The sequence below is a fragment of the Silurus meridionalis genome, chromosome 20 (genome assembly GCF_014805685.1).
Source record: "Silurus meridionalis isolate SWU-2019-XX chromosome 20, ASM1480568v1, whole genome shotgun sequence".
NCBI lineage: Eukaryota > Metazoa > Chordata > Actinopteri > Siluriformes > Siluridae > Silurus > Silurus meridionalis.
In genome coordinates, this window is record NC_060903.1 from 9,977,838 (window position 1) to 10,040,001 (window position 62,164).

The 62,164-nt window shown below is 37.9% G+C and overlaps 3 protein-coding genes across 9 annotated transcripts; 1 reads left to right on the plus strand and 2 right to left on the minus strand.

Moving 5' to 3' along the window:
* Positions 1-5,237: 5,237 nt before the first annotated feature.
* On the minus strand, positions 5,238-12,951 carry mul1a (mitochondrial E3 ubiquitin protein ligase 1a). Of its 4 annotated transcripts, none has more exons than XM_046876177.1 (6): positions 12,832-12,914; positions 12,262-12,494; positions 11,182-11,335; positions 10,951-11,038; positions 10,699-10,819; positions 5,238-6,653 (listed from the first exon to the last, which is right to left on the minus strand). In XM_046876177.1, the coding sequence occupies exons 3-6, from the start codon at positions 11,296-11,298 to the stop codon at positions 5,960-5,962; spliced, it is 1,020 nt and encodes a 339-aa protein (XP_046732133.1). In that variant the 5' UTR covers positions 11,299-11,335; positions 12,262-12,494; positions 12,832-12,914; the 3' UTR covers positions 5,238-5,959. The 4 variants fall into 4 exon arrangements, with proteins under 4 accessions (XP_046732133.1, XP_046732134.1, XP_046732132.1 ...); XM_046876178.1 differs by lacking the exon at positions 12,832-12,914 and adding an exon at positions 12,679-12,806; XM_046876176.1 differs by lacking the exon at positions 12,262-12,494 and having other exon boundaries at positions 12,832-12,951.
* A 2,307-nt stretch (positions 12,952-15,258) lies between these two features.
* alg3 (ALG3 alpha-1,3- mannosyltransferase) lies at positions 15,259-25,670 on the plus strand. 2 transcript variants are annotated; one of them, XM_046876172.1, is made up of 10 exons: positions 15,259-15,558; positions 17,226-17,325; positions 17,542-17,689; positions 21,404-21,564; positions 22,686-22,806; positions 23,275-23,408; positions 23,611-23,682; positions 24,165-24,241; positions 24,609-24,753; positions 25,022-25,670. In XM_046876172.1, exons 1-10 carry the CDS (start codon positions 15,384-15,386, stop codon positions 25,191-25,193), a joined length of 1,305 nt encoding a protein of 434 aa, XP_046732128.1. In that variant the 5' UTR covers positions 15,259-15,383; the 3' UTR covers positions 25,194-25,670. The 2 variants fall into 2 exon arrangements, with proteins under 2 accessions (XP_046732128.1, XP_046732129.1); XM_046876173.1 differs by lacking the exon at positions 15,259-15,558 and adding an exon at positions 16,855-17,015.
* A 1,085-nt stretch (positions 25,671-26,755) lies between these two features.
* On the minus strand, positions 26,756-53,792 carry vwa5b2 (von Willebrand factor A domain containing 5B2). 3 transcript variants are annotated; one of them, XM_046876170.1, is made up of 22 exons: positions 53,689-53,792; positions 50,808-50,950; positions 49,582-49,782; positions 48,655-48,880; positions 48,256-48,413; positions 45,635-45,766; positions 44,890-45,014; positions 44,521-44,697; positions 44,286-44,396; positions 41,606-41,808; positions 40,062-40,176; positions 39,656-39,841; positions 34,213-34,441; positions 33,154-33,431; positions 32,532-32,760; positions 32,251-32,327; positions 31,521-31,719; positions 30,393-30,530; positions 29,730-29,846; positions 29,223-29,310; positions 28,246-28,369; positions 26,756-28,146 (listed from the first exon to the last, which is right to left on the minus strand). In XM_046876170.1, exons 2-22 carry the CDS (start codon positions 50,944-50,946, stop codon positions 27,511-27,513), a joined length of 3,888 nt encoding a protein of 1,295 aa, XP_046732126.1. In that variant the 5' UTR covers positions 50,947-50,950; positions 53,689-53,792; the 3' UTR covers positions 26,756-27,510. The 3 variants fall into 3 exon arrangements, with proteins under 3 accessions (XP_046732126.1, XP_046732127.1, XP_046732125.1); XM_046876171.1 differs by having other exon boundaries at positions 30,432-30,530; positions 31,521-31,728; XM_046876169.1 differs by having other exon boundaries at positions 31,521-31,728.
* Positions 53,793-62,164: the final 8,372 nt, after the last annotated feature.

Genomic DNA, 62,164 nt, shown 5'->3' on the forward strand with positions numbered 1-62,164 from the left:
TGATGACAGATATGTAAAATTGGCCAAAGCATGTCACATTCCCTAACAAAAGCTTTCTTTGTGGTCAGGTCAGCTTCCTGTTTGATGATTACTACACCTTCTGATATAAAATGACATCAATCAAATCATTTAACAATGCAAGAGCTTAATAAAATACGTTTTAACTGTCACTTTTAAGGCCTGAAATTAGAGGCTACTAAGTTAGCTTTTCTCAGGTCAGTTTTCTCCAGTAATACCCCCATTACCAACCCCATACAAACCTGACAGTTTTCTTGGTGGAATTCTGAAGCACTTGGTTTTCTTTCTCAAGCAGGTGGCAAAAGCAAGGGCAAACAGATCCAATATGGATTCAGTGTCACAGCCTGTCACAAGGACAAAGGCACGGTACACACAAACGTCAATGTAAAATCCCCTGAGAAAACCCACTGATGGGTTTTTTAAATCAATATGGATGTATTGCGTAGGTGGTGGAATAAAATATTCTATGTATAAGAAATGTAAACTTACAATACGTTTACATTTGAGAGTTAGTACAGTACATTTCAATATCCTGTGCCACCTAGTGGCTCATCTTGGTTAACAGTTTAGTGTTTCATTTACAGAAGGGATTAAATAACACAAGAAAAATACTACTGTACTGTTTATCTAACCCAGACTTCTAAACTAAAATCATAATCTTCTCTGCAATTTTTTGTATTTCAAAAAATCTAATTAAAATTTAAGTAAGCATGTGTGCTACTGGAAACCAGACTGGAGGTAAGCAGAGGAGCATGCAGCTGTTGCAGTGGAAAACTTTACAGCTTTAAACCTCCTGTTGACAGTCACCACTCCTCAAGCAGTGGCTAAATAAAACCTATACATGCACAGATTTGAAGATTTATGACCTTTTATAACTCTCATCTTCAAAGGATGACATTCTATATTTTTTCATTTCATCAGTCTATAAATCATTCAGCCCTCCTGAATCCTGACCAAGATTCCATCATGTATATTCTCTCAGTTTCTTATATTTGTGTTATCTTCCAAGTCAAGTCAAGAAGCTTTTATTATCATAAACCATTACAAATTACATTGTATCCCACAAGAGTGAATGCACCCCTCACATTTCAGCAACCATTTTAGTTTATCTTCTAAAGGGACATTTAGGCAGTGCTAGATAACAATGGTGCTCACAGCAAAATATTAATTCTTTTGACCTAGTTTTGGCATGTTCACTTAGGGTGTACTTACTTTTTGTATCTTTTTTGGGGATTCTAACAAGTTTTTACCATTGCATCATTGAGCGCATCCTGACCAGCTCCATGCAGGTAGTAGCGTGCCAGTGATGAGTTGGGCGGTTTTGAACACCCTTTGCATGGCTTTATGTTCACACACAATGTAGCCTCCATACCATACAGATATGGTATGGAGGCTACATTGTGTGTGAACATAAAGCCATGCAAAGGGTGTTCAAAACCGCCCAACTCATCACTGGCACGCTACTACCTGCATTTGAGCACCTTCACCACAGCAAATGTCTGCGCAGAGCTCACAACATCATCAAGTACTCCTCACATCCCAGTCACAAACTGTTTAACCTCCTTCCACAAGAAGAAGATACAGGAACATATGCACAAGAACCAGTAGGTTCAGGGACAGCTTTTTTCCATCCAGCATCACACTACTGAACTGTACACTACACCGTTAGATCACTGTATATACACTGTATATAACTTCTGTACAATTATACATACAATATGCATATTGTAATTTTAATACCCCTCATTTTCTACAAATATTGTGCCTTGCATCTGCACTACTATTTTGTTTGTGTATCTATATATACACCTTACTGTACACAACAGTGTCTGCACATTTTTCACTACTATAGCTTTATACCTATTTTCTGTGTACTTTTCAACATTGTCTACACATCTCTTCACTGCTTCACTGCTATAGACTTTATATCTATTTACTGTACATATTTATATATATATATATATATATATATATATATATATATATATATATATATATATATATATATATATACACATACATACACATGTACATATACCATATCATTGCCAGCTATTTTGACAATAATGGCTGTTATTTTCATAGGACAGTAAATCTGTATGTACAAGCTGCACACTGACTACTTTAAAATATATTCGTATATACAGGTGCATCTCAATAAATTACAATATCATTACAAAGGTTTTTTTTTTTTCTTCCCCTAGAGATATCTTACTTGGGCAAAGGACAAAAAGGACTGGACTGTTGCTCAGTGGGTCGTTTTCTTTAGATGAAAGGGAAGAAAATTTAGCATTTCACTTGAAAATCAAGGTCCCAGAGTCTGGAGGAAGAGAGGAGAGGCACAGAATCCAAGTTGCTTGAGGTCCAGTGTAAAGTTTGCACAGTCAGTGGTGGTTTGGGGAGAAATGTTATCAGTGTTTATGCTCCACTAGTGTGTTGTGAGATGAAAAAAAGAAAAAATTCTGGAGTAAGTTAGATGGAGTGGTAGAAGATGTACCTAGGAAAGAACGATTGGTGATTGGGGAAGACTTCAGTGGCCATGTAGGTGAAGGGAACAGAGGTGATGGGTAGGTATGGCCTTAAAGAGATTAATGTGGAAAGGTAGATGGTGGTAGATTTTGCTAAAAGGATGGAAATGGCAGTGGTGAACACTTATTTTAAGACGAAGGATGATCATAGGGTGATGTATAAGAGTGGAGGAAGGTGCACAAAGGTGAACTATATTTTATGCAGGAGATGCAACCTGAAAGAGATTGGAGACTGAAAAGTGTTGTCAGGGGACAATGTAGCTAGACAGATGGTGGTCTGTTGGATGGCTTGGTAGGTGAAGAAGACGAGGAGAGTGAGGACTAAAACAGAATAAGATGGTGGAAACTGAAGGAGGAAGACAGTAGTGTGAGGTTCAGGGAAGAGGTCAGACAGGGGCTCGGTGGTGGTGAAGAGGGGCTGGATGATTTAGCAACTATTGCAGAATTGGTAAGGGAGACAGCTAGAAAGGTACGGGTTACATCTGGAAATAGAAAGGAAGACAAAGAGACATGGCGGTGGAATGAGGAAGTGCAGCAGAGCAAAAGACAGGAGTCTCCGTGGACTATGATGTTTGGGGATGATATTGTTATTTGTGGTGAGAGTAGGGAGCAGGTTGAGAAGAGCCTGGAGAGACAAAGTGGTAAAAGACAGGGGGTGGAGCTGAAGATGAGGTTTTCGTTGGGAGTGATGAGGATGGACAGGATTAGAAATGAGTTTATTAGAGGGACTGCGCATGTAGGACAATTTGGAGACAAGGTGATGGGGGCCAGATTGAGAGGGTTTGGACATGTGCAGAGGAGGGACGTGGGGTATATCCGCAGGAGAATGCTGAGGATGGAACCACCAGGAAGGAGGAAAGAGGAAGTCCAGGGAGGAGGTTTAGAAATGTGGTGAAGGAAAACATGCAAGTAAGTTGGTTTGAAAGAGGCAGATTAAAGTAGAGATGAATGATCCGCTTTCGTGACCCCTAATGGGAGCAGCCAAAAGAAGAACAATAAGCATAACAATTATTGTGTATTCAGGAAGAGACAAATAAATACATTTGACAAGTTTATTAAATTAATTCAAACTATGCATACTATATATAGTAAAGCAGTTGACACCATTGTATGGTCTCTCACACACAAACAACTCAAACACTGCCTGAATTATTATAATCAGAGTAACAATAAGATAAGAGTGAAGAATAAGTTGCACTCCAGAGCAGCTCCAGAAAGAAATGCCGACATTAGCTTAAACAGCGACGGGATTATTGAATCAGTGATTGAATTTGAGAACACGCTATTATTACAACTATCTAATTATTATTACCACAACATTCATTTCATACACTATCAGGGTAATTTTTTATTAAGTCAATAGAGAAAGCTGTTTCAAGGCTTTCCAAACCTTTATACATCACTTGTTTTATTGCCACTTGGTGATTTTCCGTCTATTCGGAAGCTCAATGCTGTTCCATTATTATTGCTCGATTGTGTGGAAAATGATTTTGTTTTAACTTCCAGTGGATAAACATCAGAGTGAGTAACATAGAATTTATATTTTATGCTCATTAAAACAGCTTCACACAGCTTTAACTTCCCCATCTTACTCTCTCCTCTTTTTATCTTTGCTGACTTGCATTATTTTTCTTAACCCATTAATGGATATGATTTCAATTAAAGCAAAATACAATACTTAAAAAAAAAAAAAAAAAACGACATTTTTACACCACTTTAAACAGTTTAAACGCCAACTGAGGAGGCTCACATAATCGAGAACAAATTTCAAATTTAGGCCCTAAAATAAATGTTCCCATGCTTTCAGGAGGTACAGTCCAAGTTTGGTTGCACAGGATTCAGTATACATAAATGATTTTTATATTATTGCCTGTAGTTGTATTTGTTAGGCATGGTTAAACCTATGTTAGAGTGCATCAGTTCAGACTAAGAAAGGTGGATGACCCACAAACAAAACTAGAGGAGACTGAAAGTACATGATGATCTCTTCATGCCTGCAAAGAATACAGAACTCAGCACTTGGAAGAGAAATGTCTTCAAAGAAGTGAAAGATGAAGATCAGAAGTGCATCTCCATGAGGTGTGTGCACACTTAAAGAAACAACTGCTGGAGTTGTAGAGTAGTTTTGAGAGGCTTTGAAGAAATAAAAACTTAAGACCTTGCTAAAGACATGTGCCTTAGAGTTTCTAAAATGTGTTTATGGCCTAACAGATGCTTCTTTGTTCTAGTATAACAGGGTGAAATACACCATGCAACAACTGTGAGCTACAGTGTCAAAGGAAGATCCAGCAGGATTTTACTAGCTGGATGATTCCTGCAAGGTGATGGGGATTTCGGGTGGTACAGTTGCATTCTCCATCATTTTCATTCTTTAATTAAAAGCTGCCTTTCAAGTTAGAAGGGAAAAACAACAGTTTCAGAAGTATATTTAAAGGAGGATGAAAAACAAGTACAACAAAGAACGTACATAAAATATCTGCAACCTATCCCAGTGGACTCCACCAGAGAAATAGAGCATTAAGTGTGAAGATTCACTGACAGATGTTGAGATACTAAAATCAAAGATTAGACAAATATTATGTTATTGTTACTGGATATGCTAGTTTGTGGTCTACAACGATTCCTCAATGGGAAATCCTCTGGACAGTGGCACATAGGGTGGACATTTCATCATACTTATGGGAGAAAATGGAAATTTTTTTCCTTTATCTTGCCAGTCAAAACGGATCAGGAAAGTTGTACAGAATACCTTAGCAGGAGTGACTTCGGCATAGCAGATGAAGTTGACAGTGCAGAAGTCCTGAAGGAGCATGAGCTGGTGTGTTGAACATGATAGATCAATAGATGTTTTATTGCTGAAACTGCTGAAGTTATTGAGTCAACAAATCCCACTTCACATTAACGATAAACATGTTCTTTTCCTGTTCCTTTCCGATATTTTTATTAGCTTACAAATTTTTTGTACATGCTTAAAGTATGTCACATTGTATGAAAAGTATGCTGTCACATATTCTAAAGGTCTTAAATTTTGAGAGGATTTGTTGTAACTCTATGACAAGCATACACATTTTAACCCTTCACATTTCTTTAATTTTTTATATAGGCAACTATCGAACAAACAAATTCTATTTTAAAGTAGGTGCACAAGAAAAACCCACAAACTTTTTAATGATGGAGAACTAGACAGAGAAAGATTAACAAATACAGTAATAAGGGTAAGATACCCAGTTGTCTATCCTTTCTATCTGTGTTCCTTTGTGGGGTTTTGTTTTTTTTACTCCACCTTCCATTCATTTCTTCAGCTTTTTCTGAAGCCTGGTAGAGGATAACGTACTGGACATCTTAACCCTCTGGACTCACAGCATCACAGACTTCTGTAGTGTCCTAATCCACTATCTCTTGCACTTTCGTGTTCAGGACTGATAGAGGGGCACAACTCTAATGATCCCCTGCCGGCACACTGGACATGTTGGCTGAGGGAGTGCTTCATAGCAGCTGTAGCAACAACACACATGTCCGCAATCCAGAAACACACACCCTCTTGGGTTACTCAAACAGATTACACACGTATTCTCGCGGTCCTCCACACCCTCCTCAGGTCGATCAAACTCCCTCTTTATCCTCTCTCTCTCCCATTTCATCTGGATCCGCCTATAACACCGAAATCCTGCCCACAGAACTACAGCAACACCCGCTAGAGCAAACACACCCGCCAGGGCCCACCAGCACGATGCCTGGCCCTCTTGGTCAAGCTTAAGTGACTCAAAGTCAGCCCTGGTCAGGAAGTAGTTCGAACCGTCAGTCGGGGGGCGGAGTTTTAGCAGGCGGTCTGAATCGAGGATGAGCTCCCCAGCAGCAGTGATGGACACACCCACTCTCAGCATTTCCTCCGTCTCCAGCTGGCCCTTTCTTTTCTCGCCACTCAAGTACTGGCTAAGCAGGTCACTAAAGCCATAGTTTGCCTGGTGGAACTTCTCATGTACCGTTTCCATCTCAGGGCCAGACGCCTCGAATGGACGAAGTACCTGCACCCATGCTCCATCATTTCCCACCAGAGAAAAGGGCACGCTGCTCACACGCTCATGCAGTACACGCTCACGGTCCACCCTGCAGGAGAGAGAAGCACTGTAAGTGTCTATACAATGAATGGAAATGTGTGGTGTGTGTGTGTTCAAGGTTTTATTTGTCAATGCCACCATATATGCAGACATACAGTGGAATTTATATACCGTTTCTCTTCTCTCTCATCAAGTGTTTATATTGTCAATGCAATGTAAAGATTTTGTATAAAAATATCCACAGTCAGTGCAATATAGAAACAGATTACGTATGAAGGTAACAGCAGTATACTTGTCATATATGGATATATATATAAACCGAGTGAATATATCTTGTAAACATCTTAATGAATATATGTCTGAGTAAATGTAAACACCTAATTTTGTTAATATGCAATAGGCTGAAGTTGAGGTTTAATGGGTGTGAGATATCAGCAGCGATGCTGATGGCTCTGCTAGTGAGGTGGGTAGGAAGATGTCCATTAGGGAGGGCAGAGAGACAAAGATGATCTTGCTGGCTGCACTCACTATGCGTTGTCGAGTCTTTCGACAGGATGCAGTGCAATCTCTGTACCAAACAGTGATGCAGCTCGAGAGGATGATCTCAGTGGTGCCCCAGTAGAAGGAGCACATGATGGGAGGTGGGACTCATGCTTTCCTCAAAAGGATTGCGACTGTATCTTACGTGGGACAAAAATGATGGCAAACTATGTGAACATGAATGTGAACAGAAAGACATGTGTCTGAGAGAAAGGGGCTGCTACATCCATTCGTGCAGCCATCTTGTTTCAAATTATGGAAAGTTTTTTGCTGTGTGTGTCTATGTCTGTAAGTTAGCAAGACAAGGAGGATTTACAGAGGTTTCCATCAACCTGATTTTATACAGTGATTAAAAACAGTACATCAAAAAGGTTTCGTGCTCCTGACTGTGTCAGCAAACTGATGAGTGTCTATGGTTTAGGGCAGGGGTCTTCAAAGTTTTTTAGGTCAAGGACCCCTGAGGCGATAGAGACATGGGGCAAGATACAAAATGTGTCAAACACAGCCACTGACATTAATAGAAACCAATCATATTATGCTAGGGTTAGTGTTATATTATGTCAAGACATTTAGAACTAGGGCTGGAACAACTAATTAATAAAATCGATAATAATCAATAATGAAATTCTTTGTCAACGAATGCCGTTATCGAAATGGCCGTAAAGTGGAATGGCGGAGAGTACAGGGTCAACCGGCAGCAGTAAAAAGTGTGCGTGCCAAGTCATCCAAGGCATGGGAGCATTTTATATTAAACGCAACAAAGAACACTGTAACCTACAAGTTATGCAAAGCGGAGCTTGTGTGGTATGGAAGTAGCACAGTGATGCACGAGCAAGTGAAAAGAAAACACGGATGGCGAAACATCAGCACAGTAAGTAACAACTGTTTAATCCTAATCATGCAAAAATGGTGTAGTTTAATGAAGTGCTGTTGCATAAACTGATTGTAACTTCGGGACAATTGCACTGGATCTGTTCTGTTGTGACTCAGGAGCATCAGGTTGTGCAATCACCTCGCTCGGGATATACTGATGATTCAGTTATAACACAGCGAACAAACACTAAATTTAAAAAGCAGCAAAAAACAGCAGCAGTAAATGATTACATTTTTAGTCACTGTTGTGGTTTTCAGCAAATTATTATGCACTTGCACACCAATGCATATTTTTTCTCTCTCTCTTTTTTTTTTTTTTTTTTTTAAATCAGACCTGTTGCTGTGTTTCTTCGTTCCATTCTCTTTTATAGAATTTGTCTACTACAACAGTAACTTGTTTTCAAACATGATTTACTGCGGCTTTACTGGACGTTTAAATGGTTGTTTTCAATATTTGTATATTTAATTTATACATATAGAATTTATTTATTAAACAAAATGTAATTAATTATATATTCTAAATGCTTATGTCTTCATAACAAAACAAAATGTCTATTTTCTTTTTAAAAAATTGTCAAAATAATGTATTATATTTTATATAGATATTTTTAAGCATGGTTGTCAACGTGCCATCTGCAATTATCATTAAATACAAAACAAATGTTGATTTACACACATTGCTTCACCTTGCATACTCAAATGCTGTTGTTTTTTTGTTTTTTTTTTACATAAAGAAATAACCCAGCGAGTGAATTTGTTGAAAGGAGAAATCCCCCATGCACTCCTCAACAAGCAGCCTCTGTAAGCTTTAAAATGCCTAAATTAAAGATAGTGAACTCAATCTGTGGTTTTTGCATTTTTTAAGTACACTTTTATACAGATATATCATGAATAAGGGTTTTATAATTATAATAAGCAAAGCATCTAATTATAATTTTTTTCTTTTTTATTAATATAAATGGCAACAATCTGATTAATTTGTTAGTTGCAGCCCTTTTAAAAAGGTTTATGCATTATATACATAGTTTGCAATTAAAATCACAATTTATTAAGTTATTCATAGTTGTCTCTCTTTTCATACATTTTCTTTCAGGTGAACTATTATACATTTACATAACATTTAATTTTACATGTAGAATTAATTAAATAAATAAATAAATAAATAAATATATATATATATATATCTTTACAACATCACAAACTCATTCAAGTCCGCCAAGAAGGCTGGTCGTCTATGGAAGACAAATACAAGAGAGGACAGGATACTGCAGAGGATCTCGATGGGCAATCGTTTCCACACTGCAGCTGGAATTGCTCACCAGTTCAGCGCTGAACAGGGTAAGGATCTGTCTCATCATACAGTGTCTCGACGTTTAAGAGCATTTGGACTGAAAGCCCACTCTGCAGTGACCAAACCTCTCATTAGCAGAAAGAATCAAAAGGCTAGACTAAGCTTTGCTGAGGAGCATGTTGTGTGGACAGAGGAGAAATGGTCCAAAGTTCACTTCAGTAATGAAAGCAAGTTTAATTTATTTGTGTCCGATGGGAAACATTATGTTCGGCGACAAACTGGAGAAAGACTGAACCCAAAGTGTGTAAAGAAGTCAGTGAAAAGTGGAGGAGGAAGTGTCATGGTTTGGGGCATGTTTTCTGCAGCAGGAGTTGGGCCTCTTATACAGCTACATGGCAGAGTGAATGCAAATGTTTATCAGAACCTTCTTTAACAACATATGGTTCCTTCCCTGCGTTCATCACCCGAACAGCCCGCAGTGTTCATGCAGGACAACGCTCCATGTCACACAGCAAAACGGGTAAAGCAGTTCCTTGAAACTGAAAACATTGAAATAATGACATGGTCTGCCCAGAGTCCTGATCTCAACCCAATAGAGAACCTCTGGAAAATCCTTGGTGACAAAGTTATGGCCAAGAAACCCACTACAGTCACTGAACTGTGGAGGAGACTGGAAGAAGAGTGGACCAAAATCACACCAGAGCAGTGTGAGAGACTAGTGCTGTCCTGTGGCTACAGATGTGCTGAAGTCATTCAGAGCAGAGGCCTGTACATTTCCTACTAATTGCTGACTGTTGTAACCTTCAGAAAATTTTGTTGTAATGTTTTTCCATGCTACAGTCATTGCTGTTCTCTAATTTTGATCAGTGTGTTTTCTGCAAAATAATGTTGTTGTTTTTTTAAAATGGCTTAGTTATTTTGTGGAAAAGGTGTTCTGGTAGCATGGTATAGACAGGACAAAAACTCCTTCAACTGTTGAGCAGTGAAGATGACATTATTTCAGAATTGTTCAATTGTTTATAAATTGTTCTCTAATTTTGATCGCCAGTGTGTGTGTGTGTAATATTATATTATATATATAAAATAACGTTTTAAATACAGATTTTTACGTTTAGTATAAGCTGCTGCATTGATCATGTTGCTATAAATGTAGATTAATATCCATGACTGTGTCTGAATATAATATGAAACAGTCTGAAAAGCCCTAGTCTGCCACATAGTGGCATAGATTTAGTGTTTGTAAACGGTTTTACCCTTCAGGATTAAACTAAATTTTACAAAATTTCCAATATACTACAGAAACCTCAGGTAGGCAGGGAATATGAATATATTTTGTAACTTAACCAACATAAGGAAAGAATTACTAAATGCAAAATCAGCAATATCTCACCAGGTACGTGCCAAACCGTTCCACACAAGTTTATGTTCTCGGAGGAGCAGTTTCTGAATAACACCAAAGGTTCCTTCCTTAAACTGACTGCACAGGGGCTCCTCTAAGGGTTGGACTGTGCCTGCAGAGAAAGAGGGACAGAGACAATGGTGTAGGATGTGTTTGTAAATAGCCCATTGAATTAGTACTACACTTACGAAAAGCTCAGTCACTCAACATCATTCTCAGTATAATTCCAGTTTTCCAGCTTACCTTTAATAACCACATACTGCAGACACTTCCCAGGTGTGGCATTCAGAAGATCCACTAGTTTTTCATTTATAGCAATGTGAGGAGCATTCTGGAACCACAAATTCACATATTTCAAAACACTCTAGAACCTGATTCCTACAATGCTATAATAAATATATGATAATAAATATACTGCTACAATAAAAGATGCTAAATGTGCTTTTTAAGATCAGTTCTGTAGATGGTTCTCACATTGAGTTTGTCCACAGCTTTGAGTTTCTTTCTGTACAGATAATAGAAGAGGCCTGAGAAAGCAATGCTGGAACCTAAAATCACTGTCTCCACTGTCCCAATAGAGAATTCCTCCATGTTCTTTTTTCTCTTGTTTATCCTTACAGGGGGTGAGCTACAAACAAAAGAGAAACAAACAATTGATTAATGCAAAATATTATTTTTATGCTATAAATTCATTTAATTATAATATAAATTTTATAAAAAGGTATGAACTTTAATAACATTTTTATTTTAAATGTATGCATAAAATGCCATAAAACTAAATTTGCCTTCCTTCCAGGTCATGTGGTCTGTCTAACTCTCAGTGTCAATTAGACCATTAAACAGTACTTAGTTAAATAAAAATGTAAATAAAATAGCTTTGAGAATGAATGTTACATTTAAAATGTTACAAAATAGGGTAGCACATTGCAGATCAACTTTTGGCCATGAAATCGTCCTGTGACAGAACTTGATGGCTGGCAAAAGACTTTAACTTTGTAATCATTTTTGAGAACGAGAGATGAAGAATTTCATTTACAATGATTGTGTCAGCAGCTCTTTCATACTGAACAAATTAGAGGCCAATCAATCCATTGATAATCAACACGATAGTTGATAGAACTATCAGCAAAATTCATACAAATAGTGTTTCCGGGTCTTTTTTATTAATTTTGAATGCAACTGTTTTTATTTATTTGGATTCAGTTTGAATGCATATGTCTTATTTTCATCAATATTTAGGAATATATTCATATTTATTTTGCACATTTTTTATAATTCAGCACTGTTAGGAAGGTTTACTATCTAGTTTAAAGGACCAATAGTAAGAGTTTCACTATCTGGTGTGATCAGGAGATTGTACTTGCCCCAGCGTGTCAGTCATAACACTTTACATGATTCAGAACACTTAAACTTTACTGGGTTTAGGATTGATCGTGTGTGATGTGATTCTTGCTGTCATCTACTAGCTCGAGGGTCACCAACATGGTGCCCGCAAGGACCACATGAGTCGCCCGTGGGCCTTTTCTAAAAATAGCTTACCATAGCGCCACCTACCAGTGAGTCAAGAAGTAGCTCTGTTTCAAGGTTGGTGACCCCTGTACTTAATGGAGAATCTTTAGGCAGATGATGGTATAATAAATAGTGCTCTATTTGGAATACCGTTTTCCCAAACATTTAGTGCACAGAACCTCAATGTTGTTAAACTGCGATTCTTATATTTGAGCTTCGAGTATTTTTTTATGACCATGACGTCAGGAAAAGTGAAGTTTCTCTTTCACTGCAAAACGCTATTAAGAGAGAGGACAGATCTGGTCAAATTGTTATCGCTGGTTTGGTTTGTGTACAGTCAATATTAATGAAAGAAAAAAAAAACAACACACAAAAAAATCATTACTTTCTTATCCCTATGTACTACATGCCCCTATTGTGTTTCCCTACAGGAATCTATTTAAACTCAGGGTTAGCATTCACCTAGCTGACTGGAGTGACGTGGATTTCCACCACATGGCAATTTGAGAGTTAAACATACTGACACGTGTGATTAAAACAAATACAGCGGTTATTCCAGCTAAAGCAACATATAACACCGACATTAACGTAACTTCAATAATGAATCGAATTTACCCTCAAGCCAGGCTAAAGTAGTGTCATTCCCGGAAGTTAAGTGTTTAGTTTTGATCACGTGATCAAAAGCATTTTCCCCACCATTAAACAGACAACTCTCGCGAGATGTCGTTAAAAAAAAAAAAAAAAAAAAAAAAAAAACTGTGCCCGCGTCCACCATATTGGAGAGGCTCCGATTTTCCTAAAAGTCGGCTGTAATTCACTTCTGTTCGATCAATTTCCACAACATATATATATTACATATGACTATATAGAATATATTTATAAAGTTTTTTTGGTTATTAGAATAGACTGAAAAAATTTAGATGTACAAACAGATGGTGCTTTCGCAAATAGTGCTAACAACAGTTATTTAAAATAAAGGACATTTAAAGAAACTGTTAAAGACAAATGGAGGACTGAGTCTATTGTGATATGAAATGTCAGCACAGCTTAGACTTCCTGCCCTGATTACAGTGATGCCAAATCAACGTCTGTGTACAGAATCAGATATAAAAAGAGATAAAACTTTTAACGTTAAATTGTACATCGTCATATTAACTTTAATCAACATAGACACAGTAAACGCTGATGACTGGTTACTGTTTACTGATCAGTGGTAAAGATTACTGTTTGAGGTAAAAAATATATCACCTATAATAGTTATCTACCTAGTTGTTACTAAGAAACATGGCCACTGGGACGGTCATGACCCAACTTAGCCTGATGCATGTGCAGAGATTTTGAGATGTTTAGAGATGAGTTTGACTGGAGAGTAAAGAAAAGGCAGCCAACAAGCACTCAATGTCTCTGGGAACTCCTAAAGATAGTTAGACATCCATTCCAGGTGATTACCCCACAAGGACATATTGACATAAACCTTTTGAAACATTTTGAAAATCATTCAAGTTAATCGTAAAACAATCTCACAGCATTAGTTCATTAAATTGACTGGACAAGTGTTGTAAGAATGCTGATATTTAGTAGAGCACTGGGTAATTTGCTTTGTGTATTACTCTGCATTGTTAGTTCACTACATTACATTTTATTTCTACCAAAGGTTCGCTGAAGTTTCCAGAAGAAGTAGATAACAATGAAATGGATACTACACTTCTATAAGCATACAGGCAGTTCAGTGGGCATACAGGTAGTTCAGTGGGCATACAGGCAGTTCAGTGGGCATACAGGCAGTTCAGTGGGCATACAGGCAGTTCAGTGGGCATACAGGCAGTTCAGTGGGCATACAGGTAGTTCAGTGGGCATACAGGCAGTTCAGTGGGCATACAGGCAGTCCAGTGGGCATACAGGCAGTTCAGTGGGCATACAGGCAGTTTAGTGGGCATACAGGTAGTTCAGTGGGCATACAGGCAGTCCAGCGGGCATACAGGCAGTCCAGCGGGCATACAGGCAGTTCAGCGGGCATACAGGCAGTTCAGCGGGCATACAGGTAGTTCAGTGGGCATACAGGCAGTTCAGTGGGCATACAGGCAGTTCAGTGGGCATACAGGTAGTTCAGCGGGCATACAGGCAGTCCAGCGGGCATACAGGCAGTCCAGCGGGCATACAGGTAGTTCAGTGGGCATACAGGCAGTTCAGTGGGCATACAGGTAGTTCAGTGGGCATACAGGCAGTTCAGTGGGCATACAGGTAGTTCAGCGGGCATACAGGCAGTCCAGCGGGCATACAGGCAGTCCAGCGGGCATACAGGTAGTTCAGTGGGCATACAGGCAGTTCAGTGGGCATACAGGTAGTTCAGTGGGCATACAGGCAGTTCAGTGGGCATACAGGCAGTTCAGCGGGCATACAGGCAGTCCAGCGGGCATACAGGTAGTTCAGTGGGCATACAGGCAGTTCAGTGGGCATACAGGCAGTTCAGTGGGCATACAGGCAGTTCAGTGGGCATACAGGTAGTTCAGCAGGCATACAGGCAGTCCAGCGGGCATACAAGCAGTTCAGTGGGCATACAGGCAGTTCAGTGGGCATACAGGTAGTTCAGTGGGCATACAGGCAGTCCAGTGGGCATACAGGCAGTACAGTGGGCATACAGGCAGTTCAGTGGGCATACAGGCACCCTGCATCAGGCTGGGACTTTTTGAGAAATATTTTTTTGATTGAGCAAAAATAAACAAAATTATTTTTCAATAATCAAACAAATAGTTTTTATAGATAGAAAGATGGACAGATACAATACTTTATTGAACCCTTAAAGATTACAAATACACTTACACTAGCAGACAGTAAGCAATGTAAATAAAATAGAATAATGATGTAATTCAGCATGAATGTAGCAATAATAAGTAATTATTAAGGAAAGTATGAAGAAAGTGTCACTCATGAATTTATACTCTATTCAGTGATCATACCAAAGGGGGAATATGAGCCCTTCTAAGATGGCGGCTTCGTAGACGTGCCTTCGGCATACACGTTTCTTTTCCCCATCCGCATTTAGACAAATCTCGCCCCCTCCAATACACGGGAGACGCCGTTGAAAAACGGGTGGGAAAAAACAGGCAGCGGGGACGTGTATTTCCTGCAGTTGCCGTCGCCTTGTCGCTGCTGTCATACCGCCAAACATGGCAGGAGGCAAGAAGAGAGGTTCTCGTACGTCCACGTTTAACACCACAATTAACTCCATATGGCAGGACAAGCACCTGGTTTTGTTCAAACCGGAGTACACAGCGCTGGTGGCGGCGGTGCTCTGGTGCGTGGAAATCGGAATCAACGTGTGGGTCATTCAGAAAGTAGCGTGTAAGTCCCGGACTAGCTAACCGGCTAACAGCCAGTGCATGCAGTCTGAAGAATAAAGATTTAATGCACTGTTAAGAGCAAAGGGGAAAAGTAACCGATTCAAACATAAACCTGTGTTAACTATCAGGTCAGAAGCGCCCAGTTCACCTAATGATGTACCTGAAACATGGACAATCTGAAATCAGAGTCCACGATTGTGGTGCTACACGACACCTGAACCTTCCTCATTTCCCCAAAACTAAGAAAACAGTCATTTAATCGTTTAAACATGTCTCAAAACGGGGTTTCTTTGCTGATCATTTCAGGCATCTTTCTTACAAAAAAATAAACAAATTATCAAGTGCAGGAAATAAAGGAACAGCTAACTATCTAAACTGCTTTTTTCATTTCATGACCTATAATAGATGACTTGTGTATAATTCAGAAATAAGATATTTTAATACTTATATTCCAGAGTATAGTGTAATTATATATGTTTACATTTTCACATTATGTATTAAGTGCTTTAAGTTAAGATTATGTTAATACTAATGTTTGTTTTGACTGTAATACGAATGTAAAATGATTTATCTGAGACATGCAGACAAGCTGTTATGACGGTGGATTAGATGTATATTATTTATTTTTAAGTCTGGTTTCTTGTCTAAGGAAGTTTTTGCTTCCCTTATCGCCTCTGCTTTGGTGATTAGGGAGAAATTTCTACATTTGAAATTTGGGATTTGTTTTTGTAATGTTGACCCTAAAAGAGGTTTTAAATTAAACTTTTCTTGGAAATACTTGAAACATATTTTACCATTTATTTGTAAATGTTTTTATTTACATTTGTACCTTGCCTTGGTATCCAGATAAATTACATTAGACAATTTTAACGATGATCAGTCCTAAAGACCTCTAAAACTAAAGCTAAATGAGCTTTTGGTGGTCATTTGTACAGGGTTGTGTATTGTTTTGCTGTAGTCTAAAGGAATCAATGCAGTTTGTAATCAGCAAGTGGCTGACAGCATTTTTGGCACGCACCTGTGCCGTCATATCACCAAAACATAGAAGAGCTCTTACACATTCTGTATAGATGACAGCTGACTGAGTTTTAACACGACAAAAATCATAACATTGTTTTAATTACAAGACTTGCTAACAGAACTGAATTAATTAATGAGAGATTCATTCTTAATGAGCGATGAATTTTTCCACTGATAACTCAGGCAGTGTAAAAATCAAATGACGAGGCTCAGCTGTGTCAAATGCTGCAAATAACTTTCACCTCAGTTGGCATGACGGATGTGAATACTAATCAAAGTGTCACAAACAACATTTTTTCAAATCTAGCGCTGAGGTTTTTCCAAGTTTGGCATCTTCTCACTTGGCTCACTTTTTAGAGGAACCTGAATTCTAAAACCATATGTTTCCTCCTGGTTTGGAGACAGGCAAAATGGAAACTGGAGATCTGGAGACTTATTGTATGTAAATGTACAAAATATTTGACCATATAGACTACTTAAGTAAATATACTGCGGTTTTGAAGTATACAACCCATTTATGTGAAATTATTTTTAAAATGCTCATTAAATATTAGTAAAATGTACTCACCATGTTATATTATTCTTGTCTGAATATTAAAGTCTGTCTTTTCACTGTTGTATCTTTTAAACACAATGTTCCCTCCACAGATACAGAGATTGACTGGAAAGCCTACATGGATGAAGTTGAGGGCGTTATTAACGGTACCTATGACTATACCCAGTTAAAGGGAGACACCGGGCCTTTAGTGTGAGTTTCATTCAAATGTGCAGACCAGTGCTCAATATAAAGCTGGACTCTGCTCTGTCTTATTATTTCATTGTATCATTTTATTTTAACATTTATGTAAAGCTTACAAGTCCACAATATTAATTTATATGAAAGCATGAATGATTATCTGTATCACTGAATGTTTACATAGTTAAGAACATTCAAACTGTGTGCTGGTGTGTTTTGTTTTTTTAGGTACCCAGCAGGATTTGTCTACATTTTCACTGCTCTTTACTATGTTACGGACCGGGGGCTGAATGTTAGACTGGCGCAGTATTTGTTTGCTAGCTTCTATCTTATAACTCTTTTGTTGGTCTTCCGCATTTATCACCGTACAAACAAGGTGAGACCCACTAAAGCATGCACAGAAATTAATTAAACACTACCTGGAATACACAGCCCCTAATTCTCCCAAATAGAAGGTACAACCAGTAGAGGATAAAATTGTGTAATATTTAAATTAGAACTGTTGCTATCGATTATTGTAGTAATCGAGTATTCTACTGATTATTCCAACAATTAATCAAGTAATCGGATAAGAAGTACTCTTTCTTTATTAAAGAGCAATACTAAATAAACAAAAGAAAAAAAGGACTCAAAGTGAACAGGTAACTTGTTCCTTTTAAAAAAACATTTTTTACATTTTTATTTCTGAAAATGCATAAAGAAATATTTGTGAAAACTAAACCCATTTAGTGCATTTAATTGCCATATTACATCAAAATGTAAATACAAATACATACATGAAAAAAAATCATAAATAAAAATAAATTTCAGATTACTCCAAGGGAAAAAAAAAAGTAAAGTTAAGTTTGAAATGATCGGAAACGAAAGGAAACTTTGTCTCTTTCTTTGGCCTGAATCATATGGAAGCCCATTTTCACGACATAAAAATGTTTGCCTATTCCAATTTTTTTTTTCTATCAATTCTGAATTCATTCCTTGTAATTCTGACTTTTTTAAACATCCGAAATTTCTAGTGCCTCCACTGTTAACCAAAGCTGAAGTTGCTGTTGTATGGGTGTATAAACGAGGCCTCCTCTGCTCCATCTGTCTTGTTCCGTCTCTCCGCCAGAGCTGATTGTTAGACAGAGTTTTCTTCAAGGATCGAAGGCACAGTTTAATACCATGCGATTCTATTGATTGTAGCCTATTTGATTTTCAATGTGTAAAACTTTCTGGCACTACAGAGCAGGTGAAGCCGCCCGATTTCCTAAAAGAAACTCGGAATTGCAAGAAAAAACAACTTTGAATTAGGCAAACATTTTATTTTATTTAATGTGGCGGAAACGGGCTTTCATATAAATCTTCTCCTTGCCCTCATTGTTTCTTTCCTGTTCCTCCATTTTTCATTCTGCAGCGTCTTCTGTGTTCCTGGTCCAGAACGTTTCAGAGTTAAATGAGTGGTGCATCATACAAATGGTCAATGGGAAATGCAGTGCACCGTTTATAGTTAAATGGACTAAACAAAGCTTCTTCTTCTTCTTCTTTCGACTGTTCTTGTTAGGGGTCACACAGTGGATCATCCGTCTCCACAATACTCTGTCCTCTACATCTGACTCTTTCATACCAACTACCTGCATGTCTTCCCTCACCACATCCATAAACCTCCTTCTTGGTCTTCCCCCTTCTCCTCCTTCCTGGAAGCTCCATTCTCAGCATTCTGCATTATGTCCCTCCTCTGCACATGTCCAAACCATCTCAATCGGGTCTCTCTCACCTTGTGTCTAAAACGACCTACATGTGCTGTCCCTCTAATAAACTCATTTGTAATACCGTACATCCTCGTCACTCCCAGTGAAAATCTCAGCATCTTCAGCTCTGCTACCTCCAGCTCCACCTCCTGTCTTTTACTCAATGCCACTGTCTCTAAATTATACATCGCAGGTCTCACCACAGTCCTTTAAAATTTCCCTTTCACTCTTGCAGGCACTCCTCTATCACAAATCACTCCTGCCCTCTTCACCCACTCCACCCTGCCTGCACTCTTTTCTTTACTTTTCTAACACACTCATTATTACTTTGCACTGTTGACCCCAGGTACCTAAACTCCTTCACCTTCACCACCTTTTCTCCCTGCAACCGCACCACTCCACTGCCCTCACTCTCATTCACACACATGTACTCTGTCTTACTCCTACTGACTTTCATTCCCCTTCTCTCCAGCGTGTACCTCCACCTCTCCAGGCTCTTTTCAACCTGCTCCCTACTCTCACCACAAATCATAATATCATCTGCAATCATAATAGTCGAGGGAGACTCTTGTCTGACCTCGTCCGTCAACCTGTCCATCACCACTGCAAACAAGAAAGGACTCAAAGCCGATCCTTGATGCAGTCCAACCTTTACCTTGAATGCCTTGTCATGCCTACTGCACACTTCACTGCTGTTACACTGTCCTTATGCATGTCCTGCACCACTCTCACATACTTCTCTGACACATCTGAATTCCGCATACAGTAGCACAAATTTCTCTAAATCCACAAACTCACAATGCAACTCCTTCGGACCTTCTCTATACTTTCCATCAACATTTTTAAAGCAAATATTGCGTCTGTGGTGCTCTTCCTTGGCATGAAACCATACTGCTGTTCACAGATGGTCACCTCTTTCTCAACCTGGCTTCCACTGCTCTTTCCCATAATTTCATAATGTGACTGATAAACTAGTTACTGCAGGTCTGCACATCTCCCTTATTCTTAAAAACTGGTACCAGCACACTCCTTCTCCACACCTCAGGCATCCTCTCACCTTCCAAAATATTGTTGAACAATCTGGTTAAAAACTCCACTGCCATCTTTTAAACATCTCCATGCTTCTATTGGTATGTCATCTGGTCCTACCGACTTTCTACTCTTCATCCTCTTAATCGCTGCTCTCACTTTTTCCTTACTAACTGTATTCACTTCCTGCTTCACCATCTCCACATCATTCATCCTTCTTTCTTTCTTTCTCTCTTTCTCTCTCTCTCTCTCTCTCTCTCTCTCTCTCTCTCTCTCTCTCTCTCTCTCATTTTCCTCATTCATCAGCTGCTCAAAATACTCCTCCATTTTTCAACACACTCTCCTCACTAGTCAACACATCTCTATCTCTATCCTTAATTGCTCTAACTTCCCTTAACCAGCATAGCCATTGAAGTCTGAAATGACCATTGAAATAACCAATCTTTTATTCATAGGTTTACTTTCCATCACTTAATCTAACTCCCTCATTTTTTTTCTCTTTCATCTTACAACCCACTTGTGGCGGATAGGCACTGATGACATTTAACATTCACCCTTTCAAACTTCTCACCCTATCAGAAACTCTCTTCACCTCCAATACACTCTTACTGTACTCTTCCTTTAGTATCATCCCTACACCATTTCTCTTTTCAGCCATACCATGATAGAACAGTTTAAATCCACCTCCATTGTTTCTGGTCTTACTCCCTTTCCATTTGGTCTCCTGAACACACAACATATCTACCTTTCTCCTTTCCATCATATCAGCTACCGCTCTCCCTTTACCAGTCATGGTACCAACATTTACCAACCCGAACCTCCTCTCTCCTACACTGCTCCTTTTCCTGCCGTCTCTGTAGACGTCTTCCTCCTCTCCTTCTTCTCCTTTAGCCAACAGTAGCAACATTTCCACCAGTACCCTGTTGGCTAACAATAACTGTGGCGGTTGTTGGTAACCCGGGCCTCAACCGATCCGGTATGAAATTCTGGTTCGTGATCCGCATGTTAGATTTGGCACGTTTTACGCTGGATGCCCTTCCTATTGCAACCCTCCCCATTTATCCGGCCTTAAGGCCGGCACTAAGAGTGCACTGGCTTGTGCCTCCCTAATGGCTTTACAACTAAACGAAGCATTGAGGCAAAATAATTTACCTTGATCAATTTTTGTAATCGAATTGCTCGAGTTACTCGAGGATTTGTTACAGTCCTAATTTAAATGACACATGAACTTTTTATAAGATGCCAGTTAATAAGATTTGCACGTGTTTCCTCATTTATTAAATAGCCACAGTAAACCATATAAAAAGTAATGTACATACATCTTGTCTCTTCAGGTCCCACCATATGTTTTCTTCTTTGTCTGCTGTGCGTCATATCGGATCCACTCCATTTTCGTGTTGCGACTCTTTAACGACCCTGTGGCCATGATGCTGCTTTTTGGAGCAGTCAACCTCATGCTGGATGCACACTGGACCCTGGGCTGTGCCCTCTATAGGTAATAGGACACTGACAAGGACAGGGTTGGATATATTATTATTCACAGGTTTTAGAACACTCTAATTTCTCAAAGTTTTTTAATTTAAGCATTAAGTCTATTGAATAAACTGAAATAGCAACCTTAAACTTTTTAGATTTTATTTTAGGTTACCAAAAACTGAAAAATAATGTACAGCGCATCCGGAAAATATTCACAGCGCTTAATTTTTTCCACATTTTGTTATTCCACAGCCTTATTCCAAAATTGATTAAATGTATTATTTTTCTAAAAAATTTACAAGCATACTCCATAATGACAATGTCAAAGAAGTTTGTTCAAAATCTTTGCAAATTTATTAAAAATAAAAAAATGTAACAAAATCACAAGTATTCACATCCTTTGCCATTACACTAAAAATTTAACACAATTGGACAGCTCTGGAGATGAAAATGGCTTTGCACTGATGGAGCTTGAGAGGTTCTGCAAAGACGAATGGGAGAAACTGCCCAAAAATAGGTGTATAATCATACTCAAAAATACTTGAGGCTGTAATTGGTGCCATAGATGCTTTTAAAAATTATTGAGCCAAGGCTGTGAATACTTATGTACATGTGATTTATTTTTTTATTATTATTATTATTATTATTATTATTATTATTAATATTATTCGTTTTTTTTATGAGCTATTGTTTGTAAAATGTTTAGGAAAATATTAAATTTAATCCATTTTGGAATAAGGCTGTACCATAACAAATGTGGAAAAAATGAAGCTCTGTGAATATTTTCCAGATGCATTGTACATTTCAGAGTTATACAAAAAGTCCTTTTTTTGGAAAGAAGTAATAGGTTTAAAACGTAAAGCTGCTTAAAGCTGAAAATATTTTATTTGAATTTGTTAAACTAAATTATTTCTTACATTTAAATCATTAATCTGTGCAAGTTTCAATAAAAACTGGGAAATGTGTGTTCTAAAACTTTGACTGGTAGCAAAGAGGAAATTCAGAAAAAAAACAACAACAACTAAACAAACAGAAAAAAGCATATATGTCATTTTAACTTATTTAATCATCTCTTGTAGTGATTGTGTCTGATTAAAATTGAGTTATTTTTGTCAATTGTACATTCTGTAATGTGAACAGTCTGGCCGTGTCAGTGAAGATGAACGTGATGCTTTTCGCTCCAGGACTCTTCTTCATCCTTCTCTCTGAGTTTGGACTGATGAAGACCCTTCCCAAGCTCACACTCTGTGCAATTATCCAGGTCTCACATTTTAACAGGACACACATAAGCATGTTCAGACATTTATACCACGTTTACAGTCCACGTTACTCACTATCGTTCATTGTTCACCCAATAAGATATGTAGCGAGCAAGTTTGGATGCACCCCACTGTGTGATTTACATGCATTGGTTAATCATTTGAATTTATTGTTTTATCACATGAAACCTAATATGCATAGAGCATAATATTGTGTCTATTTGCTGGCCTCTTGTTGCTGGAATCACATCTGTGTCACAAAGCCTCTTGCTGGCTACTAAGTTTGCAGGGTTAACTTACAGGGTTAATATACTCAAAACTGAATCACTTTCTTTATAAAAGCAATTTGTTTGATAGTATATAAGCCACAAATAAAAATATCATCCCTTCAGCTTAGCCTTTTGTGTTTCCATAGCTCTTTTTCCCTTTTTCTTCTATCATTGAACTTACTTTCACTTATCTCTCTTCAGCTTGTATTAGGTTTGCCCTTCCTCTGCGAGAATCCTGCAGGGTACATAAGCCGGGCGTTTGATCTGGGCCGTCAGTTTCTGTTTAAGTGGACAGTGAACTGGCGCTTCTTGCCAGAGGACATTTTTCTCAGCAGGTATTCTCTTTACCCCACAGCACTGAGTTTGGATGTGTGAATTTATTTTCCAGATTGTGTGTATACAGATGGTACATTCAGTTCTTTGTGAAAAGCAAGAATATACCTAATAACCAAACATTATTGAGAGCAAATTTAAAAGAAAAGAGGATGTTTATTCATATAACAATCATAAGGTTTTATGTACAATTTTCATTTTTAGGTACTTCCATCTGGTCCTGTTATTCGCTCACCTGACTACGCTTGTCTGTTTTGCTTTAAAGAGATGGAAGAGGTAGGGGACGTTTTGATCCACAATAACATAAGCTTCCTGTGGCTGGGTTGCACAGATAGTAATGTTTACTGGTTGGCTTCATTGTGTAGCTTCATTGGCTACATTAACTTAAAAAAGTAGTAGACTAATAATCTTTTTGTTTTTAGGCAGTTTTAACTTTTAATACCATAAATCAAATCACATTTTCAGCTACAGCGCTTTTGAGTGCAAAAAGAAACTCATTATAAAATGGTAGGTCTTGCTTAGTAATGTTTAGTCTTAGAGCCTGGATTGACCACTTTAAAGCAGCATGCACAACTGATGCGATTTAGCTAGACACACCTCTATGCAATATCAAAGTATTAATGGAGCATTAAAGAACATTTTTAAAAACTATTCTATGCAGCTTCTAACCTGTTGCTTAAGTTAATTCATTAAGAGTATTGCAGAAATGTTTAAATTGTTTCTCTGTGGGTGTTGTGTTGTGTTGTGTGTTTTTTTAGGCCAGGCAGCAGTATTTGGTCTCTTTTAAAAGATCCATCAGAGAGGAAGCCAGTGACACAAAATCTTCGTGCTGATCATATCTTTTTATTTATCTTCTTCTAAAAGCTGATTTATACAGTTTAATGGACTGTTATGAGATTCTTTTTGTTCTATATGCCATCACATAGAGAGATACAAGTCCATGTTTGGTAAAGCATGTAGGAAATACGGTTTGGGTTGATAAGTAATCAGGCAACTGTAGGCCAGTTGTTAAGCCAGCTCATGGTGAAGAAACGTAACAAAAGCATTTATATCTGGAGAGCACTGCTTCTGTTTTTTAATATGAAAGAAGTCTTTTGTCTTTCTGCCCTCTTTTGTTTATTTACATATTTTTTGTAGATGTGTCTTTGGTTAATTATTTGTTTATCTGATCAATAGTTCAGTGTTCCCTAACTGAATCTCACAGATTGTTCTCATCTTATTCTCATCCAACTTTATTGGCATGTGCTTTTGCCGCTCGCTCCACTACCAGTTTTATGTTTGGTACTTCCACACACTGCCCTACCTGCTATGGAGCTGTGGAGTCAAAAAACTGGCTGACCTGCTGAGGTAAGAATACATGCACACACACACATGCCTGAGGTGACTGTGTGTGCTGCATTTGCTTTTTTACAAAGTTTCTGTTATTTTTAATTGTTATAGTTACTACCTCTGGTGGTGTTTTCTGTGCTTGCTCTCTTCTTGTCCCCTATTTTTCTTCTTTGGCTTTTTCGCTTTGACTTGCCATCTTACATTTCTATCTCATTTATTATGTTTCTCAATATGAAATTTGTTGACAATCTACTTTATATCTCTTCATTGTCTCTTTTTCTCTCAGGGTGTTGATACTGGGTCTGATAGAGCTGTCATGGAACACGTATCCCTCAACCATCTACAGCTCCTTGTCCTTGCATGTTTGCCATCTCATCATTTTGCTGTGTCTTTGGTTCAATCCGGCCTCTTCTCCATCGGACATGGGCTCAGAGTCCCATAAGGCCAAACGCCAATAAGTGCTGCATTACCAGCAATTGTGTCTATGTTCTTGCTCCATAAATACCTCTTGTGTGGGTGAAGGAAAGAGAATGTTAACACTGCTGTGACCTCTGGGTTCAGATGTTAGCGTGCAGGAAAAAGCGGGAGGAAAACATTTTGATTTTGAAGATTCTTAAAGAACTACTTTTCTACATGTAGCATTTTACATAAGGCTTAAAAAAACTGTGTTGCTCTGGTATTTTGGGACATTAACACATTGGAACAAAGGTCTCACCTATAGCAGCAGGTTTAGCATTTATTTCTTGAGGTCCTGGAAAGTTTGTTTTTCAGCCACATTGCACCTGATTCAGCTAATTAGTAGTTGGAATATCAACTGGCTATTGTCTGGCTTGTCATTGTGACATATTGTATAATTTAATGTGTTTTCAGACACTAACCTTTTGTTGTTTCATCTTCAAATATAATTTTACATTAAATGAGATATTTCCATTGTGGTAATGTGGCAATGATAATTTAAATAAAAATACAATTTTACCTACTTTAAAAATTCAATCATTAAGCGAAAAAAAAAAAAATTTGTATGAAACAACATACATTCTGTCTTCAGAAGACATTAATTAGCTGGATCAGATTTGATTAATTTGCATCAAAACTGTTGAACTGGGCAGGGCAAAAAGTTGATCTCAGGGAGTTTGGTGTGTTTGAAGCACAGCTCGCTTAACTATATCAATTACGTTTCTTACTGATTAGGTGTACTTTAAAAAACTTAATGGAATGTGTAATGAATTAGTGTAAAGGGAAGAAGACCAAAGCAGCAAGCCTGGTATTAACTTCATTCTTAAGAGAGAATTAGAGGGCTGTGAAGAAAGGAGCTGACTTTGCAACAGGAAATTTAATTCAAAGTTCTGTTTACAAATTTGCAATAATGATTGATTATGACAGTCACCTCATAATCTTTAAATTTCTTATTTTCAATATTAAGCAGATACTCTTCAATTACAATCTACAATTAAGGTCTACAATTAAGGACAATGAACATGATTAGCACTAAAGTGTCTAGTCGCTAGAGATTTTATATTTTTTCATTCAATGGCAGTAGAATGGCACTTGTAAATGACTGTAGACTGTAGATTCATAGGCAAGTTTCAAGGCTTTAAACTATGATTGTAGACCAGTTTGAAGTAATTTGTTGCTTTGCGTCTCATCTCAGCATCATAACATTTGTTACAAATATATCAGTAAGCATTGGGCAAATAACTAATTCAGGAATACAGTACAGGGCACAAAACAGCATAAAACTTCCAGTGGCTTTTTTTGTTTAATTCTTTGCAATTGTTTCTGTTCTTGGAATTTTTTATTTTTGTCTCTTTATTTCATTTCTCGTACGAGGAAAGGGTGTGATTTAATGTTTATTTTTGCATGACTAGAAACTAGATTTTATCGTGCTTAGTTACAGTGTTTGTGTGATCTCTTAAAGACAAAGCAGCTGCACACAATTAATGTGACTCATCTGCTAAATGTGTCAGGCTATGAACAGTCAGGTATAGCATTGTAAACTGGAAGTACACAATAGCAAAACTATTTTTAAAAATAAAGTTTATTGCAAGATATTCTGATTGATTTACTGATTCTGTTGGATATCTTAGTGCAGCTTCTTATCTAAATCTTAATGCATTTCAATCAACCAACTATTAATAAGGCTCTTTACATAGTAAACAAAACAAGATTCAGCCACAAAAACACATACAACTAAGTTTCCAGCAGTAAGAACATGTAAAAGAAAACTAAAGTTAAATCCCAGCAATAATTTTAGGCAATTTCCGAAGGCACGTATTAAGTAAATAAAACTATGTTATTACAGTCATTTAATTAATCACTTATCACATTCATCGTCATGTATATTATGAATATTTAAAACTTTGCAAAGCAAGGGTAGAGAGAACATGTGAACATTAAACATTCTAGGACAGTGGCCACATGGTGTAGGATGTCAATGTTTTAAGTTATTTAAGGTAGGCGGTTCTTTCAATTTCACTTGCCAATTTGCACAATTGCCACTATTTGTACTACTGGTAGACGCTAAACTGCATTTACTTGCATTTACCTTTACTATGCAATGCAAAGATCGATCGGTATGTCTGTATCATAAGGAATTATGAAACCATTTGTGACTTTATTACAAAAACAAATTCCTTATAGGAACTTTGTTTTAGAGACTTTGTGTTAATTTGTAGGCAAACATGTCAACATTCTACCATATACTTGCTTCTGGCAGTGCATGCTGAGCTGGAATTCCTTGTTTCAGAGCATGCTGAATTGTACTGAATTGTTCCGTCACATATAATTTGGATTGTAGCAGAGCATGTTAAGCTGAAGATTTTCATCCCAGTGGCGCAGCAGCAGGAACAGTTGTCTCGCAGCTGCCTTCAGTCCAGTCAGGTCTACACCCTCTGGAAGTGATTGACATTTGAGCCAGAAGTCTGCCTTGGCTGCCACAAGTTCCCACTCCACGAAAAAGCCTGCGCAGTGGTGCTCAAGCCATGCTAAAGCCACGGACGTTGCCCAGCTAGAACTCTCCACATCCAGCTGTGCCAGCTCTTCCCCCTGTCTCTCTGCCTCTTCATACATGTCTGTTTCAGAGCCACGACCACTATCAGCCTGTAGAACTCCCCCTGAAAGTTCAACAGAGCCCTCCTCTTTGATGAAGGGCTCTCCAAGCACAGTAAGAGGATCACTGGAATATGGTCGGCCTGAGATAGCATTAAGCGGCCGAGTGGTGCTCTGGTCATCCAGCCTGAAAGAGGCAATTGGATGAGTGGAGGAAGAAGAGATACAGTGGTAAGGGGGGCTTAAGCTGCTGCGGTGGATCAGGTAGGGAGAAGCTCGCTTCAGCCGATCCAGTGGGATGCGAATGCATTCAGAGAACGACTCGGACAGCAGGAAGGCACCCGAAGCATGCTGCAAGCGCAACTAAGGAGTCACAAAGACAGCAAGTTGTCCTTTGGTTATAGCAATTAGCATAAATTTCTCTAAATTGGATTTCTTAGTATGAATGCTGTAGATTCTCACCAGGGGCAGGTAGTCAGGAGATTTGGAGTTTGTCTGTGTTTCAAGTTCAGCAGACAGGCACTGTGGTTTAAGAGTGGTTTGCCTTCCTGAGCTGTGAGTAGGTCTCAATTTGCCAAAATTAAATCTGCCAACACACACATGTTGGGTCAGAGAGGGTTTCAGTATTCCCACAACCCACTTTTAAATACATTTTGTACAGAATTAAGAATAAGAATTAAATAATTTTCAATTACTATGGATAAAGTATAGAAAGTGGTTAAATTTACTAATATTCATAAGCATGTTTTTATTCTAGATTACAAAAGAGATACACAAAGATTTTTTTCTGATTTTTGTGGTCATAAATGGACTCAATACACAATATGTATGTGGCATTCTTATTGTTGTGCTTGTATTGATCTTTTTTTAAACAAAACTCGCAATGGTGGTATTTTATAGTTGGGGTCTTCAAAGTGCTCCTGAAATTGTTAGTTGATGACATTTATCAGATATGTAAGAACACTTGCATTTTAGCCCATTTTAGCGAATATTAGTAAGGTTTTAAACATTACGCTTTGTATAACCTGCACAACTTTGAAAGTTAGAAAATACATATGTTATACACAAATCATATACAGTACAGTGGAGGCTGGGGCATAGAGAAACGCTGGTATGCCACGAGCATTCTGTTTCATTGTTAAAACCGTAAATGTAAAATTTGCTATTTGTAATTGTATTCTATAGTAGAGTTTTGGGAATCATTTACCACAGCTGAGGTTTAAAAGTAGGTCCAACTCAATTAAACAAAGGGTACAAGATTGATTGAAATGGCTTCAGGCGATCAGGTAGGAACAAAGTCATTCAGAGTTCTTAACATCTTAAGTAGTCAATAAGAAATATAATATTATATATAATATAATATAATCTTTAATAATAATATTTTTCTTAGCAATCTTTATGGTTAGCATAATTCAGCATAAGTCTATAAATATTTCCACCTGGAGTTGAAGAAACTCTCCATAGACTTGCTTTCAATGGAACGTTGAGAGTGGGCTGAAGCAGCAGATGGACTGCTAGGACCCACACCTGACAAAAACAGATTCACTCCATATTTTAATGTATATTGTAATGAAAGTGTATATTTTTACACAAAACTAAATGGCAAAAATACAAATTAAATATTTTAGCTATTTCAAAGCTGTTTTCACTGGACTTAACCCAAATCAGTTTCAGTAATTCTTTACAAATTCCTTCCTGGCTGTGTCTCTCTAGTATCCCTAGATCTCTTACTCTTGATCTTTCTTCACTCATTTTTGTCTCACGTTCATTCACAATTTTTTTATTCACTGCTGCCCAAACTGTTCGGGAAATTGGGAGCATTTAAGAACATTTAATCAATTAAAGTGGTGAACTGCATCAGAAATCCAACAATATAGGTGTGCAAGCACACAACAATAAAAACAAAAACTGTTTTAAATGTAATGTATGCAGTTTTGCATGATTACCTGCAGAGCTGTGTGTGTCATGTGTCTCATCACTGTCTCTGTGGGATGGTCTGTGTCTAATTGAGTATTCCCTCTGTCTCCTGGAAACAGTTGTGTGTCTACTTCCAAAACGCACACCTTATATAACATAAACCAGGGTTACACATACCAATTACATAACACAAATATATTATAGGCACAGTGTTATGATCTTCAAAAATACAAAGACAGCATTTATAACAAGATCACAGACTGCAAAGAAACTCAGTCAATAAACATTGTCGATAAAAACTGTGTGCAAGGCTGTCACCCTAACCCTAACCCAAGAATTGTCACCAGAAAACACTGTATATACAGTAACCCTAGATCAGGATCAAACCAGGAAGTGTACACCAAGAAACAATCGGCTAATGTTTTATGGATGAACTAGACATTTAACATACAGTTTTTAAGCAAAAAGTGTTTTAATGTACAAAACCACAATATTCATTTAAAAAAGATTCCATGACAAGTAGGCACTAAGAATCAATCTGGTAGATACTTCCACTGTGCGACAAAGCAAGCAGTCTGAGTGCTAATTGTTGTGAGTATGGCCACATGGCTGATGTTAATTTAAGTTGCTAAGTATTAGTTGCAATATTGCTGTATCTGCAATATTAGCTTGTGCTGTGCAAGTGTGTATACCCATGCGTCGTATGTCTGTGGAGTCTGAAAACAATTTACGGGAGCTGGCATCAGTAGTACTGAAGGTCGTGTACATGGAGATGATTCCACAGCTCTTGCTGGTCTGAATGGCTTTCATTCGATATCGTTTGGAGGAACCTGCATTACAGAGATACATTCTAATTCTTAAAAAAAATAATAAAATAAAATACATTTACATTTCTTTTCTAGTAGTAGAGGTCCAGGTACTAGATTATTATAATAATTTCATAAAAGACATTTAATGACATTTCATCAGAAATAGTCTTAACTGACTTTACAAGTCTATATGACTGAAAAAAGTCAATAAATGTATTGTCTTTAAATGATTGTCCATATTTGATATCGTTTTCCTGCAGCTTCACTGCAAGCCTTGAACTTTCCATAGTGACAACAGAAACTCTGGAAAGTTTTTCCCTCTTTCTTTTGATTGTGCATGGTTAAGAGAGGAAATGTACATAAAATATTAAGTTAAATAAACAGAGCAAGGCTGATGTTGCACTGGACTGACAAATGTATAACAATATATAAACTAATAAATTAGTTGTTTATAGGACACAATACAGCAATATTGTTTTTTAGAGATTGGTCTATTGTCAGGCATTGTATACTGGCTACACTGGATGTACATAACCTCAGGTAACCACATTCACAAATCAGAATTAGATATATGCCTTTTGTGTCAGAGTGACTGCATCAAACCATTCACACTACATTATTTGGAATACTTTTACTGAAAATTTGTAAACTACAAATAGTTTTTTCTAGCATTTGCATTTAACTAATGAGTAGTTTAGGACCTCTTCCCCTTTTTCTTTGATTTCATTATATGACAGATCTTACATTTAACAAAACATTTTTGTAATACCTGGATACATGTTTACATACATTCTTCAATTCATTGGTCATTATTTATTTATTTATTTTGATTAAAGTCAAATCTTTAAACAGAACAAATTTATGAGAAGTCAAAATCCTTATGCAAGTCTGACTATCATCATATAATTGTGGTATTAACAAATAAAATATTTATTACACTATTTTTCAGATCACTCACATCTAAAAATACTCCCTCATTTCCTTTTCCAGTTATCTTTGCGTTTCTCTCACCATGCTCTATGTTTATCTCCTTTTCTGCCATGTTCTCGAAGTCTCGAATGACAGCGCGAGCAGCAAGATGGTGCACAATCTCATCGCAGATGTCTCGTGGAGCATCTTCAGAACTCCAGAGGGCACACAGGTCCATGTTGACTTCCCATGACATCGGCTTTGATCCCAGCAGGCCATGTATCACTGACCGACATGGCACCTGCACAACCTGATATTGAGTTTATTACAGTGGCTGTTTTTGTTGTGTGTTATTGCTTTAAAATTCCACTGTCCACTGTTAAAATATTTATGGACCATTTCAACGATGTAAACAATAACAAATGTGCGGTGATGAAACTGCATATGTCTGGTCCTAAAATATTTCCGGTAGCACGGAACTGTGTGTTGTATGTGTTGTTTGTTGTTGATTTTAAATAACAGTTGATATTCAGTTAGCCAGTATCCAGCCTTCAATTCTAAAACACTTTTAATTCTGACAGCAAGTTAGTTTCTGGTCTGAGAGAGCATGAACAGCATGGTACTAGTTTTAATTTTGATATTTTGAATTGCAAGAATAAAGAAACTGTTGCAATATCACTGTGTATCACTCCCGCCAATGTGGTTTCAATGAGCGTTAGCTAACCAGAAACGCCTAAGGACCAAAGAAGTCACTTCCTCACATGAATGAATGGCAGTTGAAATGGTGCATACAAATAACATTGAATTCAATTAGATTTTGATAAAAGCCTACAGGAGCAGCTGCAAATAGGGAATCAGGATCAGTGAAACCATCCCAATCCAATGGTGAAGCTGGGAAGAGAAGACCATCTGGTGAAGGAAACAGTGTTTTATGTTTATTCTGTGAATTAATTAAAAGATACCAGCAACCAAAAGATAATAGTTTAGTAAAAACATTTACATTCATGTTCATTTTGTGTGTCCAAACAAAGAAACCAACAAATATAATGATTCAATTGGTTTTGTCCTCTGTGTGTTATGTTTTGTAGTGTGTGTGCATGTGTGCTGGCTTACTTGAGTCTGTAAGAGACAGAGCTCCTTGTGGAATGCTGTGTGTCTCTGTATCACTCTCCTCCAGTCTGCCCCCCAATGCCTGCTCGAATGAGACTCTCTCCAGTGCCCTTCGTAGTCGGTGCATGTCGAGGTCACCCTGTGGTGAAGAAAAACTGCGGCCAGCCATAGCAGCACGAGCTAAGGCTTTCTGTCTGAGCACACACCCCTCACCATCAAATAGCCGGCCACCCTGAACATACACATGAACAATCACATTATGTTAACTTTAAATACTACTTTAAATACTGAAATCAGTGCTTTTTATGTTATGGCTAATCAGTGTATACACCAGATATAAACACACCACACAACTACACTTATATGGTTTTTGATATGTTTCTTTGTTTCACATTGGTTTGTAAAGCTAAACTGATAAAATAATAATCATTAAAAAATAATGAATCATTGTGCAGCAAGATTTAATAGTGAGTAGCATTGCTGTCTCAGTGCTAGGAGAACAGGCTCTTAACTACCGTTGGTTGTTAATGAGTGTATTAATGATGATTGTGTGTAGTAAGCATTTCGACAGATTCATCGCTGCCTCATGAGCTGTGTTCCCAGGACAGAATATTTATTTTCTCACCTTCCCAGACTCTGCCTCCACTGATGAGGTGATGTTTTGTTTCCATGATGTGTCCCAGCGTGTGAGATTATGAGTGTGTTGAGGCTGCACTCTCTCCAGGCCATGAGGAAGTGATGCAGCATCCATGCCAAGAGACAGGCACTCAGTTGGAGGAGAGAAGGAGGGAAACACACCCCTCTCACTGCCCAGAGAGCACCTTGTTAGGGTGTACTGTTCCTGAAAGTATGATGCCTGCTCCATCCGCCATCGCACATCGCTTGCAGTGTAGTCACCAGTGGCTTGTAATCAAACAAAATAAACTATTAGGTTAAGTGGGAATTAACAAAGAAATAATCAAGTACATATGTCATGACATCCTTTCAAATCTTTTTATGTGCCTGTATTACCAGAGATGGAAATGTGTTTTTGGGTTACCAGATTTGTGGTTTGAATGAATTTGGTTGAAAGGACATTTTAAAGTGTGTATTATTAGACATTACATTTCACAAGTAGAGATATTATTTTAGCAGTTTCCTTGTTGCTGATCATGATTGATGGTGATAAATGTATGTGCATAATCTGGTTTCTGTACATGTTGGCATCATGCATTTTCATATGGTTTATTAAAAAATGTTTTTGCGACTCTATGTGTCATCTTTTTATGATAGCTTTTGAATTACTGCACATTTGTGTTTTTAATATAATAAATGATAGAAACAAAACTTTTCTTGTTGCAAAAATAAGTTGTGCTGAATTGAGTGGTCTTTTTAGATTTGAGTAGCTCTATCCAGGGATTACTAGTGAATAAAATCCACCTCTCATCATAAACATGCAAATCTTACTATGGTCTAATATTATATATTATATAATATAATAAAATACACCAAATATTTTACATATATCAACTGAATCGTCCTGTTATATATATATGGAGTTTTACTCTAAAATAATGAATGAAAACGATCTCTTCTTCATCAATTTCTTTCACACAATTCACTATAAGTATTAAAATTAACATACTGTAGGTTAGTAATATAAACACACACTGCATAAGCTCTGTATAATAGGTATATTTTTCACCTAAATTGTCTGCGTGTTCTGTGATTGGAGCACAGGAAAACTCAGATGAGATTTCTTGTGAGTTTTCTCTCAGCATATCCTCAGTGTCTTCTTCATGCCCCAATTCTTTTCTTCCCTCTCTCTCAGGCATGAACACCAGTGGCTGCAGCAGTTCAGATGATCCAGGAGAAAGCTCAAACACTGACCCAAATGAACCATATGGCAAGGGCCTGTTGGCCTGATTCTTCACCTGCATACACACATACATACTTTTTTCAGTATGACTGTAATATCATATTTTACAATTTCAGTATAAACATAAAAATACTAAAATAAGATACTTGCCCCAATTTTTAAACAAGCATGGAAAAAAGTAATGCTCAGTTGTGTGATGGTCAATGTGTACTTCTGTTGACTCAAAAGTAAAACATTTTCTATTTGATGAATTGCTTTAGTTTCTTCATTTCAATTTACTGTGGCAATTCACAGGACATATACTACTGGTCGAAAGTTTTGACACTATCTCAGTCAGTAAACAAAAACATAAACAACCCAGCAATATTTTTATATTTTGGCACACTCATGGATATAAGGTAGTCACCTGGAATGATTTTCAGTTCACGTGTGTCTTTCAAGAGTTCATTTGTGACAATGTGCTTTAAACCAGCGGTCCCCAACCTTTTTCACGGACCGGTTTAATGTCAGACAATATTTTCACGGTGTGGCGTTTAAAGGCATTTAAAGGTGTGGCGGATAAATACAACAAAATAAAATAATACGGCCGGCAGAAAAACTGGTATTTTTTAAATATAATCATAAACATGAATCCACTGTGTTGTTTTTTGTTCATTTTGCTAGCTTAGGGGTTTCAATTTAGCGGTAATGTATTATTTTAAGAAGGTAGCAGATGTAGGTAAGACATGTGACCACCTGTGAAGAAAGCATGTGAAGAAAGCATCTTGACATGCATCAAGAGTGAGTCATAGACAAATGTGACAAGAACAAGACAATGACCCAAAACACACCTCTAGGTTATGTAAGACCTGTGTGTTCAAAAATGAGAGTGATGGAGTGCGGTGTCAGATGACCTGGCCTCCACAACCACCCAATGTAAAACCAGTTGAGATGGTCTGGGATGAGTTAGACTGGAGGCAAAAAGAAATAAAGAAAAAACCAATCCAGGTGACTAAATCATGGCTTAAACATATTCTAGGTCATTTAACATGTTTTTGTTTACTACATAAATCCATACATGTTCTTTTATAGTTTGGATATCTAGTATTAATGTACAATGGTGAAAGAAATGAAGAAAAACACGGAAGGAAAATATGCATCGAAACTGACAGGTAGCATTTATAATTACAATAAAGGGTGTTAGTTCATTTAGGGGGAAGAAAATGCTTTGGGAAAGCCTTGCGTTGTTGACGCTCTGAATCACGTGTGAAATCCGGCCAATAGGCAAGTCATAACGTCATCGGCGGGCAAAGTCGCGTAAACCAGGAAGCTAAAAAATGGTGATGATAGCGACATTAGCTTCTGTGTGTGAATCTGTGCAAGCAATGGCAAAGAAGCAAACAAACTTTCGCATGTGTGTCCCTCCTTGCCTCCGTTTCATTACAGGACACACACACATGAGCTTTGTGTTGTTTGCTTGGGAGTAGAGCATGCTCAATCGGCTCTCGAGAGAGACTATTGTCCCTGCTGTAGCCGCGTGGCTATGCACACTCTCCGCTCCTGGAGATCACTCTTCGAGAAGTGATCTCCCTCGCGGCTCAGGTCCCGCTCTCGCAGAGGTAAAGCGGCGCCGAAGGTCGTGGGTCTTGCAGGCCGACCTAGCAGAAGGCATGGACGCAGACGAGTCCTCTTCAGCCTCTTCTTCTAGGCCAAGCTCCTGTTTCCCAGGAAAAGCACTTGCGTGTTTTCTTCTCCCAGCGCATGCAACGCAGAGCTCCGGATCTCTTCCTCCGAGGAGGAAAACATTTTGGAAGCTGGGAAGCTCACAGACTCCTCACAGCCTGTGCTGTTCGAGGAGCTCCTGCAGGTAATGACGTGATCCGTGTCCAAGCTAGAGTTCGCTTGGCTGGGCAAGAAGCGGAAGCAACGCATTTCGAGTAAACTGGATGAGCGTTTCCTGCATCCCGCATCACAGCCTCCGCGTTGGGGCCTACCGTTTTTCCCAACAACGAGGTGTCCAGGTCCTGGAAGACCCCATATGTGGCCCGTGTTTTTTCCCGCAAACCTCGCTGTACGTGGACATAGTTGGGTTTAAGAAGTGCAGCTATGGGAAGATGCCCAGGGTCGAAGAGCTGGCTATCTCTCCCCAGATGTTGCATCGCTGAAGTCTCCGGTATTGCCTACTAGGCCGTTGAAAGGCACTTCGGCCTTAGTAGGCAAGGCTTACGCGGCAGTAGGTCAGGTCGCGGGTTGCCTCCACACGATGAGTGTAAGTCGGTCAATTTCAGCTTTAGTAACTAGAGAGAGGCATCTGTGGCTCACCCTGTCTGAGACAGGGACAGGACTTTTCTGCTGAAGGGCGGCGGTGCCCTTACCTCCTTGTCACCACCAGGAGGCCAGGCTGTTAGCTCCGCCACAAGATGTGCCTTGGAGTGCAGTTTTTCCCATCTCCACCCGAGAGGTTGCTGTGAATGGAGGGGACCCGCCGCCTCTCTGGAGGCTCCAACGGCTGCAGGGCACTGCCCCAGGCTTTCTGAGAGGGTTAGAAACCAGTGACAAGAGGCTGGTTCCCCGATCAGGTGTCTTGGCACAACCTTCCTTGGCACAACCTTCTTCCAGCGGGTGTCTCCCTCCATCTCCGCCTGAGAGAGGGGGGACCCGCTGCTTCTCAGGAGCCTCCAACGACTGCAGGGCATTGTTTTAGCCGCTCTGAGAGGGTCAGAGGCCAGCCCCAAGAGGCTGGTTCCCCTAAGAGATTTCCTGGCAGCTTGGGAAGATCAGCCAGACGTATCTCGGTGGGTCCTGCGAACGAAGAGAGAGGTTACCTGAGGACTTCAATTCAGTCCTCTCCTCCCCGGTTCAACGGGATGTGTCCCACCCTGGTGGGACCCAAGCAGGCTCTGGTCCTAGAGCAAGAATTATGCACCCTCCTGAGGAAAGGGGCCATCGAATTGCATGAAGGAGCTGGGGTTAAGACTGAATGCAGGAGGAGTGTGCTTTCTCTATTGCAGGGAACCACCTTCTTGGGCATAGTGTGGGACTCGACCGTGTTGCAGGAAGAATTGTCTCCCGCCTGGATTGCAGCCATTCTCACAGCAGTCGGTAGAGTAAGCAGCTCCAGAGGCTGCTGGGTCTCATGGCGGCAGCATCCAACGTGATCCCACTTGACCTCCTCCATATGAGACCTTTCCAGTGGTGGCTCAGTATTATCAAGATCTCGAGGCGAGCCCTTCGAACCTTAGATATATGGAGAGTCTCATGACTCATGGCTCATTCCTGTCATCGCATAATGCTAACGACAGACGCATCCCTCACGGGGTGGGGACGGGTCATGAGTGGCCGATCCGCCCAAGGTCAGTGGAACGAGCTACATCGTTCATGGCACATAAACTGCCTGGAGATGATGGCCGTGCTTTTAGCACTAAAACACTTCCTCCGAGACCTAAGAGATCGCCACGTGCTGGTCCGTACGGACAACACGTCAGTGGTCTCATACATCAACCACCAGGGGGGTTTCTAATCTCGCCCTCTGTACAGGCTGGCATGGCAGATCCTTCTGTGGTCCCAGGGGAAACTACTCTCGTTAAGAGCAGTTTACATCCCAGGCCGATTAAATCGGAGAGCAGACGCCCTTTCAAGACAAGGGCTGAGGCCTGGGAAAGGGAGGCTCCACCCTGAAGTGATCGGACAGATATGGCTGAGATATTACAGAGCCCTGGTGGATCTGTTTGCGACTCGGGAGACTTTGCACTGTCCCCTCTGGTTCTCTCTCTCTCACCCAGCCCCACTGGGGCTGGACGCCATGGTGCAGACGTGGCCGAGGCTACGCCTGGACACCTTCTCCCCTAGCGCTGCTCCCAGGAGTTCTGGAGAGAATCCACCAGGAAGGAGTATGTCTGGACCTGCTGTCACTCCTCGAGGGATCAGCAGGTCCAGACCTACTCCTGTGGGTCAGTCGCTGGGAAAACACCCTCTCGTGACATGTTTCCTACGCGGCACCCAGAGGCTGAGGCCCGGGATACAACCCAGAGTGCCTGTGTGATATTTAGCCGTTGTGTTGGCCGCTCTATCTGAGCCCCCCTTCAAGCCTTTGGCCAAGGTGGCCCTTAGGTACCTGTTGACTTAGAGCGTGGACAACGCGGGGCGTTCCCAAAGCGTTTCGATGCAGTGTCTCGGTACCTCAGGAAACTAGGGTTTCTTACGTAACCTAGAGACGATACTCATGTTTTAAAATACTATAAACTACAAAACTACAGCTAAAAAGCTGAAGTACTCACAATACTTTTTTCTGACATGTACTTAAGTGAAAGTAGCCATTACTGCTACCTGTTTTAGTGTTACACTGTTAACTGGACCTCATGTCAAATAAATATTAGAGCTGTCAATCGATTAAAATATTTAATCGCGATTGTTCGCATGAATGTCATTCCACGGCCGATTAATGAAGTGATACCGGATAAACTGTACCTCTTTTAACGTCTGTATCGATTACAAAATTAGAGAATATTTGTTTTTTTTGGAATTGGTTTATTGGACATTTTGAGCTCGCTCTTCATATATGTATTATGTCTATGAGGCAAGTATTCACTGAGATTCAGGTTGTTTTATTTATGTGTCTGTGACGGGTTACATAAATAACCGTTCAAGGCACATTTTGTGGCTTTTTTTTCTCAAAATGCTGAAACGAACCTAAATTACTATGTCTTCTTTGATCGTACAGATAAGAGCAATAAATTATTCAAATCTCTAAATGGTCTACTTTCATTTGGATACACCCATAATAACAACACAATGCTGTGCTTTTGTAAAATAAAGAAAACAGAGAGCGCACCATGAATGTTTTCTTTATTTTATGAAAGCACCGCGTTTTTTAGTATATGTACTTCTATTTAAGTATATAATGTGTGTGGTTTTGCCACCTCTGCCCTACAGGGATTGATAGCTTAACTGATTAACTAAAACGTTCACACGTTAACTAAGGTGTATTTAAGGTGGTTCTTGTTCATGCATGCATTAATAAGACTCATACCATACTTAGAGGCCAGATCCTTATTAATTTATTATTAGTACATGCCTTAAACACTCTGCAGTTCCTATTTAAGTTAACTCTGATATTAGAGCATTTTCCCCCATGTAAAGTAATTGTAAAGCAGTACTGTTTATTTTACTCTGACATACAAATGAATTGCTACAAACTGAAGTGACTGCAAATGCAAAACAGAATGCAGAACAGAACCAAGTTAACTGTCCCACTTCCTACTCTCCCATTGTATGTCTCTAATACACTTACATCATTCTTCTTAACTTTGAATGTGGAGACATCATAGAGAGTGCAAAAGCCAATCAAACGATTTCCTGGATAGAGTGGCGGGATCTCATTAGGTGAGAGGAGAGCCTCCATGTTGTCTGGCACATACCAGTCAATGCGCACATCGGTCAGCACAGGTTCCAAAGCTTTCTTCAGACACTTTATCAGCTGGAACAAGGCAATCATCTTCAATAAAATGCACATTTCACATGTAATCACATATGCCTGACATTGCTGAGATTTTAACATTCAACAAATCCTAACCCTCCCAAGTTATGGGTATTTATATTTTTATGGGTATTAATTTCTATGCTTCAATGCTTTATAAATTATTTTTATAAAAAAAATCTTGTTGTGTCTCCACTAGATGGCAGCTGTGATCTTTTACCTTTGGCTGCAGTCTCTCATCATCACAGAGAAACTCTGCTCTTCCTCCGGTCAGCTTGGCAACACCATGAAGGAGCCTCCTGCACGCCCTTGACCCTAGACCCAAGCCAAAACATCTACACACACACAGCTCAGTTACTCTATTTACGAAATAGAGTAAACTGATGAATTAGAACGAAAACTGTAGTGTATACATTTGTTTATTGTAGTGTAATTTAAAGTCAGTAAATTCTTCTGATGCTGATGCATGCACATATTATATACTGTATATATATTTTACTTATCTATCTATCTATCTATCTATCTATCTATCTATCTATCTATCTATCTATCTATCTATCTATCTATCTATCTATCTATCTATCTATCTATCTATCTATCTATCTATCTATCTATCTATCTTCAAAGGCTAAAGCCCTACTGGTCACACATACACATAGTTTGTGATTAAGTCTTCAGTATTCTTTTGGAAAAAAACAGGGCCATTTCACTAATTAAATGTCTAAGGAGAACAGGTGCCTGAGATATGTGCACTGCTTAGAATTCAGCTCATGTCTGTTTGGATTGTATGCTCTTAATGTCCTGAGTGCACATAAATACTGGCTCTGTTTAGAGAGACAGCCAATGTCCCCTCCCCACCACTAAAATTATCATTACACAATGACTCATCTAAGACAGTAAAATAAATAACACTTTATGAATACTTAATATGCTCACTGATGTTTTTTTGAGAAATATGGAGAGAAAAAACAACATCAGAAAAACACAGTATGTGCATGGAATACAAGATTTCTGCATTTGTGGATTTTGTGAAATAGCTTATAGTAATTTTTTTTAAAACAGTGTGCACATATACAATGCTCACATACAGTAAATTACATTGGCATAAGCATTAAATGACAATATGTGAAATAAATTGTGAATCTGTGTGTAACACTATACATTTACACTATTCATTTAATCTGCCATCATAGATGTTACATATATCTCTGTACATACAGAGAAACTTTGCATATATCTAAAAGTCATTGTCTGTACAATATTTCCTTTTCCACTCTCCTCCTGTCTCTACTATGTGTTTTTAAAAGAGACCTACCAAGTACCGTGATACAACACAAAAATCTTTTTTAAGTTATCCTGAAAATACTTTTTTTTCTCTATTGCCTCATCTATCTCACAATCTCCCTAATAGAACCAACCAAAGCAACAATAATCGAAAAGTTTTGTTAACTTTTGCTTCCGCTTGGATTATGCAAAGGGAAGTGAACTTTATAAAAAACTGTTTGAGGACATACTTTGGTTAAAGTGAGAACTTGTTATTATTTTTCTTAAGTTATATTTACTTGTACAAGCTATATTTTCAACAAAAGGGATATTTGCTGAGTTGCTTTTGTCAGTAACTGCCATTCTTTTTATGATATAATCTCACATTATTTATCAGGTGTAACTTGGATGGTGGAAGTGTTATATATTTATCTACAAGTGTTTGCTGAATGTTACGTTTTAGTTACTTGGTGTGGCAAGTATTTATGATTTAGGTGTTACCTGGCATTACAGGTGTTCCTTCTGACAATTTCCAGAACTTGGCCAACATTGGAGAGTGAGCCATCTGTGAGGATGAAAAGCTGTCGAGGGCAGCTTCGATGAGCAGGTTGATGGTACACCCAGGACAGTGCCTCCAGCAGGTTACTGCCACCCAGATCTGCATGCAACTTCTGTACATAATCTAGCACCTGGGCCATAACAATCTTTAGAATAAAGACAGAGATGATGATTTTATTTGTATTAATTATAAATTCAGACTGTTTAATCAATTACTTACATAGTTCAGCCAGACATAAAGAGTGTGCTGCCACAGTTTCACTACTTTCAGGACAGTTTAATAGTTACTGAATCAAAAATGTTACACTACAAACTGTTGAAGAATATACACTGATCAACCATAACATTACAAACCACTTGCCTAACATCATGTAGGTCTCTCTTGTTCCACTAAAATAGCTCTGATTTATGGAGCCATGGACTCCACAAGATCTCTATAGATGTGCTGTGGTAAAGGCAGATCCTTTAAGTCCTGTAAGGAGCAAGTTGTTTTCCCAATATATCACAGTTCTTTGTCTTGCAAGTCACACAGATGCTTTCCTGGATTAAGATCTAGAAATATGGGAGGCCAAGCCAACGCCTTCAACTCTATGTTATGTTGCTGTTAAAAGGCTACTGCCATTAGAGAATTCCGTTTCCCGCAACAAGCTTAGATAGATGGTACATGTCAAACTAACATTCACATGACTGCCAGAAACCTTTATTTCCCAAAAGGACACTGCTTAGAACATTACACTGTCTCTGCCAGCTTGCCTACTTCCTATATTGCCAGCTAATCCCCAGATAAGCGATGCACATGCACCCAGCTGTCCACATGATCTAAAGGGAAACTTGATTAAACACACCAGGTCACCGTCTTCCATTGCTCTATAGTCCACTTTTAGTGTTTACTAACCACTGCTTGCTGAAAACACCACACAAGACCTGCTATTTTTGAGATGCCCGGACCCAGTCATCTAACCATCACAATTTTGTCTTGGTCCAAGTGGTCAGATTCTTACACTTGCCTATTATAAACAGGTGCCATTGTAAAAAAAAAAAAATATAATCAATTGTATTCACTTTATCTGTCAGAGTCAAAGTTATATTTTTTTATGGTTATAGTTTTCATAGTCTTTATGACTAAAAAAATACAGTGTGAGACATTTCTTTTACTTGCCAGATGGAGCTTTTCATGATTTCTTACACACATTATCTGATTGTCAATCTGTCATTTTTAGGAGCTCTTGCAGACACAAAAGGTAATGCCACCACTGAATGTATTGTGAAAGAACTAGAAATGTAATAGTGATGATACTCACATGACTACTGAAAGCACTTTTTGTTGTGAACAGGGGTTAGCATGAGCACTCTGACCAGTCCGCCGATATGCAGCAAGCAAGCTACGATGTACTGTTCTTTTATTTTCAGCAATTCATGCACCAGTTGTGGGATCAGACCTGACATGCAACCCTTCACTTTGCACACACATCAGTGAGCCTTGGGCACACATGGGCTTCTCACAAGTTTACCATTTGTTCCTCCTTGGACCATTTTTGGTACGCACTAACCACTGCATACCTGGAACACCAGATAAGACCTACCAGTTTCAAAATACTCTGATTTAGTTGTCTAGCCATCACAAGGGCCATTGTATCGAGATAATCAATATATTTGCTTAACCTATTGGAACAAGCGTTTCAATGTTATGGCTGAGCTGTTGATGGCAATGTATTATGTGGGATGCTTTTTTTTACATAGGTAGTGATTCTGTTGAACAGCAGCACAAAGGTAGCCAGACATAACAATGCATAATACATATCTCTACTTTTTCCTTTCACTCACAATTTATATTTCTTTATCAGGTTAAACTGTATAAATTGTGACATGGCAAAGTGTAAAAAATAAATCAACAAATGTTTTTATACAGGTAAATGAGGTTTAAATCAATAAAACAATTTCTCAAATAGAAGTTCATTTAACAGCTATATGTATCTAGGCAGGTTAATTTTGTAGGAAAAGCATTAAACAGTGTAGTCAAGCTGTTTTTTTTTTTTGGCTAATACATGATGCAAAATGTCAAATAGAAAACCATATGGCTGTACGACTTTAACCCTGGAGCAGCTAAAACCTGATACTGCACTGCCATGGAAACCTGCTGTACTAACAAGGACATGGACTCTTATCAGCATGAAAGGTTGCCTGCAGATAAATGACCATCACACACACACACACACACACACACACACACACACACACACACACACACACACTAAGAACAACACTCAGTAGACATTATCATAGCTTAAGGTAACCTCTTTTGGCTTTGTGAGTAAAGTTGAGTTAAGTGACTGCTTTACTCTGTTAAATGATGATCTAAAAACCTTACAAATTTTAATTTACTTATATTTATCCTCCTATTTATCTTCATTAACTGTCTTATATTAACATTTGATAGCATGGAATTTATCTGGATCAAGCTAATAAATTCTCTGTGGTATTAGAAAGTACATAAAGTTCTACTTAATAGAAATTTAAATGTAAGAGGACCTAAAATTACAGCGTTGTTTCATACAGCCGTCTTCAACAACTCTCCTGCCTATCTTCTGTAATTTTAGTATATATGGAAGAAGTAAGCACTTACATCAGTACAGGGCTTGCTGGAGGCATATAGGGGCTTTATAATGGTGCCAAAGCCAGCAATGTTAATCACCGTGCTACTTGGAAGGCTCTTAATGGCCACCAGCATACCTTCCTGAGTAAGATGGGAGATGAGTGGTTGAGATTATCAGGTAAGTTTGGAAAACATTCAAAACAGTGAGATTTATTCATTCATGTAAAACAAAATAGTTTTACATTTAGGAGAAAAATTTCCTCACTCTGATCTTGTTGATGTTGTGCTGTGTCATGTTTCTACTGCAGTTAATTAAGAACAGAAGCTCTCGGCTGGCCTGTTGAAGCTCCACTGGCTCGGACAAGAGATCTGGACAAAAGTTCAGCATCAGTACTGGGTTGTTCAGCACATCCTTGTGGTAACGCTTTCTTACAAACTCCAGCTGATGATCAAAGATGGTCGTTAATCACTGCATGAGACCCAGGCTTAAGACAGTATTTTTAATGTAAAACTACAAAGTGATGTGCTAATAGCTGTAAACAAGACAAATAATAGTTTTTTATTTGTATAGTGACCTGTCAAAATGTAAAAACTCAAGAAAACTTTACATATAAATAATAAAGTAAAATCTTACTTTTTTTTCAGGTTCTGCTTCTTTATGGACCCGACGAATGAAATCACGGCGGGTACTAATTAGCTGTTCATACTGGCTGAAGGTAAGTCGGCCCCTCTCCAAGATGATCAATGGGTTGTGAGGCTCTGTCAATAACATCAACATTGTTTAATTTATACTGTGAATTTAAAATATGATTTGTCAAGCTTTGCTTTCTAATGCAACTCCCCCAAGACACCACTATTACAATCCAGAACATAACTAGAGGTTAAATCAAAACTGCCTAAACAAATAAGGCTCATAATTCACATTGTATGCTGTAAATTATATACTGTAAGTTTCCAGTGGCCATGACAAGTCCTATGTAGAGTTTGTGGTCACTAAACCTTTTTGTGCTGATTTTGTTGTATGTTTTGGATTTTGACCTATGTTTTACTTTATATTTATACCCCTGTAAAACAGGAAGTCATGGTTAAACAACTTCCTGTTCTTAATTGCCCAGGTGTACTAAAAAATTCACCAGGCAATATACTGTACATAAAATATATTTTACTCAAATTAATTCATACGGGTGCCAACAATTGTGTCATACCTACATTTAACAATTATTTTTTTTTTTTATAAAATTCTGTTGTGTTTTCAATTGTTGGACATCCATGACAGCAGAATATATTTGTTAATTATTTTGGGTTCTACAATCAAAAGGTTAAATAAATAAAGACCAACTGCATATTGTAATTGTGTGTCTCTAAGTGGCTTTCCTCACCACTCAGGTGCAAGATGATTTCCAAGTGCCGATCATAAGGGTGCTCCTCTGCAAGGGTGATGTAGGTAGCAGAGGCAGACTGAGCACTGGGGTCTGCATCCGCTCGCAATGCATGGGTTGGGCTTTCAAGACCTGAGTTGAACCAGTAGAACCAGATACGTAGGGTTGGAGACACAAAATTCACGGTTCGGTACGTACCTCGGTTTTTAAGTCACGGTTCATTTTCAGTACAGTTAAGGGGAAGAAATGCAAAACATAAAATTGCTTGTAATTGTGTATTAACGCTTTAGTTTATTATTATTAATATTTGTAATAATCAACTTTTGAACAGTTCAAAATTTTAAAACAATTTTAAATAAAATGCCGGCTTGGTTAAATAATATATTAAATGAATGCAATACACTTCTTTTATTATATTGATTAAATTGAGTAATTAATTACATAAATTGATTTCATAAAATTAAATAAATGGTAAATGTTTTATTAAATAGTTTACATTTGTTAGACCCCATTTAGGTCATACAGATGTGTATGTGAGTGTGTGTGTTTTTTTTTTTTCATTTAATTATTGAACTTTTCCTTCCATCCTTCATTCATTCAGTCCCTTGATATGCAGAATTGTCAGGATTTTCAGGATTTTAAGGAAAATTCTTGAAGCTAGACATAGAAAACGTGTATACTATATATTATATATATATATATATATATATATATATATATATATATATATATATATATATATATATATATATTGAATTAAATCAATTTACTTTGTGCCAATGTATTTATTTTTTATATTATTTTATATATTATTTTTACCAAGCAGACATTTTATTTAAGTGTTTAAAAATTTGAACCGATGTTCACAATTGTTAATTATTAATTATTAATTGTTAGTTATTAATAATAAACCGTTATTAAAAAAAAACCCACAAGCAATTTAAAGTCTTGCATTTCTTCCCCATAACCATACCGAAATTTAACCAAACCATTACTCAAAACCGAGGTACGTACCAAACCATGAATTTTGTGTACCGTCACACCCCTCATATGTATATATGTAATATATGTAAAATAGACAGGACATAAAAACAGATGAAGTATTGCCAAACAGCTGTAAGTGTATATTCAGAAGTTTCTACTGAAACTGATGTCAGTTGAAGATGAATTGATATTTTTGCATTCCTTGAAAGTCAAAGTCAATATCTTTCATAATACCTCTTTAATTAGTGTGGCAAAATGCAAATCGCCTTCGTGACAGGAATGTGGGCTTGAACCTGGTATTCATCTGATTTAAAGCAGATAATTGTTATATCAGTATCCAGCATATTCTACCATGTGTAAAATCACAAATCTGGAATCTGATATGAATGGTAAACAATGTGGTGATTTGATTAGAAACATACAAGTTTAGACTACTAATTTACAGAATATGAAAGCTTGACCAGTAGTTAGTTTACTGCATTTATTAATTCAGGAAATAAAGTAAGCTTCTTTGTCATGTGACAGTTACATAAACAAAAGCAGACCAAAGACTGCTTAAAAGGACCATGGAAGACAAGTTAATTCATGCATTTGAATGAGCCAAATAACATTAGCGCAAATGCAGCAGCCTATTAAAGAATAGAGCTGTAGAAAACCCCAGCAGTTTCATACAGCTTAAGGTACCTTTACATACAGTCACAGACAAAGATGCGCTATCAGTGGCTGCATATTATTTTCTATTTCTATTTACAACAGCATAGCAGTTGCACTAAATACACGATACACTGGCATCTTAATTTGAGTTGAATCCTTCACCCATTATGCCTGAACAGCTGCCAAACTCATTGTGTGGCACGATCATCTAGTCAAGTGGCTAGGCCACAATGTGCTAAGGTTACAATTAAAACTGAGACTTTGAGGGTAAAGTTGCACTGCATTTAATCTGTATATAGAAAATATGATATGCTAGTTTGTAAAACACATGATATATTGGTTCGTAAAAAGATTTATTACCAAATGCTAAACTTGCAAATGTCCCATAACAAAATAGCCACAGCAATAGATGTAATAACTAAACTTGTGAGTGATAAAGTTTCATGCCAGAAAAAGGCATGATTAAAGCACAATTTACTGAAATTGATAGTGAGGGACCATCTGGAGCTTGATAATAAGCAAGTGATACTGAGGACTGTCTGCTGGAAATCATTTACAGTTTCATTGTTGGTCACTGGACTCAGCTGTTATGGGCAATAAATCATATGGACTTCAATTGTTTAGAACATAACCATATATGTATTCAGTTTGACACGTCAGCATCTTTTTCCATGAAATTCTTTATAAAAAGCATAAGGCTTATTCACTATGTGGGTCAATACCCTGGGTGATGCATTTTTACTTTTGAAGTGAATCATTATGTCAGTGGTAATTTACATTTAAACAACACTATAATAGAACATAATAAAAAAATTATAACAACTGTATTATAAATATGATGGGGTTATTTATGGTTTTTTTTCCTCTAGCCATAGAATGAAGTCTCTTCCTCATAATGGCACTAAAGTGTTTGTATTTAAGTTTCGCAAGTCATATACCTGGATAATGTAAGCTGCTAAATGCAATGTTAATATAAATGTTACCTGCAAGTAGACAGGCCCCTCGAACAAGCAGCTGAAAGTTGAGCTCATAAGGGGCTTGGTTGGTTGCAGGGCTAGAGAATAATGAGTGAACGCAATGCTCATTCATTTCCAGCATCTTTTCCTGTTTACCAGAAACACTCCCAAAACACCTTGTTGCACTTAAGTGGAGATGGTAAAAAATGTAAAAGAAAAAGAGGAAGCCTGAGGGTAGTTGTTATTATCAAGGATACATACAAAATATATTTTAATATATGCTACAGGAATGTTTTTAATATCAGTTTAATAATATGCAACTTTGATGAATCTTGATCATTACAATCTTGAAAGTTGCTTATTCACACATATTTGGATACAAACTAAAATTCAAACAACAACAGCAACAAATAAGTAAACCTTCACCTTGTTTCATTTGATCTCCCTCCATTTTCACCTTTGGCAGGTTGTAGTCTATCTCTTACTATAGGTGTGAGCACGGTAGGATAGATCAGATGTATAGCTCCATTTTCTAAAGTGGAGAGTTCCAGAGTGGTACTGATTACAATAGACACCACCTCCATGGGAGAGATGATCCCTGTTCCTGTGATGAAATTGGTTCTCTCCAGATCCTCATCCAGCAGCAAATGGCCTAAATACAGACACACAAATTTAGAAGGATCCTGGATCCCTAATCAAAGGTAATACAAACACAACAAATGTATGGATTATTACAATATAGCAATTTACAAATACTTTTATTTGTGTGCATGAATTTCAATAAAAGTCTATAATCCTCTTGTAATAAATAAATTGAGTAAGTTATAATAACTGTTTAGAATGCATTCCTTTAGATTACTTGTTTTACTATAAAAACTACAAAAACAAACAAACAAACATGTAAACAAAGTACTTTTTCACCACAAATGGACCGGACCTAAATTACGCTTTTAGTATTGGGTTAGCATTAAGATCAGCCTCCTATTTTGCATTTGCCCAAAATCTCTGACACTGCTCTGTTGCTGCAGGGAGTAATTCAATTGTCCCACAGTGAATGGCCAAATCCAACAGTCCTGTGTTGACTAGTAAGATGAATGCAGTGTCTACATTTGATGTTTACCCAGTTCCCCAAACTGACAAAAGAGCCAAGACCAAAAAGGGGGTGTAACGTTTCTTAAGGCTGGCTATGTTCTTCATTTCCTCTATTGGCATTGGGAAGAGTTGGTGTCAGACTCCTGGGTTGAGTTGTCAAGTGCTATTTTGTGAATTTGAGATTACCATCCATACCAGAAGTGAATGGCAAGGATCTAATAATGTCAGATCTCAAATGATGCAGCCCTGTGTCTCTCTCACCGTTGGAACACTGTATGTCCTGGCTTGTCTCACCACAGCAGGCCCACTCCTTCCCATGAACGCCTGAAACTGGGGAGCAGTCAGGGCAGTGGTCCTCCAGCTTCCCTCGACTCTGGACCTCTATACTCAGAAGCCTTCCAGAAAGTATAGCCTCAAATCCCACCACCACCTCTCGTTCACCCAATGGGTACACAAACACTCCTATACCACAAGTAAACAACAAATCACACTGCAGAAAATACACATTGTTAAAGATGTATGAAGAAATTTGTTTGATAAGAGAGTGCCATGTGTCCTGCTCTAAATTTCTTAAATCATGAAGGACTTGGTCTTAGCTGCAAAGTTGCTTAAGGTGTAGCTGAGACAAAGACTTTGAGAACCACTGCTACAGTGATATGTTGGTACTACACAATGCAGATTGTAAATCTTCTATTCTTTGATCTTATGAAGGGTTAGTTATTAATTCATGACTAAAGCATATTCCAAAAACATACAGTCAGGCCCATGAACATTTGGACCTGATAAATGTAATGCGTATTTATCTTTATACCACAGTGTATTGTTATATCAATTATAATTAAACAATTTACAAAGCACATTGTTCTTTTTCAAGATTATTAATATTAAAATGTGGTGTACAGTGTATGAATTATATTACTTTTTATATGTAGTACTGCTTTAGAGGTAGTCAAAATGAATGCACATTTGGCTGCTTAGCAGTTTCATGGCCAGTTAATGTGTATTTGGTGTGTATGCTTAGTGTGTATTTCCTCATTATTTCTCTTGAATGTAAGCAAATAAAAAGTCTTAAATTGAGTTTTAAAGGTCAAGAAACTCTCCAGTATGTAGGGTTCAAAGTCAACAACCAAGAGAGAATTTCAGATCATCATGATGTAAACGACTATAAGCCCCAAAATCAAGAAGACCAGAGTTTGCTAAAAATGCATCTTTTAAAAAAGACCTGTAGAGTTCCTAACCAACATCATCTGACAAAGATCAACTGAAACCAGAATGATGGGAAAAAAAATTATAAGCCCTTGAAAAGGGGGGCTGCATATGTAAAGTGTTGTAATTTATCCACTCACTATTTACCATATTCATTATTTATCAACTTATTTAATTTGAATTCTATTATACAGTATAGGAGCTAAAATAACTAATTTGTAAAATTCTTAAGTATTTGCTGACCTTTGCTAATGTATATTACAATGAAAATGTGTATATACCTTCCACAGGTTTGGGGTCAGGGTTAGTGTATGTCAAGTGTGCTGTGATTCCCAGAGAACAGCCATTGGCACATGATGTGATGCGAGAGCTCTTCAGGAGCAGTGGTTCCCATGTGTCACGGTTTCTCAAGCCTGGCATCTTCCTTTTGTACACACATGTATAAGGACTGTAGTTATAAAGTTATATGAAAGACCAAGTAAAAACACACTGATTTATGCATCCATTCATTATTTTTATATTTATCATTAGTAAACTCTTTATACTACACAAGTCTACAGTTTAAAATTACTGGATAACAAGCAGTGATAAGTCAACAGTGCTAAATCTGGCACTAAGCACACACACATTTCCACATTTGTTCGCATTTACCCTGAATTCAGGCTGGATGTGTTACCTCAAGGTCATTTCAAGCTTTAGTTCATCCATATTATATGATTCTTGGCTGTGTTTCAGTGTGAGCTACTAGCAACATGAAGAATAACAGTGCACTTAATTTCTAATGCAAAATTGTGTATCTTTGGCATTCAAGGTCCAGTTATGAGTAGATTAATTTACATTTCTGGTATATTTTTTACGTTTTGTTTAAAGTATAATATTTAATGAAATAAGTCTATTTCAAGAGCTACCACACCCAAAATGCACCTGGACTGAAGCTATACTGTTTTTTATTAAGTTGGAACTTAATGAGGATGTCACACAACATGTAACCTGCCACTACACTAGACACTTAACATGGAACATCTGGAGTGAAATGGCTTTCAATGGGCAATTTATCAAAACCTCTTGTAAAAGTTTTAAAGTTGTAATAAATTTTATAACAGCAATATAATACATTTGACAAATATTCTGACAATAACAAACGTTCTGAATTAATGGGCTCGGGGTTAATGAACTTGAGGTAACCACATCTATCCAAGAATCTCCATCAGGACATGTGCCCAGCAACCCAAAGGCAGAGATGATTGCAATGGCAATGTTCATGTAAATCATTTACAGACAAAACACGTACAAACACAGGCAGCTTAGTGCAGCAATTATGTCAATATAATATTGTTAATGAATTTCTGTTTCATTGTTTGAATACCTTTAATAATAATACTGCAAACATATAAAAAATAAATAAATACATACGTTTTTAGATACCCATTCTTATTTTAGTATAGACACATACAGCAGACACATAAACCATGTTGTTAAAACAGTCAGTACAGTCCAACTTTCTTTAGTGACATGTGTGTGTGCAAATGTGCTAGTCAGCAGTGTTTGTTTTCTGCTAATGGCCTACGTGTAACCTGTCTAAGTGGCCTAACACCTGCTACCTGAACAGTGAGTCTCTTCGCTGAGATTTACTGCATGCATTGTAAACATTACATGCATGTACACTTTAATTGTTTTCAATAAATATTTGACAAAAAATTGTTTATATATATATATATATATATATATATATATATATATATATATATATATATATATATATATAGCCTTGTTTCCATGATGGAGGTTGCACAGTAAATGAATGCACCTGAGGTTTCTGCCAGTTCTCTGCTATTTGAAACTAATGTAATGAAAATAAAAATTAATAAATAAGCATGTACAAAGAAACATGGGCTGGTAGAGGGTCAGTTTGTCAGCAAACAAGTCCAGTGCACAATCCAAGACCTATAAGGCTGGCACAGAAAGCATTATTGCGCTCATTGTTATTTTAATCCTGGGGCTTAAATTTAGAAGGATGGTATAGGATTAGATATTCACAGTTCGAGTCACTGAGAGGTGAACTTGGGAGACAGGAGAAACAAAATTACATGAAAAACATGTGGAAGCAAAACAGAGCATAAACTGTATGGTGAGATTAGAGACACTTCCACATTGGTAGGTGAACTGATCTGGCAGTGAGTGACTGAAGAACCAGGGATTTTAGGGACTGCAGGCTGATGCAATGATGAGGAGCAGGTGCATTTGCTGATTCAATCAGGAAGATGAGCAGACACACACACACACACACACACACACAAAATAAAGCATGGGAGATACAAACACAGAAAAAACAATAAAGAGAAGAAAGCAGAGAAACACAGGGAAATTAAGAAAACAGGAACCTAATCGCAGACCATCACAAGCTTGTGTTCATACATGTTTTGTGATTCATAGTCAGCTATCTAGCAAAACTATTGCTAGACAGCTATCTTGTTGGCTCTCTAGCAAAAGCTCACTAAATATCACCCTAAGCATTATACTAATGGGCTATAGCAGCACTTAAATACAGTAGTGTGCAAAAGTTTTAGACAGTCGCTGTGTAAGAGCTTAAAACTAGGTGAGGAAACCAAACTCTGCTACTAAGGTGAAGTTGTGGAAGACAGTTTCTGGAATATTTGTTTAATTCAGAGATTTTGGTTACTCCTGTAGCACTTATTCATATAAACTGCAGATGACTCAGCACTTAAAAAGCGAGGCATTTTATTACTAAATTAAATGAATATCCAATAATCCAATTCGGACAATTGTGTTAAAGCAAAATAAAAATTTACATTACTCGGAACAAGCATTTTACAGCTAAATGACTCTGAATACAAAATATAAAACGCAAAATAAAATGTATGTATCGTTATTACTTTTCTTCCCTTTTTATTTTTTAAAGACAATTACACGTGCAATCGTAGGCCTACAGTATGAATACGTTCCGGTCTCACATTTTATTAAGAGCGACTGCAGATGTGCAACTTCTCCGTGCATTACGGATCATAAAATCATTTGAATTCCAGTTTAATAAATGTAAGTTCGCGGGCTGTGGGAAAAGGTTTCCATTCGTTTTGATCAATTGCCTCTCGTTAGAACATGTGTAAGGATGACTGGGATGGATAAAACAGTGTTCCCACTTACCTGGTTTTCTCGGGTAGAGGCTCCGCTTCTCAGAGTCGTGCTGCAGGTGGCTGCTTTTGTTGCGCATCTCTCGGTGGCTGGAGGCGCGCGGAACACTCGCTTCGGTGCGCTTTTTACGCACGCGCACGTATATGCAAATCCTTCTTTTCTATAGTTGAAAATACAGTGCTGTGAAAAAGTATTTCCCCCATTCCTATTTTTTTTTATTTGTCTTAGTTAGATAATTGTGAACAATCACATGTTTTATATTGCACAAATATAACCCGAGTAAATACAAAATGCAGTTTTTAAATGATGATTTCGTTTTATTAATGGACCCAACCCCCCCTGCTAAATCAAGAATAACCACTTTTAGTTTAGTTAATTATCACTTGCCAAACCTAGGCCTGATTATTACCACACCTTTGAATTAAGAAATCACTTAAATTGAACTGTCTGGCAAAGTAAAGCATGCCAAAACATTTCAAATAACAACACCACATGCCACAATCTGAAGAAATTCAAGAAAGGGTGAAAGGCAAAGTAATTGACTTGCATTAGTATAGAAAGGGTTATAAAGCCATTTCTACAGCAACATTGAAAGCTAATAGACCAAACTTGTAAACACAGTGTTAAACCTTCCCAGGAGTGGCCGGCCCACCAAAATTATTCCAAAAGCTCATAAAAGAATCCAGAACAACATCTTAAGAACTGCAGGCCTTAATTGCCTCAAAAGTACTTGGGTTATGCAGCAGGACAATGATCTAAAACGCACATGCAAAAAAATCCTATTGAGACCTTGAATAGGCCGTTCGTGCCCTCCAATGTGGCTGAATAAAACTTTTCTGCAAAGATTAGTGGGCCAAAATCTCTCTACAGCAATGGGAAAGACTCACTGCCAGTTATAACAAATGCTTGTTTGCAGTTGTAGCTGCCAAGTGTGGCATTATTAGGTTTAGCGTTTACTATTGTACAGAATGCCAGGCAGGTTTGGACAGCTTTTTTCTATTAATAAATGACAATAAAAATAAATATTTAAATATTTAAAATTTGCTTGATTATCTGAATCTGAAAAGTGTAATAAATAGGCAGCACTACTCGCTAGTGATCTATATCAAAACAACGTAAGTTGAAGACAAAAACAGCAAAGCAAAAACAGCACAATTTATCCATTTTATTTTATCCAGATAAATATATTGTATATAATCTCTTTCAAAACGTATTTTTTTGCTAAAATATAATAAATAATGAATACAAAATGCTTAGATATCTAACTTGATTTCCTTTTCAGCCTATTATATCCAAAATTATAACTGATATTTACATCTTGATTTGGTAAACATTTTAGAGACTTGCACATTTGGTGGCAGACAATCCCAATAATTGGGCACACAAAAATAGTGGTGTAGTCTTGAAATAAATTAAACCTAAGACTTAATATATGGTTGCATATATGTTACTTACAAAACTTGCATCAAGCCAGAAATCTACTGACATCAAACTGTTACATTCTTATAGTGATGCTTATCCTGGCTTGTACTGCCAGTTGATTAACAGAAAATGCACAATATGCATCAAAACAAAATTAGACAGGTGCATAAATTTGGGCACCCTTGTCATTTTGTTGATTTGAATACCTTTGACTACTTAGCACTGATTAATTGGAACACACAGTTAGTTTGGTGAGCTCATTAAGCATTTGGAACAGTTTCTGTGTTCAAATTCAGGCTGAAAACAAATTTGTTTAGTCAAGCCTTTTGTCAGCAGGTTTTTCTTGGGTAAAGGAGCAGCTCTGGGGAATCATGGATAATGAGTGTTTGGTGAACTGGGATATTTACAATTAAATTTACGCAATTTACACCATAGTAGGGTATCTGCAAGAATGAAAGGGAAAGTTTATAGGACTGTGGTGAGACCTGTGATGTATGGTTTAGAGACAGTGGCACTGAGTAAAAGACAGGAGGCGGAGTTGAAGGTAGCAGAGCTAAAGATGTTAAGGTTTTCGTTGGGAGTGACGAGGATGGACAAGATTAGAAATTAGTTTATTAGAGGTTGGACGTTTTGGTGACAAGATGAGGGAGGCGAGATTGAGATGGTTTGGACATGTGCAGAGGAAGGACATGGGGTATATTGCTAGGAGAATGCTGAGGATGGAGCCCCCAGGAAGGAGGAAAAGAGGAAGACCAAGGAGGAGGTTCATGGATGTGGTGAGGGAAGACATGCAGGTAGTTGGTGTGAAAGCAGCAGATGTAGAGGACAGGGTAGTATGGAGATGGATGATCCTCTGTGGCGACCCCTAATGGGAGCAGCCGAAAGAAGAAGAAGAAGATTTATACCATTTAGCAGATGCCCTTATCCAGAGCAATGTACACACGTTCAAAAGTTCATTTAGTCTCTATCAATGAATAAATCAACAGTGGCTTGCGAGATTAACTTAAACTACCATCAGCCTAAAACTCTGTTGAGAGGAATTAAAGCACATTTTAAAAAAATAATAATAATAATAAAATAAAATACAATATATATATATATATATATATATATATATATATATATATATATATATATAATCCAAGAGGTCACAAAAGACCCCACAACAAGATCCAAAGAACTGCAGGCCTTACGTGCCTCCGTTAAGGTCAGTGTTCATGACTACAACATAAGAAAGAGACTGGGCAAAAATGGTCTGCATGGCAGAGCTCCAAGACGAAAACCGCTGCTGAGCAAAAAGAACATGCAAAAAGAACAAAGCTCATCTTAGTTTTGCCAGAAAACATCTTGATGATCGACAAGACTTTTGGTAAAAAATACTCTGTGGACTGACGAGTCAAAAGTTGAACTTTTTGGAAGGTGTGTGTCCCATTACATGTAAAAGTAAAAGTAACACTGCATTTCACAAAAAGAACATCATACCAACAATAAAATATGGTGGTGGTAGTGTGATGGTCTGGGGCTGTTTTGTTGCTTCAGGACCTGGAAGACTTGCTGTGATAAATGGAACCATGAATTCTGCTGTTTACCAAAAAATCCTGAAGGAGAATGTCCAGCCATCTGTTTGTAACCTCAAGCTGAAGCGAACTTGGGTTCTGCAGCAGGACAATGATCCAAAACACACCAGCAAGTCCACCTCTGAATGGCTAAAGAAAAACAAAATAAAGACTTTGGAGTGGCCTAGTCAAAGTCCTGACCTGAATCCTATTGAGATGCTGTGGCATGACCTTAAAAAGGCGGTTCATGCTAGAAAATCCTACAATCTGGCTGAATTACAACAATTCTGCATAGGTGAGTCAACCAAAATTCCTCCACAGCGCTGTAACAGACTCAGTTCAAGTGAGTGCTTGATTGCAGTTGTTGCTGCTAAGGTTGGCCCAACCAGTTATCAGGTTTAGGGGCAAACCAGGGCTATGTAGTTTTGGATTTTGTTTTCCCTTAAAAACAAAAACCTTAATTTAAAAACTGCATGTTGTGTTCACTTGTGTTATCTTTTACTAATATTTAAATTAGTTTGATGATCTGAAACATTAAAGTGACAAACATGCAAAAAAAAAAAAAAAAAAATCAGGACACTTTTTCACACATGTATATATATATATATATATATATATATATATATATATATATATATATATATATATATATGACATGACCTACATTTACAACCTAAATTCTAATATTTGTTCCATTAAATTGTATTAATTTATTCCCAACAGTTTATTCTCTTCATTTCGTAACGTTTCTCTTGGCTGCAATGCTTCCAGTACGTGTATGTGGCTGTTAGATTTTTTTGTCCACTCAGATTTCAGCCTCTACAATATGTGCTGCCATGTTAATCTACTCTGCCCAGGGCCTTCAAAGTCTGTACTGCCGACATTTTTACCATGGTCTCTATAAGAAATAGCTCTGTTTCTTTAACCAATCAGATTTCAAATTCGCCTCACAGGGCAGAATAGCCAGAATAGCGTCCACATTTTTAGTTAGACTGCTTTATGCCTATGGAGAAAGAGAAATTGATTTGGTTTTTGACATACTTGAAAATAATTTTTCAAGAAAAACCAGACATCGTGATGAGAGGTCAGCCAACCCTGAAGCTAGATAGCTTGTCTCAGCCCAGGTAAGGGTTTGTTTGCCACTTCCAGACCAGTGAATACGAGCGGTACCACTGACTTACAGCCTCTGAGGAGCAGTGCAAATTATGAGTATGCATCTCTGATGAGTAGGTTGTATTTTATTGACATTTTTATGTTTTGTCATGTTATTAGACAAATGTTGATTCTGTACTGCTGCAGATAGTGTAAAGTTTGGGGTTGTCTTAACTGGGTTGCTTGCTTTAGTAAAATTGTATTCACTTTCCATACGTAAAATGCCCCTCTCTCTTTTTCTATTATTGCAATGTGATGGTGGTGGTAGTAAGAGGTGGATTAAGTTGAGTAAGTCCTTAGTAAGTCCCAGGTACCAAATGCATGGCCCGCCACTGATATATATATATATATATATATATATATATATATATATATATATATATATATATATATATATATATATATACAAACAAAACAAACCAGGAAAAGTGCTAGTTAAAGTGTTTCAGGAAAAGGTAGGTTTTCACCTGTCGCTTATACAGTAGGTGACGTGTCAAGATAGCCAATGACTCCACTGTTCGGACATCTAGGGGTTAATTCCCAGAAGTTCATTCCACCACTTCGGTGTCAGAACAGAGAAGAGTCTTAATGTATACTTAAGGTGGGACCAGACAAGCAGTGCTAGACGATCCCAGGCAGCATGGTGCAGTGCAAGGAGTGATAGGGTCTTTGAGGTAAGAAGGTGCTGGTATAGCATAGCAGTGATAAATAAAACCATGTGGAAATATGACTTTACCAAGAGAGTGAGTATAGCGGGAGAAAAGGTAAGGACCAAATACTGAGCCTTGTGGGATGCCAGTGGAGAGGCTGTGTGGAGCAGATGTTGACCTCCCCTAAATGTTACCTGGTATGTGCAACCTTTCAGGTAGAAAGCAAATCATTTCCATGCTGCTCCACTGGATATTTGTATGCTGTTGTCCCCCCTCGCTCATGTATTCACTAAGGATTGTTGACGGCGGTGCCATCTTTACAGAGATCTCTCATGTTTTTGTTACCTTCCGGCTCTCCCTTTTAGTTATGCTGTCATAGCTGTTCTTGCCAGAGTCCCCAAATACACCATAATCACACCGAACAGAATTTTTAACTGTTATACAACAAAAAGGATACTTAATCCTTATTACTCATTCCCAGTCAAACAAACTAATACAGTTGTGTTCAAAATTATTCAACCCCCACTGAAATTGATTGTTTTGGTCGGTTTGACATTGATTATGATCATTCAGTCATCCTGCTTACAATTAAATCAAAGAGGCACGTGTAGGTCAGACAAATATAACATAACATTTATAATGAAATAACCACAAATGTCTTTTCTGAGCTCACATCATTATCAGTTTTATTCAACCCCCAAGTGACATTCAATCTTAGTACTTAGTACAACATCCTTTTACAGTAATAACAGCTTTTAAACGTGAAGCATAGCTTGACACAAGTGTCTTGCAGCGATCTACGGGTATCTTCGCCCATTCATCATGGGCAAAAGCCTCCAGTTCAGTCACATTCTTAGGCTTGCACTGCAACTGCTTTCTTTAAGTCCCACCAGAGGTTCTCAATCAGATTTAAGTCGGGTGACTGCGATGGCCACTTCAAAATGTTCCAGCCTTTAATCTGCAACCATGCTCTAGTGGACTTGGAGGTATGCTTGGGATCATTGTCCTGTTGAAAGGTCCAACGCCTTCCAAGCCTCAGGTTTGTGACGGACTGCATCACATTGTCATCCAATATCTCCTGGTACTGAAGAGAATTCATGGTACCTTGCACACGCTGAAGCTTCCCAGTACCTGCAGAAGCAAAACAGCCCCAAAGCATGATTGACCCCCCGCCATGCTTCACAGTAGGCAAGGTGTTCTTTTCTTCATAGGCCTTGTTCTTCCTCCTCCAAACATAGCGTTGATCCATGGGCCCAAACAGTTCTAATTTTGTTTCATCAGTCCACAGAACACTATCCCAAAACTTCTGTGGTTTGTCCACATGACTTTTGGCATACTGCAGTCGACTCTTCTTATTCTTTGGGGACAGCAAGGGGGTGCGCCTGGGAGTTCTGGCATGGAGGCCTTCATTACGCAGGGTGCGCCGTATTGTCTGAGCAGAAACTTCAGTACCCACATCTGACAAATCTTTTCTCAGTTCCTCAGCAGTCACACGGGGACTTTTCTCCACTCTACGCTTCAGGTAGCGCACAGCAGTCGAAGTCAGCATCTTCTTTCTGCCACGACCAGGTAGCGTTTCAACAGTGCCCTTTGCCTTGAATTTGCGAATGATGCTTCCTATGGTGTCTCTTGGTATGTTTAACATCTTTGCAATCTTCTTATAGCCATTGCCCTTCCTGTGAAGAGTAATCACCTGTTCTCTTGTCTTCCTGGACCATTCTCTTGACCTCACCATGTTTGTAACCACACCAGTAAATGTCTAGAAGGAGCTGAGTATCACAGTCATTTTAATGCTGCCTAATTGGTGCTTAAATTCCCTAAAACCATTTACAGCATTGGGGGTTGAATAATTTTGAACACAACTGTACATACTTTTATTAGCGCTTAATCTTTGTAAATCTGCTTTGAGACAATGTACATTGTTAAAAGCTTATAAAAATATATATATACAGTATATTCATGTAAATATCAGGAATTAAAAGCCGAAATGCAGTTTATTTTTATATTTAAGTAAAAAAATTGTTACTAAGCCCATTCAGTGGAAATGTTTGAAATAATATTTCATGTGACAATATGTAACAAAAAGTAAAAAAATTAAAAAATCCAAAATTTTGGAATAGAATAAAATGGCAAATGCGTTAGGGAATTATCAAATAACTGTTGGGAATTATAAAACATTCTGGCTTTTTACTATGTAAATTATAGTAATGATATAGTAGTTTAACCATATAACCCTAAACATATTTTAAATAATGTATAAACACTGGCTAAGAGCGTCAAGAGCTTGTCAAGTTAGAGGCATGGTCATTGGTTCCACACAAATTTTGAGTATATCAGAAACTTTTGGGCTTCTGTTACCTTCACACAAAATTCTCTCTTGTGTTCACACAGAATGTAAAAAAAAATCTCTAAACACCCAAAGAGGACGTTAACTCAAATAATCACTATTTACAGCTGTAGTGAACAAAAATATATTTCAGCACATCATGCCAAACCCTGATGTGGATAGGATACACAACAGATTAGATGGCAGATTAGATAATGCCATGCTTCTTTATATAATTAAAACTAAATAATTAAATGCAAATCTACAGTACTGTACATACTGAAGTATAGAATTTAATCATTTCTAAGAAGAAATGTATTGCTTCTGTTAACACTTTCGTAAATGACTACTTATATTCATAATTTTAAACTGGTTAATACTTTCATGTGCTGGATGGACTTGAAACAATATTCTTGGGCTTGTATTAAATGTTTATTAAACAGAGTCTTTTATAATGCAGACTGTCACCCTCATTCATTGTTTAAATACACATGTGCTTACCAGTGCAATTATGTCACATCTCTAATACTTTCTTTATTGTTGTGGACAATAGCTTTGCCTTTCTCTCACTTTGGTATGACAGCCTAAATAATACATTTGGTATTGCAATCACTATGGTCATTGTGAGAAGGTGGTAGCAAAGTGGTTAAGGCATTGTACTTTGGATCCGGGGGGTTGTGGGATTGAGTCCCAGCCATACCAAGATGGCACACTTGGGCCCTTGAGCAAGGCCCTTAACCCCTCATGGGTACTCGTTTGTTGTGGGAATAGGGATAAAGTACTCTACCATGGATGGTCCCAAGCCCAGCTGCAATAGGAAAACAATGGGCATTGGGCTAGCAACCCAACTCTGTAACAAAACTGGGAAAAGCGGGATGAATAAAAAAATAAAATAAAACTATTGTCATCAACAATGAGATAAAACACTGTTGTGTGTCGTGTGTGTGTTTATGTATGTGTATGCTTGCGGGACTACATTTTACATTATTTAGTCATATAATTGTTCTTTGTGATTTTGCCCAGTCTTGAATGTTGTGCTAGTTTGCAGTTTTAAAATATCTCAATTCTGGCGACATCTGCTGGTATACATCTGTAGTGCTGCTTCCAGAAAACAAAAAAAACCCCACCCAAATTAAGAAAGTTATGTGTGTATAATATATGTAGAATATATAATATTTTCTTTGACCCGGTTTGTCTTAGTCATTTGGATGATGTTAAATTTATTTGATGCCTGCACACAGAGCAGTAGGAGACAAAATAGTGGGGTCAATCATGCTTTAGCTCCACCCACAGCAGTTCTCCATAACTCTGCTACACTTACACAGCCACCAATTGTGCAAGTTCTCCCACTTAAAAAGATGAGAGAAGCCTGTAATTTTCAT

Excerpts from the sequence above, each read along its gene's own strand:
- mul1a (XM_046876175.1), bottom strand. The coding sequence starts at position 12,800 with ATGTCGGTGTTATATGTTGCTTTAGCTGGAATAACCGCTGTATTTGTT. Across the intron at positions 10,820-10,950 it reads GCAGTATGTGGTTATTAAAG|GCACAGTCCAACCCTTAGAG; the intron begins GTAAGCTGGAAA and ends CTTTCTCTGCAG. Across the intron at positions 6,654-10,698 it reads AACGGTTTGGCACGTACCTG|GGTGGACCGTGAGCGTGTAC; the intron begins GTGAGATATTGC and ends TCTCTCCTGCAG.
- alg3 (XM_046876172.1), top strand. The coding sequence starts at position 15,384 with ATGGCAGGAGGCAAGAAGAGAGGTTCTCGTACGTCCACGTTTAACACC. Across the intron at positions 15,559-17,225 it reads GGTCATTCAGAAAGTAGCGT|ATACAGAGATTGACTGGAAA; the intron begins GTAAGTCCCGGA and ends TTCCCTCCACAG. Across the intron at positions 23,409-23,610 it reads GAGGACATTTTTCTCAGCAG|GTACTTCCATCTGGTCCTGT; the intron begins GTATTCTCTTTA and ends TTTCATTTTTAG.
- vwa5b2 (XM_046876169.1), bottom strand. The coding sequence starts at position 50,946 with ATGCCAGGCTTGAGAAACCGTGACACATGGGAACCACTGCTCCTGAAG. Across the intron at positions 40,177-41,605 it reads AGGAACACCTGTAATGCCAG|ATGTTTTGGCTTGGGTCTAG; the intron begins GTAACACCTAAA and ends GTGTGTGTGTAG. Across the intron at positions 34,442-39,655 it reads TCAAAGTTAAGAAGAATGAT|GTGAAGAATCAGGCCAACAG; the intron begins GTAAGTGTATTA and ends GTGTGTATGCAG.